The sequence below is a fragment of the Marmota monax genome, unplaced genomic scaffold, assembly GCF_021218885.2.
Source record: "Marmota monax isolate L192 unplaced genomic scaffold, Marmota_monax_Labrador192_F-V1.1 WCK01_AAM20220418_F8-fsc00712, whole genome shotgun sequence".
Lineage (NCBI taxonomy): Eukaryota > Metazoa > Chordata > Mammalia > Rodentia > Sciuridae > Marmota > Marmota monax.
In genome coordinates, this window is record NW_026694715.1 from 61,120 (window position 1) to 133,208 (window position 72,089).

A 72,089-nucleotide genomic window follows, 5' to 3' on the forward strand; every position below is an offset into this window, starting at 1 on the left:
CAAAACAAGATGTCCATAGTTTTATGCTGTGTTTCAATTTTGGTTGATTGACAATAGTTGCCTCGAACAGAGAGGTTTTGAATTTTATCCCTTTCCCCCTCTTCAGAAGGAATTTCAGTCTGTGTTTTGTTCAGAGGGAGAGAGTACACTGGATGGAATTGTCAAGTACTTGCCCCCCGCTGACCTTAGTAAAATTACTATGTAGAAAATATCAAAAAGTGCTCCTTTTATGGTCCATTAATCATTGCGAAAGACCAAGTTCACTTACATATCTCTATATCAAATACCATTACTAAATGAAAAAATATCTAAAGCAGCAGGATATTCTTAAATGTAAAGGAAGATTTAAGATAAGAGTCTTGTTAATTAAATGTACCTTTATGGTTGAATTATGGTTGAAAAGGCAAATTTTATATTCACTGATGATAATCAACAAACAAGACTTTAATCAAATTATTTTTTGTATAGGCTGTGATACAAGCCAAGGATCATCATTATAGCCAACCATGGTATCCTGATGTAAATGCTTTAAAAAATTAAAATGGTAAGGCAATAAGTTAATGACTGGGTTGTTTTCTTACCGACATGTCTCCTCCATGAGCTCTCTCTGTTATCAGTTATGGGTGTGTTTGGTTGCTAAGAACAGAGGATCTGGTTTTAGTTTCGGTGACTGTAATAAAAGTTTATTTTTTTCGTAGAGTGAGAAGTTAGTAGACAAGGGTTTCTGGAGCTGGCTTGGTGGCTCCATAGGGCTCTCAAGGGCTAAGCACTTCTTATCACTGTTGGCATTATCCTGTGTTTGCTTTTATGCTCATTCTTGTTCCCAAATGACTTGACAACCCAAGGCTCCTTACTGAAAGGGCAAACAGCCTTCTCCTTAGAAAGCTTGCTCTTTTTATTTGGAATGAAATGCCTCTTTCCCATAAGGTTTTCCTTATATAACTTTAGCCCAAAATGGGTCACTCGTCCATTCCTGTGCACATTATTGGCAAAGAGAAATTGTCACAGCTGGTTGAATCCCCTGGATCTGGGGATTCCCTCAACACAAACCTTGAACAGGGGCTGTGAACAGTAGATGTTGTCGTCCACAAAGCACACACACAAAAAAATATATATTTTAGGGGATACAGAATAGCATCATTTGAATTAGAGTGTAGTTTTCTTGGCAAAATAGCTTGAGATAAATGTTAGCCAGTTTCTTAAAGTTTAAAGATTTACACATTTCTTTCCAATAAAAGCAAATAAATATTGTTAGGGAACCTAAATCATCATATCATTAACCACCATGATCCAAGAAATCGTGAGCTCAGTCTAAGTAAAGCTAAGCTAAAGCTAAAATGGTCCATTTTCATGTAAGAAGTCTTAATGATTCTTGGTTAAGTTCTATCTTCTCATACTACATATGACATTGTTTTAGAATTAAGACTGTATTCATTGTAGTGAATAGCACAGAAGGGGGTTAGCAGTGTTGTGTTTGGGGAGAATGCAGCAGAATAGTCCATAATCACTTTCTTAGAAATTTTGAGAACTAAGTGGTAAGGCTGAAAATGAAGTGTCTGAGATTTTACCCTATTACAAACTAATGAGTTGGTCTGCCATTGTTTCATATGCATACAATGACAGAAAACACCAGACTTCCAGTCAGAGACAAAGCCAACTGTTTTGTTTTCCTTTTTATTAGTTCTTTTTAATTGTACATAACATTAGGATTCATTTGACATAATTATAAAAGCATGGAATATAATTTGTTCTAATTCAGTCCCCAGTACTTCCCCTTTCTCTCCTCTCCTCCCTCCCCCTGTTCCCCTCTCTCTACTGAACATTCTGCTATTTACTTATAAGATTTTTTAAAATTAGTGTCTTGTGGATCTACATGATGGTGAGATCCACTGTACTAGATTCATACATGTATATAGAAAAGTCAGGTCAGGTTCATTCCACTGTTCTTCTCCCATTCTTCCTCTTTCCCCTTCATCTATCCCACTGATCTTTCTTCCATTTTATATTACCCTCCTTCATTTTGGATTAGCTTCCCCATATCAAAGAAAACATTTGACCTTTGACTCTTTGGGACAGGCTTATTTCACTAAGCATGATAGTCTCTAGTTCCATCCATTTACCAGTAAATGCCATAATATCATTCTTCTTAACAGCTGAGTAAGATTCTGTTGTATATATGTACCACATTTTTTTTATCCATTCATCTGTTAAAAGTCACCTAAGTTGGTTCCATAGCTTGGCTATTGTGAATTCTGCAAAACCAGCATTTTACTCTTACTCGAGAGAGCAACCAGAGAAAGTCCTCTTGTCAATTCCCCATCCCCTCATTCCCACAAGAGGATGGGGCAGGTGCCAGGTATTTATCTGCATGTGCAGTGCTCCATTGGGATAGCATCCAAAAATCTGGAGACTCTATGCTTTTATGGGGCTGCTAGCACATCTTCCTGCCTCCCCCTGCAGAGAGAGAACCTATTATACTGAATGGAAGCAAATCTCCCCAGAGGAGAGAGCACTTTACTATCCTTGGATGTCTCCAAAAGAGCACACCATCTCTAACTTCCAATGCTGCATGTTCCACAAACATGTCATTTGTTTAAAAGATCTGGGCAGTACAGGAGGGTAAGAAATCAGTGGAGAATTGTCTAGCAACACTGGGCCCATCAACATGTAGAACTTACACTGCTGCAAGAAAGACAGACAGTAGAGCAGGTTCAGACACAAGGTATGTGAAGCTCCATGATACTCTGTGAGCAGGTAACAATGGTCTAAGGTAGCAGGGAACAGGTTCCCAGAAAGGATGAGAGCATGCACGAGGAGAAGGAGTGATCTGGTGAAAGAGGTGGGGGAGGAAAGGATACTTTGAGGCAGAGGGAGTTGACTGTTGTTTTGGAGGATGGGGAGAGACAGACAGACAGACATAAAGAAAGTTAAGAGAGAACATGAAGAGAGAATGTTCAAGGAACTGAGAAAAATCCAGTGGAACTAAGGTATGGGAAAAAATGAGTGTGAAAGTTCGTCTAGGTCAGGGTCACAGAGAAATGCATGCACCATGGTCAGGTGTCAGAATGTGCCAGAGATCAGTGGCACAACCTAAAGAGGTGTGGAGCTGAGCACCAACACAAACAGACTTGCATGTTGGAAGGGTTTTCACTTTTGTTATAAAGAAGGCACCATAAAGGGCAATAGGTGACACATGGAAACCCATTAGGTGACTGTCTTAGGTCCCTCTAGAAGCAGCTGTGAGTTGAGGATTTTTGTATAAATGATTTACTAAGGAAGTGACAGAGGAGACCTTTAGAGAAAGGGAGAAAGACAACTAAGTGTCCAGTCAGAGGAAGAGACCCAGACTCAGCCTGGCCCCAAGGGTAGCCTTTGAGAGTAAAGGCCACCAATCTCAGAAGAAGGTAACTGGGCTTTCCTACTCCTGCCTACCTGTCATGGGTCATGGGCTTGCCCCAGGATTATGTGAACATCTGTGTGCTTCCAGTTTTCTTTCTCTGTGGGTAAAGCAGCCCCTGTGGTGGGCCAAGGGCTGTTCTCTGGAAGTAGCTCACTAGTGCAAGTTGTGAGATGTAAAACACAGAAAATCTACGAGAGGGCATACAAAACCTGCAAAGGGTCGAACGTGGCGGCGCATGCTTGTCATCCCAGTGACAGGAAGCTGAGGCAGAAGGATCTTGAGTTCATGGCCAGCCTCAGACCTTAGGGAGGCCCTAAGCAACTTAATGAGACCTGTCTCAAAATAAAAATAAAACTGTCTGGTGATGTGGCTCAGAGGTAAAGAAGCTCTGGGGTCCCCAATAGCAAAAGCAAAAATAAAACCCAAAACAAAATGAAACAAACAAACAAAAACACCCCAGGCAAACAAACAAACAAACAAAAACCCTGCAAAGGTTTTTGGCAGGGCACCAGCAGTGTCCCTGCAGTGGCAGTTTTAGTCATCTAGAAATCAGGAGTGATAGAGAAAAAAGAAGGGGGAATGATGATTCCTTCCGTGGGAATATAGTTTATATATTTTAACTTGAAAATATATTAATAAATATCAACCTAAGATTCTAAAATAAATAATAAGCACATAACAGTACATAAACATAACCAATTAAGTTTAAATCATTAAGAATAATATTTATGAAGAGGACTGGCTGCAAAATTCAAAATAATGCTAGTGGCATTCGCAAGTTCTTAAGGGCAATGTCCAGACGGGATGCATATACTTGCCAACCCAGTGAAAAGGAGCAACGAGGAGCATAAACCTTCACTGAAAACAAATCAGGGCTAAAATGCCATTTTCCAACAAAGTCATATGTATCTTAATCAGGCTGCTGCTTTTGTGATGAGCTCCAAAACAGCAGATTCAGTCTCGTTGCTCGGCAGGGTTGACAGGGTAGAACTGGACTTCCTTTTTTGCAATGCTTTTGGCTAATCTCTCAGAGTTGATTTAATAAAAGGAAGACAACATATTAATTTTTCTGAAAGCCTGTTTGCTTGGATGCCCTTGGAAAAAAGCAAATAGATGAATCAAGAAATTAGTTTCATTAGCCAATATTAAAATTCTGCTATCTCCTTGAAATATTTTGTCGACTGTTCAGTTGATTTCACTAATGGAGAGACTGGCTAGAAAAACATGTAGGAAAACATAGTGTACTGATATAATTCAATAATTTCCTGTAAAGCTTCTTGGAGAAATGCATATCTGAAAATGGATTTTTTATTTAACAGTCTCAAAATAACACTTGAATAACTTAGAAAATGGGTTTATCAATGAATTCCTTGCCTAATGGGTATTTTACAAAAACAGGCAGTATTAACATTCCAAATTTTTTTTTTTTTTTTGGCTTTTGGCCTTTGGCTTTTGGAACCAGTAACATTTATTTAGAAAAAGAAAATCAAGTTTCAGGAGGCTCTAGAACAGTACCCAGGTCTGTAGAAGAAAGTTTACATTGCTTAAGACACAGATGGGCAACACTAGATGAGACCAGATATTTTACTTACCTGTCAATGGCACTCACACATATCACATATTTCTCCTAGCCTTGATTTGATTTTAGGGGCAAGAAACACTGACATTTTTTTTTTCCTAGGATCATCAGCATTGCTTATCCTTTCTTCTGAATGGGAAGACCCCCGCTTTCTGGCATGTTTATGATTGGGCTCTTGCTTGCAAGTATGCAGACTGTTGACAGAGGACAAAAAAGGGTAGAGAATTGTTAAAGGTGATGTTAATTTATGTCACCGATTTCTTTTCTCCATGCTCTGTCTAGCTCTTCGATTTATTTAGGGAAGATCCATGAAGTAGTCAATTAATTATTTTAGATCAATGGGGAAAACTTGAGGCCTGTCTTCATTACCAAAAGCAACTGATTCTGAAGTAAAATTTCAGATGTTCTATAATCCTGTCTACTAGACGTCCAATACTTGGTGTTTAAGACATTTTAAATAACTGATTGTTGGAGTGACGGCCACTATAAGCTAATGTATGGCTAATATTATTAAAGCAGTCTTAGCTGGGCACAGTGGCACATGCCTGTAATCCCAGTGACTTGGAAGCCTGCGGCAGGAGGATTGCAAGTTTGAGACCAACCTCAGCACCTTAGTGAGGCCCTAAACAACTTAGTGAGATCCTGTCTCAAAATAAAAAATAAAAATAAAAAATAAAAAGAGCTGAGGATGTAGCTCAGTGGCAAAGCCTCCCCCAGGTTCAATCCCCAGTACCAAATTAATTAACTAATTAATTAAGGCAGTATCTTACCGTAAGTTTGTATAGAGCAATACTACCTAAACACTTATGGTCACTTACCTAATGCAGTCCTCCATGTCATTAGTTCTCTGCCCACCGTATGTCTCATTTCCTTTATTTGTCAAGCAACCAAATTTCCTCATTCCGGTAAGCCCCTGTTTTAGCTGATACCCATCTTGTCCATCAGGTCTTGTTACCAATCATGAGTCATCTTGCTTGCCCTCCCTCTTTTTCTTCTCTCTGGTGTGCCTGTTTTTTCACCCCTGCACCTCTCTTAACTTGTTTTTTGCAGACTCTGGGGTGAGAAGTCCCTCCTTTCCAAGTCTCTCTGCACCCTCAGTCTCCTGCCTACATAGGATTGGAGAATATGTGGTTAGGAATCCTGACACATCATTTCTATTAACTGTCACAAACTGATAAGTGGCTCCACTAAAGGCAGCACTTTTCTTTAAATAAATCAAAACAGACTGACCTTCCCTTGGTTAGCACCAGAGGCACCTAGAATTATTCCATCCCTTAGTTTTCTATGTGCTACATTTCTACATTATCCATTATGTAATCTTGTTTGTGTTTTGTTTTTTCATAATGCACCCCATTATCCCATGCTTATAACTGAGATTTCATTTGTTATATATGAGTTGGATGTTTCCTGGGAATATGGAAGATCCCGGAGGTCTGTTAATCTTTTAAATATTGTATTTCCTCAAGGTTAAGACAGAAATGTCTACTCTTCTCTCCTGTTCCTGCTTCCTGGGCCATCTGTTTCATACTCATTCAGGTATTAGCTATATGTAAATTGCCCACAGTTTTTTATTCTTAGTCCCAAACTCCTCTTCTCTGAACTCCTTTACACATAGACACACATATGCATGCATACACATACACATATTTGACATGTGTTATACAGTCTGAATTTGTTAAGCAAATAAATGAGCAAAATCACTTAGTCCCAACTAAGTCTCATTTACAGGAAAAACATGAAAAGAAACAACATATTCCATATACCCCAAATTGCAGGACCTACCTTCCTTTTGTCTGAAGTTATATAGTTTTAATTTTTATTTTAAGGTTAATTTGATACTTCCACAGACTCTAGAATGTTTTTTTCCAAGAGTTGTCTTTAGTCTTTCCTTGTAGATCTTATGATTTATGTTTTGTGTTATTAAGCCCTTTTGGTCACGAAAGGGAGCAAACTCTCACTGTGAGTTTAGATCTGTCTAACCTCTTTCTTTTGGCACCACCATCCTTGGACTTCTGAGTGCCGATACACCATCATCTCAGTCTGAGACATCTCAAATAAGGAGTGGACTCATAGTAAGAGAAGTAAAGCAATGAGCTTATAGGATTTACTGGTCTGATCACATGCTCTATTTCCTGTATGGAAAATGTCCCCAGTGGAGTGGTGGAATGGTTTATTGAAAACTCTTGTTATGGCACCAGCTAGGAGTGAACATTATGAGATTTAAGTATTATCTTGTGAGATGTGCACATACTCTGAATAAATGATATATATAGGATGTAGTTTGATTGTTTTTATAATCTACATAAAGGCTCAAGTGCCAAGAGATGAGGGTAAGCCTATTACTCTTTTTCTAATGAATCAGTTGGAAAGCATATGCTTTCTTTTCCTGATCTAGGAGCTGCAAATTCAGGTGTTAGAGCATTCTAGAAGTAAATGCTTCTACAAAAATGTGTTTTCCTTGAATTGTGGACCAGGACAGCCACCTGGCCATTTTGAGTTCCTGATGCCTTTAGGTGAACAGGTCAAAGTGGATTACAGTGTTGACTTTGATAATTGATACTGGGCATCAAGGAGAAATGGCTTCTATTATACAAGGAGGACAGGAAGGAGTGAGTACAGTACTGGTATATTCCCTTTGATGCCCCAAATCCTCAGAAATGGAGGTCATGCCATTTTATCAATTAAAGACTGATCAGCTGATGTTGTAATAATTTTAAATGGAGACTAGCAGAAATAAGTCATAAATACCAACTATGCCAAGTGATCAGTCATAAATATGAATGCATAACCCTTTAATTTCTTGCAGTTCTGTATACATAATAACTTAAGCTAGCTTTCAAATTTATACTGCTTACTAACTTGATTCTCTTTTCATTCTTTTCTGTTTGTTTGTTTTTGTGTTGTGCAGCATGTGTTGGAAATGATTAACTGTCTTGTTGAGTCCAGAAAGGAGTATGGAAGCAGGACCATGACAAAATCATAAGAATTACATCACCTGCAGATCCTAAATAATGAAATTATTAAGTTTTCTCCCTTTGGCAAGGTCGAAATTTTAGAATAAAAGTTGAATATTCCTTATCTGAAATGCTTGGGATCAGAAGCATTTTATTTACAATGTTTTTAGGATTCTGGAATATTCACATAGACTACTGTTTGAACAGCCCCAATTCAAAAATATGAAATCTGAAATGCTTCAAAATCCGAAACACTTTGGGTGTCATGTTGGTATTCCAAAAGTTTTGAATTTTGGAACATTTTTGGATTTCAGATTTTCAGATTAAGGATTCTCAACCCATATGGGATAAATGTATTACACCAGCTAGAAGCGATTTTATAAAGTAGGGGGTGGAGCAGCTAGAGAGCTGGACTATAGAGAACTTCTGTGTTTTTTTGTTTGCTGCCCAGCATCTGAAACTTTGCCCTTGTGTTTGGGAAGTCTCTATTTTACAAATCCTGGAAGTGGGCAGAGAGCATTTCTACTTAGAAGTTTTAAAGTCTGGATGTTCAATTACCTAGTGAAAGTGACAGCTGAGAAGCAGGTGCCTGGTTTAGGTTTGGTCAGTCATAGTTGCATGGCCTGGATTTGATTTGAGTCTGCTGGTAGAGCTACAAAGAAGCTACAACCAGTGAAGAATAAATTTCACATTAAGCAGCAGCTAGTTTTAGGAAGCTAATCTAGCTTTCCGTCATTAGTGGATGTGAAAATGTTATCCTCCAGGCACCAAATCTGCACCAATGTATCGAATGGCTATTTCCTTTGTTTTCTGCTATGTTCCAGTTCTGCCAGTTTCCAATTCCCTGACCTTCATGGTGATTCTGGAAGGTACCCATATATTCAGTAAATTATTTTTCTGCTATGTCATCTCTGGATGACACTTTCCATTTCCTCAAACTAAGAAGCTGGAGTTATGTACTAAGGAGCACATTATACTTCCTTCTCTGAGAGATGAGCCTTCTCAACCCACAAGCATGTGGGATGCTGGCTATATTTCCAAAGGAACCCCAGGACCCCACTCACTCAGAAGCTCCCAGAAAACCCTGCTTGATTGTGCAAAAATATGTGTCCATATACAAATGTTTATCCTCAGCATTTGAGCAGTGCCAATAATCCTGTGGTTGCCCGGACTATGTGATTCACAGAGACAGCCTCAATTTTCTGAGTCATAGAAAAACCTCAGGTGGTCTGTGAAGCCCCAGGAAACTTTTGTGGTATTTTCTTCCTGATGTTGCAACAGGAATATGATCTATAAATCTGGTCTGCCAGCCTCAAACTGCCAGAAAGGCATTAACATAAACGTTTTAAAAAACAAAATGAGTAAAACAAAGAGGAGCAAGTAGAAGGAAATGGGATTCCCAAATGTGTGGTTGTGATTCCATTCACAATGGTAAAAATGATCAAAGAAGGGAGGGGGCAGTTTTTTGATGGAATGGAAATCAGCAAAAAGCTTGTTATATAAAAAGGAGATAAAGGCAAATTTCCAAATGAGCAAAACAATTAAATGAATCCTTTTCAGAACTTTGAGATAATTAGCTAATCACAGGGCTTGGCCAAAGGGGCCATTTGGATTATATAGTTGTTTACTGGAAAAAAATGTTAGCTAGAACATGATTATCTGTTTCTTTTTAATATGAAAAATATGTGGCTATTCAGAATTCTCATGAATAGGGAAGAAATATTGAAAATGTAACCAAGAAAGCCAAATCAGATAATAGAGTAAAAAAAAAAAAAAACAGGGCATGTTTATGATCTTAGGAAGATGAATGAAAACAATTTTAGATTGAATTGGACCTGAAGGGAGTTGAAGTTCAATCACTGAGAGGGAATTTTATGGCAAGGGCAGAAATGGGAAAAGCTAGAATTTAAAAACATAGATAAAGAAACATTGTGAAGTACTATAGAGTGACAATTTCACCCAAGGAAGACTGTTCTTGGACATTGAAAATAAACATAGGAAAGGTGAAAATAAGGACACATTACTATGGATGAGCATAATATTTTAGTTTATGCTCATCTATGGTAATGGATTGTAATGGAGTATAATAGCTTATAGTTCAAGGATTAAGTTTTGGGGTTATGTGAGCAAAAGCTTGGACTTAGCCACGCCTGAGTTCAAATTCTAATTCTCTTTCTCTCTATTGCTTTGCTAGGGATACCATAACAAAGCTATCACAAACTCAGTGTCTTTAACAACAGAAAATCATTTTCTCATCGTTTTGGAAGCTACCCTCTGTACATGTCTGTGTTAAAATTTCTTCTTCTTTTAAGGACACCAGACATATTGGATTAGGGCCATATTAATGAGTTAACTTTAATTTAATTACCTCTTTTAAGAACCTCTGTTCAAATACCGTCACACTCTAACATGCCTGGGTTCAGACTACAACATACAAATATTGGGAGCGACAAAATTCAGCCCATAATACTCACTTCCTTTATTTTGGTGGTGGTGAAGGGGGCAAGTCAGTTATTCTGAAATATCTTTGAAATAGAGGCAAAAGATTACTGTAATATGAGAGGTAAATCACTACAACTGTGACTATTACACAATAAAAATTAAAAACATCAATATTGCTATTATTGCTGATAAAGTACAGTGTGAGTCATAGTTAAATGCACAGAAAAGGAGATTCTTAAACATCAAAATTATAGTACTTCAAGACTGTCAGCAAGCTCAGAAAAAATCTCTCTTACTTCACAAAACATGTCTTTTATCCTCCCCATAGGGGATGTCTGGGAACAGATGTCATGTTTTCTGACCCATCTGGGTGGTCAAGATCTCTTAATCAGCTAGGAAAATAGGCATCTGGCTAAATAAAATAGTCAAAATTTCCTGTCCAAATATGGTTTCAGGTAAAAAGTCAAACTGGAAGGAAGTAAAAGTGGTTAATTTCGAGTATATTACATTTCCTGAATGCGGGCAACCACCTTATCACTTCAAACCGGAGGGTTTGGTCTCTTGAAGTCAGAGCTTAACTGAGAGAAGCCAGCAGAGGGCAGCAAAGTGCTAAGCAGTGAGACCTTCCAGGGACAGATTTACAGAAAGTGTGGCTCCATTTTAGCAGGTGGGTGGTTCATATTTGCTGAATTCTAGAACCTTCTGGGGAGCTTTAAGGTCTCTGGATGTCCAGCTTGCATAATTAATTGCAGGTAAAATAAAAAAAATTGAACAGTAAACTGGAGGGGGTGTTGCGGCATCTGAACCAGTCCCTTAGAAATCTAAAGGAACAGATTTGGAAATTGGGAACAGACTGGGACAGACAGGTAAAAAACAGCCAGATTCATTACTTAGGTTATTACCGCTATCCTAGAAAAGAGAGCTTTGGAGTTTCTAAGTTGTGATCAGATTAAAATGATTTCATAGTACTTTGAAGATTGCCCTTCAAATACCTTGGAACTGTTGTGGATAAATGAAATGATATTCAATAGGGTTATTTGATGAGATATGGTAGGTGCAAAATAAAAGCAGGAAGATTTGGTAAGAATATGAATGAACATAAAGGCATAAGCTAGAAGTCAAAAGGAGAATTCATCTTCAGGGTATGATTTGTCTATAGACAGGAGGAATGTAATCAAAAGCAGGTTCAAGGAAGTGCATATAAGCCTTGATATCTAGAAAGAAACGAACTAACAGAGCTTTTAAAGAGTGTTTGTGGAATGAGGATTTACAGGTTATAGAATTAAAATATCATGGAGAGAGGAGAAAGAACACACCACACTCTCAGCTCTTGAGGATAGTCAGTAAGAGCCAGGTGTCTTTCCCACATACAAGAGGAAAGACATTTTGAATGTCAATCTGTTTGTTATCTGAGTAGCTGGAGTGAGGTGGAGGTCTTAAGATTCTGTTTGTCCATCATTTGAAGAAGTTGAAATTGTGTGCTGTGATTCAAATAATATGGGTCATTTTTTAAGCCGTCTTACCCTTGATTTTTAAAAAGTCAGTTATTAAGTCCTAAAAGTAAACAAAACACAATATTTTTTTTTAAAGTAGTAATTCTTAAAATTAAGTGTGCATTGGCAGGTCTGTTAGTGTTGGGGTTTAAGTGTGCAGAGTTTAGCTCCCTCAGGCCTGACATTTTTGCAAGAGCTGTGGTTGTGATTTAGGTCAGCTGAGGCAAACCTCAGCTAGGAGGAGGAAAAGTTCTCTTCCCCGTATCGCAAGTCACAAGTTCTGCATGGTTTGGCCAAGAGGAAGAAGCTTCCTGCATACTTATCCTGGGAACAGTACATTCTAAAGAAACGAATGCATCCTCAGGGGATTAGATAATGTCTACAAAGAACTTTAAGAGGGTACTTATCAAATAAACAGGAACAATCTGAATTTAGCTCTGTGTATCCGCTGAGGCATGATATTTGGGCAATGTGGGTAAAGTGTTATTGAAGAATTGCTTGCTTTGTTAGAAGAAGAATATAAAAGGAACTTGCAAATAAACCTCAGCATGCAGTTGCAATTGCTGCCTTTGCTCTGCATCCCCTGTGTCCTGGTTACTTCGCGACCCTTACCCAGGGACCCGAATGCTCTAGACGTTCACATGTTAGAAGATAAGATACCTGAGACTCCAGGGTTTCAGATTCAGGGTTTTGTTTTTTTTCCCCCCTAGCAAATTCTCTGGTGATGCCAATGCTGCTGGTTTGGGGACTACACTTTGAGAGCCACTGTTTTACAGGTAAATATTATTCCAGACAGAAAATAACTGATAATTGCGGAGGCACACCACAATGTTCACCTCTCTTAGTGAGGTCAACTTTGCACATTGAAATCATCTGCAGAGAACTGGAAATACTGATGTCCCAGTGCCACCCTCAGAGGCTGTTGTGATTGCCTTGGCAAATGGCCTGGGTACCAGGATTCTTAAATCTGCAGGTAAATCAAATATGCAATCAGAATTGAGAGCCATTCGCCAGTCAGCATCTGGGTTCTGGTTTAGTCTTTGCTCATATTTTAGTAGAGCCTCTGAAGTTATGGAACCAAGATGGTGACGAATCCGAGCAAACATTTGTTGAAAGATTTTTCTGGGTCAGCAGAGTCTGAAGCTCTTCATGAGGAATATCTCATTCAAACTTCACAAAGTGAGCCTATCTCATCTCTTATTCCTACAGGCATAGTGTCAGGGTCTATGTCTCTGAAACAAAATATGGAAACTGAGAAAAATATATTGGCTCCCAAATGCAAAAGGAAAACTGAAAAATTGAAACTAATATTAATCATTTTGACAATAAAACAATAATAAAATTCCCTCAAATAATTTTAAATGGATGCTTATATTTAATAGGAAATGCAAGAATTTTTAAAAAAAATGCTTACTGTTTAATAAGGAGGTATTCCCAAAGTGATTAGTGTCTGTGACTGTCTTAAGATGGTCCTACTCCCAACTTTCTATGATAGAAATTATTGTTAACCTCATTTTATAGACAAGAAAATTGAAACACAGAGGAATTAAGAAATCCTTAGCCACACATATTTAGCCACACAGCTGAGTATGGGATAAAGAAGAATTTAAACCCAGAAATTCTGACTGTGAGTGCAAGTAACACAACACAACAAGGTAACATCCATACTGTATCTTATGCATGCAAACACACACAGGGATGCTTATGGGGCCAAAAGACCTGTTCAGGGAAATTGTAAAGGAATTGCAATCTGAGGCTGTTTTAAAAGCTGTCAGAGAATCTGTGGATCATTATATTCTTTGGCCTGTTCTTCAACAGGGAGGAGCCACTGAACACAGCTGTCTACAAGGCTCAAGGCACAGTCGAGGATGCTCTCTGCACAGGTGGTAAGGCAGTGGCCTCTCTAGTGCTGGGCAATGTGGCTGACCTGCAATCGTGCCACCAGCTCACAAATCTTGCACACAGATCTTGTTAAATATTGCCTCAAAAGAAGAAAAAGTTAGAAGAGTATTCAGAGGATGCCCTTGTTTTTCTTCAGAATTATATGCTCTTGAGTATTGGGTAATATTTGGTGCTTTTGATTAAAATGGAGGAGGAGGAGGAGGGGAGGGAGATGAAGAAAGAAAGAAGAAAGAGAAAGAAAGAAAGAAGGGAGGGAGGGAAGAAAGGAAGGAAAGGAAAGGAAGGAAGGGACTGTGGCAGGCCATGAGGTTTGCTCCCAATCTTCCTGCCAGTTAATGGCTGATCTAAGAAGGCAAGACCCTAGGACCAGTAGGTATGCTCCCTAGTGGTATTTTCCATAGGCCAAATTTCACTTAAGAGATGTGTGAGGTTTCCACTATGACGGTTTTGCAAGATGTCCTGAATTCCTGACTTACAATGTTGAAGATTGCATATGCCCTCAAAACAGGTGGAGAAGAGGAAATATTAAATTGGTGGATTAACGGACAAATATTTATTTTAAAAAAATTTTCACCCTCTTGCGTGCTGGCTGATCATCTTGTCAAGTTTGGCATTCTTTCTCCTCTCCTGCCATCTGGTGGTGCTTCTGAGCCACATTTTCTTTCATTTGTCCCTTATCCCACTAGTCATTTCTACAAAATTTGCTTCAAGGTCATCACTGCTCTGATCATCCAGTCACATTCTTAGTGGTTCCGCATTTTTTTTATTTCACATTTAGAACAGAACATGAAATATGGTTCTTTTTATATGCCAGAGTGTTTCATTTCTACTAAATAATTTGCTTCTAAAATTTAATTTATGGGATGTTAAATAACAGGACCGTAAATACATACTAATCTACCTTTGATCTAAAATGGAAAAGCAAGACATGCAGTTCTATTGAGTTGGATATTTATTTAAACATAAGTATCATTAGTTGCTGTGGTGTCAGACTTTGAAGGAAAATAATGCCATTTAAAAATTTTGTCTTGGAAGGACCATTTGACTGCCACCATTGGTGCTCTCTTGTAGAGTCCTCTTGTGGAGCCAGCTGTACACTTGAAATAAATAAAAATCTGGTTGACATTGCTAAGAACAGTTATCTGTTGGGTCCATTTCTGGAATGATCCTCCACTTTCTGCCCTTCTACAAATCATGGAGATTTTACATAAAATCTCAGCTCTATAGTTTATTTGAAGAAATACGGAAGTTTGGCCAACACTTGCCTCCTCCTTCAGTTGACAGCTTCTCTAAAATCTATTTTGTCTATTTGGGCCTCTGCCTTAGGATTCCTCAAATGTGATCACCTCTGTCTCTTCTCAATCTCCGATCTTGCAAATGTCTCCCCTGGGGCTCAGGGCAACCCTACCAAGCAGGGAAGAAAAGTTACTATATAAAAATCCAACACAAAATTAGAAATAAAAAAAAAATGAGTTTCCAAATCATCCTAGCTGTATCTTCAGTTTAACAATTTAAAAATGAAAAGCAGAAAAATAAAATTATTCATGGGAGAGTTGATTGAATATTTTGACTCACTGAATATAAACATGTAATAAGCATTTATTCTCAACACACAGAGTAACCAGTACATAAAAGAGGATTGAGTGTGATTTGTTGATTAAAGTATACAATGAGTACTAAATTCTTGAAAATTCTTAGCTGGGAAAAAATACTTTAAAAGGTTGATATTAGTTGTTAGTCAAAGATGATCTGAAACACTTGAAAATTATTAGTCTGCAGAAAAGAATGCAATTGTTGATTAAAGAGACAACGAACACTAAATACTTGCAAACTATTAGTTTTATCCATACCATTTTTACCTACTTGGAGTCTGCAGCTCATTTTCCCAGTCGTATTTGTTATTATGTTTATGGGTGAGATGGATAAAAATAAAGTATCCTGATATCTTTCATGAAATTGGATCAATTAGTTTGTGCCAGTGTGCTTCTTGTGCTAATGTACAATGTATTTTTGTAAAGCTTTATTCCAGAGCTTTTAGCTGCTTCAGCAAAAGATGCTGCTTCTGACAGCCAAGCTAGTCTTTTTTCTGCTTCATGTTGCAATATAATTTTAGAACTGGAAGACACCAAAAAAGTCAACTACCCTGTAACAAGAACCTTCGAGACAGAGAAGAGTCTTGGTTTCTCCAAGATCAGAGTAAGTAGGAAAAGACATGAAATCCAGAAGGATTATGGCCGTCTATGTCCCATGCACTAGCCTATACAATTTTAAAGACATTCCAAGTATAATCAACAATGTAAATTTCATGACTTACATGCAAATAAATTCAACATTCTATTACTTTTAAGTTTGGTCAGTTTCCTCCTGAAGCCCCTTGGGTGGGCACATTTTTCTGTGATTTGTGTGCCGGACCAGTATTATAGTGGCTTTGACAAGTTAGGAAGATGGTAGAACAGTTCTCAGCATGATTTTTCCTCTATTAGGGTGTCTTGGTCCATTTCAACTGCTATATGACAAAATACTGTGGACTGGGTGGTTCATTAAAAACAGAAATTTATTTCTTATAGTTCAGGAGTCTGGGGAATCTAAGATTAGGTTACTGATAGATTCAATGTCTGGTGAGGGTAAGCTCCCTGAATCATAGATGACTGTTAAAAAAAACTATATATTTTTAGTTATAGATGGACACACAATACCTTTATTTATTTATTTTAATGTGGTGCCGAGGATCAAACCAAGTACCTTGCATGTGCTAGGCAAGTGCTGTCCCACTGAGCTACAAGCCCTGCCCACAGATGACTGTTTTTAACTAGTTCATTTTGCTTATGTATAATATCAGGTTCATTCTGACACAATTATACAAGAATTGAATATAATTTGCTTTAATTCAGTCCCCAGTACTTCCCCTTTCCCTTCCCTCCTCCCTCTCCTGTTCCTTCCCCTCTACTCTGCTGATCTTCCTGATGTATGTATAGAGTTTTAAAATTCGTGCCTTGTGAATATACATGAAGGTGTTTCACTATGCTATATGCATATATGTACATAGGAGAGTTAGATCAGGTTTATTCCACCATTCTTCCCTTATCCGGACCCTCTTCCCTGTCCCCTGATCCCCTTTCTCTTCTTTACTGATCCCTCTTCTATTTTGATGGAATTCCTCCCCTGCCCCCCCATATTTTTTTTTTTTAATTTTATTGTGGGTTGTTCAAAACATTACAAATTTCTTGACATATCATATTCCACACTTTGATTCTAGTGGGTTATGAACTCCCACCTTCACCCCATACACAGATTGCAGATTCACATCAGTTACACATCCATTGATTTACAAATTGCCATACTAGTGTCTGTTGTGCTCCGCTGCCTTTCCCATCATCCACCCTCCCCCCTCCCCACCTCTCCCCTCCCCTCCCCTCCTCTCTCTCTACCCCCTCCACTGTATAACCCTGAGGGTCTCCTTCCATTACCGTGCAATTTACCTTCTCTCTCCCTTTCCCTCCCACCTCTCATCCCTGTTAAATGTTAATCTTCTTCTCCTGTTCTTCGTCCCTACTCTGTTCTTAGTTACTTTCCTTATATCAAAGAAGACATTTGGCATTTGTTTTTTAGGGATTGGCTAGCTTCACTTAGCATAATCTGCTCTAATGCCATCCATTTCCCTGTAAATTCTATGATTTTGTCATTTTTTAATGCAGAGTAATACTCCATTGTGTATAAATGCCACATTTTTTTTATCCATTCGTCTATTGAAGGGCATCTAGGTTGGTTCCACAGTCTTGCTATTGTGAACTGTGCTGCTATGAACATCGATGTAGCAGTGTCCCTGTAGCATGCTCTTTTTAGGTCTTTAGGGAATAGACCAAGAAGGGGAATAGCTGGGTCAAATGGTGGCTCCATTCCCAGCTTTCCAAGAAATCTCCATACTGCTTTCCAAATTGGCTGCACCAATCTGCAGTCCCACCAGCAATGTACAAGTGTACCCTTTTCCCCACATCCTCGCCAGCACTTGTTGTTGTTTGACTTCCTAATGGCTGCCAATCTTACTGGAGTGAGATGGTATCTTAGGGTGGTTTTGATTTGCATTTCTCTGACAGCTAGAGATGTTGAGCATTTTTTCATGTACTTGTTGATTGACTGTATGTCCTCCTCTGTGAAGTGTCTGTTCAGGTCCTTGGCCCATTTGTTGATTGGGTTGTTTGTTCTCTTATTGTCTAATTTTTTGAGTTCTTTGTATACTCTGGATATTAGGGCTCTATCTGAAGTGTGAGGAGTAAAGATTTGTTCCCAGGATGTAGGCTCCCTATTTACCTCTCTTATTGTTTCTTTTGCTGAGAAAAAACTTCTTAGTTTGAGTAAGTCCCATTTGTTGATTCTAGTTATTAACTTTTGTGCTATGGGTGTCCTATTGAGGAATTTGGAGCCCGACCCCACCGACTGTAGATCGTAGCCAACTTTTTCTTCTATCAGACGGCGCGTCTCTGATTTGATATCAAGTTCCTTGATCCATTTTGAATTCACTTTTGTGCATGGCGAGAGAAAGGGATTCAGTTTCATTTTGTTGCATATGGATTTCCAGTTTTCCCAGCACCATTTGTTGAAGATGCTATCCTTCCTCCATTGCATGCTTTTAGCCCCTTTATCAAATATAAGATAGTTGTAGTTTTGTGGATTGGTTTCTGTGTCCTCTATTCTGTACCATTGGTCCACACGCCTGTTTTGGTACCAGTACCATGCTGTTTTTGTTACTATTGCTCTGTAGTATAGTTTGAAGTCTGGTATCGCTATACCGCCTGATTCACACTTCTTGCTTAGCATTGTTTTTGCTATTCTGGGTCTTTTATTTTTCCATATGAATTTCATGATTGCTTTCTCTATTTCTACAAGAAATGCCATTGGGATTTTGATTGGCATTGCATTAAACCTATAGAGAACTTTTGGTAATATCGCCATTTTGATGATGTTAGTTCTGCCTATCCATGAACAGGGTATATTTTTCCATCTTCTAAGATCTTCTTCTATTTCTCTCTTTAGGGTTCTGTAGTTTTCATTGTATAAGTCTTTCACCTCTTTTGTTAGGTTGATTCCCAAGTATTTTATTTTTTTTGAAGATATTTTGAATGGAGTGGTTGTCCTCATTTCCATTTCAGAGGATTTGTCGCTGATATACAGGAATGCCTTTGATTTATGCGTGTTGATTTTAAATCCTGCCACTTTGCTGAATTCATTTATTAGCTCTAATAGTTTCTTTGTAGAGCCTTTTGGGTCTGCTAGATATAGAATCATATCATCTGCAAATAGTGATAATTTAATTTCTTCTTTTCCTATTTTTATGCCTTTAATTTCTTTCGTCTGTCTAATTGCTCTCGAAACATAGTTTCGAGAACTATGTTGAAGAGAAGTGGAGAGAGAGGGCATCCCTGTCTTGTTCCAGATTTTAGAGGGAATGCCTTCAGTTTTTCTCCATTCAGAATAATGCTAGCCTGAGGCTTAGCATAGATTGCTTTTACAATATTGAGGTATGTTCCTGTTATCCCTAGTTTTTCTAGAGTTTTGAACATAAAGGGATGCTGTACTTTGTCAAATGCTTTTTCCGCGTCTATCGAGATGATCATATGGTTCTTATTTTTAAGTCTATTGATGTGGTGAATAACATTTATTGATTTCCGTATATTGAACCAGCCTTGCATCCCAGGGATGAATCCTACTTGATCATGGTGTACAATTTTTTTGATATGTTTTTGTATCCGATTCGCCAGAATTTTATTGAGGATTTTTGCATCTAGGTTCATTAGAGATATTGGTCTGTAGTTTTCTTTCTTTGAAGTGTCTTTGTCTGGTTTAGGTATCAGGGTGATGTTGGCCTCATACAATGAATTTGGAAGTTCTCCCTCCTTTTCTATTTCCTGAAGTAGCTTGAAAAGTATTGGTATTAGTTCTTCTTTAAAGGTTTTGTAAAATTCTGCTGTATACCCATCGGGACCTGGGCTTTTCTTAGTTGGTAGTCTTTTGATGGTTTCTTCTATCTCCTCAATTGATATTGGTCTGTTTAGGTTTTCTATATCCTCCTGACTCAATCTGGGCAGATCATATGACTTAAGAAATTTATCTATGCCTTCACTATCTTCTAATTTATTGGAGTATAAGGATTCAAAATAGTTTTTGATTATCTTCTGTATTTCTGAAGTGTCTGTTGTGATATTGCCTTTTTCATCCCGTATGCTAGTAATTTGAGTTCTCTCTCTTCTTCTCTTCACTAGCATCGCTAAGGGTCTGTCGATTTTGTTTATTTTTTCAAAGAACCAACTTTTAGTTTTGTCAATTTTTTCAATTGTTTCTTTTGTTTCGATTTCATTAATTTCAGCTCTGATTTTAATTATTTCTTGCCTTCTACTTCTTTTGCTGTTGTTTTGCTCTTCTTTTTCAAGGATTTTGAGATGAAGTATGAGATCATTTATTTGTTGGTTTTTTCTTTTTTTAAGGAATGAACTCCAAGCAATGAATTTTCCTCTTAGAACTGCTTTCAATGTGTCCCATAGATTCCGATATGTTGTGTCTGTGTTTTCATTTATCTCTAAGAATTTTTTAATTTCCTCCTTGATGTCTTCTATAACCCATTGATCATTCAGTAACCTATTGTTCATTCTCCAATTGATGTATGCTTTTTCCTTCCTTCTTTTATCGTTGATTTTCAGTTTCATTCCATTATGATCAGATAAGATGCATGGTAATATCTCTACTCCTTTATATTGTCTAAGAGTTGCCCTGTGACATAATATATGATCTATTTTTGAGAAGGATCCATGTGCTGCTGAGAAAAAAGTGTAACTGCTTGATGTTGGGTGGTATACTCTATATATGTCAATTAGGTCTAGGTTATTAATAGTGTTATTGAGTTCTATAGTTTCCTTATTCAACTTTTGTTTGGAAGATCTGTCCAGTGGCGAGAGAGGTGTGTTGAAGTCTCCCATGATTATGGTGTGGTGGTCTATTAGACTCTTGAACTTGAGAAGAGTTTGTTTGACGAACATAGCTGCACCATTGTTTGGGGCATAAATATTTATGATTGTTATGTCTTGTTGGTGTATGGTTCCCTTAAGCAGTATGTAGTGTCCCTCTTTATCTCTTTTGATTAACTTTGGCTTGAAATCTATTTTATTTGATATGAGTATGGACACGCCTGCTTGTTTCCGAAGTCCATATGAGTGATATGATTTTTCCCAACCTTTCACCTTCAGCCTATGTATGTCTTTTCCTATCAAATGCGTCTCCTGTAGGCAGCATATTGTTGGGTCTTGTTTTGTGATCCATTCTACTAGCCTGTGTCTCTTAATTGGTGAGTTTAAGCCATTAACATTTAGGGTTATTATTGAGATATGGGTTGTTCTTCCAGCCATATTTGTTTATTTCTGTTACTAAACATTGTTTGTTTTCCTCTTTGATTGTTTCCCCCCCCCCCTTTACTGTCCTACCTCCCACTGTTGGTTTTCATTGTTATTTTCCATTTCCTCTTCCTGTAATACTTTGGCTAGGATGTTTTGAAGAGATGGTTTTCTAGCTGCGAATTCTTTAAACTTTTGTTTATCGTGGAAGGTTTTAATTTCATTCTCCATCCTGAAGCTTAATTTCGCTGGATACACAATTCTTGGTTGGAACCCATTATCTTTCAGTGTTTGAAATATGTTATTCCAGGATCTTCTAGCTTTCAGAGTCTGTGTTGAAAGATCAGCTGTTATCCTGATTGGCTTGCCCCTAAATGTAATCTGCTTCCTTTCTCTTGTAGCTTTTAAAATTCTCTCCTTATTCTGTATGTTGGGCATCTTCATTATAATGTGTCTAGGTGTGGATCTCTTATGATTTTGCACATTCGGCGTCCTGTAGGCTTCTAGGATTTGGGATTCTGTCTCATTCTTCAAGTCTGGGAAGTTTTCTTGTATTATTTCATGGAATAGACTGCTCATTCCTTTGGTTTGGAGCTCTGTACCTTCCTGTATCCCAATGACTCTTAAGTTTGGTCTCTTAATGTTATCCCATATTTCTTGGATGTTCTGCTCATGGTTTCTTAACAGTCTTGCTGAGCTGTCTATGTTCTTTTCCAGTTGAAATACTTTGTCTTCATTGTCTGATGTTCTATCTTCTAAGTGTTCTACTCTGTTGGTAGTATTCTCCATTGAGTTTTTAAGTTGGTTTATTGCTTCCTGCATTTCTAGGATTTCTGATTGCTTGTTTTTTATAACCTCTATCTCCCTGTATAGTTGATCCTTTGCTTCCTGGATTTGTTTGCGTAATTCGTTGTCGAAGTGATCTTTCATTGTCTGATTTTGCTGTTTAATGTCTTCCTTGATACTCCAGATCATCTGAAGCATGTATATCCTGAATTCTTTATCTGACATTCCATCTGCTGCAGCTGTTACCTCTTCTAAAGTTGCGTTGACCTGCATTGCTTGTGGTCCTTTCTTTCCTTGTCTTTTCATACTGCTTGCGTATCTTTCCTGCAGGTGCGGGCGGCGGCTCTGCTCTCTCCTTATTCCAATTGGGGTGTCGTGGCTACCACGCCGGCAGGTCACTGGGCCTGTTCTGGGAGCTGGTGGCGGCTCTGTTCTGCCCCTACTCCAATTGGGGTGACGTGTCTGTCGTACCAGCAGGCCACTGGGCCTGTCCCGCTGGTCGGTCGCAGATCTGCCCACCTTTCGGGCACGGGTGGAGGCTCTGCTTTGCCCCTACTCCAATTGGGGTGTCGTGACTACCCCGCCTGCAGGATGCTGGGCCTGTTCCTGGCAAGGGAGGCGACTCTGCTCTGTCACTACTCCAATTAGGGTGGTGTTTGTACCCCGCCGGCAGGCTCCTGGGCCTGAGCCGCCGGTCTGTTGTAGGTCTGCCTACCTTGAAGGCGCGGGCGGCGGATCTGCCCTGCCCCTCCTACCCCGCCTGCGGACCCCTGGGCCTGATCTGCAGGTTGATCACTGGTCTGCTCACCCTGCGGGCACGGGTGGCGGTTCCGCTCCACCCCCACTCCAATTGGGGTCACGTGACCACCACACCGGCAGGGCCTGATCCGGGCGTGGGATAAGGATCTGCTCTGCCCCTACTCGAGTTGGGGTGACGTGTGTACCACACTGGCAGGCCACTGGGCCTGACCCGCCAGGCTGTCACAGGTCTGTTTACCTTGCAAGCGCGAAGGGCGGCTCTGCCCTGCCCCTCCTACCACGCCCATGTACTACTGGGTCGTGGGTCTGCCCACCTGGCGGGTGTGGGTGGCGGCTCCGCTCCGCCCCCTCTCCAATTGGGGTCACGCGGTCACCACGCTGGCGAGCCGCTGGGCCTGCTCCGGGGGCTGGCGGCGGCCCGGCTCCTTCCCTCCGGCTCGAGGACAAATTGAGGAGACTCGGGTGACTGAGCCTCACCCCCCTTACCAGAAGACCAACTGCTTATGTCACCGCTGGTATTGATGAAGATCTCTCCTCCACCGCTTTCTGCTGACATCAGATCTCTGCCATGTTGGTATCCTATGCGAATGGCAGCATTTCGTTCCCCTTGCCAGGCAACCCAAGCAATGGGTGAGTCCTGACCTGCCCTCAGCAGGACCCGGACCGAGACACAGTTTCCGCGGGCTCCTAGCCCCGGTCCAGGGAAGTTCCGGGAGCCGGAACTCGGCCGCTCCGTGCTCGGTGTAAGCTCCTATAAGTGTAGGCTCCAAGAAGCAGTCCCCGCGGGCTCAGTTCCGGGAGCCGGAATTCGGCCGCTTAGTGTTTGGTGTATGCTCTGATAGTAGCAGGGTCCAAGAAGCAGCCTCCGCAGGCTCCGCAGCCCTGAGCCAGGGCGGTTCCGGGACGGTTCCGGGAGCCGGAACTCGGCCGCTCTGTGCTCGGTGTAAGCTCCTATAAGTGTAAGCTCCAAGAAGCAGTCCCCGCGGGCTCAGTTCCGGGAGCTGGAATTCGGCTTCTTGGTGTTTCGTGTTTGCTCTGATATTAGCAGGGTCCAAGAAGCAGCCTCCGCAGGCTCCGCAGCCCGGAGCCAGGGCGGTTCCGGGACGGTTCCGGGAGCCGGGACTTGGCCGCCCCGCGCTCCGTGTTCACTCCGATAAGATCAGATTTTAAGAAGCCCCCAGGCGCTGAACCCTAGCAATCTGTCTGCAAGCCGCAGGCGAATTGCAGCCTGAAATTACCTGTTCTATGGCTGAATGAGCTGCGGTCAGTCAAAAACAGGTGTGGTGACGTCAGTTTACCAACATGGTGGCTGCTGGCCTCCTCTGTGGTCTGACCGGTGTGGAGAACCGAGATGGACCGCTTCCTTCCCCGTCTCGAACCCAGAATTCAGCCCTGAGTGCGGTGCTTGCGCGTCTGGCAGAAACTGCAGCGCTGTAACCCTGCGTCTCTATCCCAGCGCGCCTTGCAGACTCTAGCCGCGGGGCGATTTGCTCCCCCCCATATTTTTTAACCCTTATTTTGGTATCGCTTTCACATATCAGAGAAAACATGTGACCTTCCACTTTCTGGGCCTTGTTTATTTCACTTAGCCTGATGGCCTCTAGTTTTATCCATGTACTTGTAAATGCCATAATTTCATTCTTCTTAATGGCTGAGTAATATATATAACTTTTTTTATCCATTCATCTGTTGAAGGGCACCTAGATTTGTTCTATAGCTTGGTTATTGGGAACTGTGTTGCTATAAACATTGACATGATTGCATCCCTATAGTATACCAATTTGAGATCTTTTGGATATATACTAAAGTGTAGGACACCTGGGTCATAGGATAGTTTCATTCTTAATTTTGAGGAATCTCCATACTGCTTTCCAGAGTGCTTGAATAATTTGCATTTCCACCAATGATGTATAAGTGTGCCCTTTTTCCCATATTCTCGCCAACATTTATTATTATTTTTACTCTTGATAATTACAATTATAACTAGCGTGAGATGAAATTTTTTTCTCTTCCTTTTTTATTTGTTCTTTTTAGTTATACATGACAGTAGAATGTATTTTGACATATTATACATTCATGCAGTACAAGTTCTCGTTCTTGTAGTTATGTACAATTCATTCTACTGTTTCCTTTGCTGTGAAGGAGCTTTTTAGTTTGATACCATTCCATTTTTTGATTATTGATTTTACTTCTTGTGCTTTAAGAGTCAAATTGAGGAATTTGGTTCCCAAGCTGATATGATGGAGAGTTAGGCCTACTTTTTCTTCTACTAGGCACAGCATCTCTGTTCTAATGCCTAAGCCCTTGATCCACTTTGAGTTGGATCAAGGGCTTAGGCAGGGTGAGGGACAGAGGTCTAATTCCATTTTATTACATATGATTTCCAGGTTTCCCAGCACCATTTGTTGAAGAGGCTATCTCTTCTCCAATGTATGTTTATGGCACCTTTGTCTAGTATGATATAACTGTATTTGTGTGGGTTTGTCTCTGTGTCTTCTGTTCTGTACCATTGTTCTTCATGTCTATGTTGGTGCCATCACCATGCCACTTTTGTTACTATAGCTCTGTAGTGTAATTTAAGGCCTGGTATTGTGATGCCTCCTGATTCACTTTTCTTGCTAAGGATTGCTTTGTCTATTCTGGATCTCTTACTTTTCCAAATGAATTTCATGACTATTTTTCTTTTTCTATGAAGAACATCACTGGAATTTTGATAGGAATTGCATTAAATCTATATAGCACTTTTGGTAATATGGCCTTTTTTGATAATATTAATTCTGCCTATCCAGGAGCATGGACCATCTTTCAATCTTACAAGGTATTCTTCAGTTTCTTTCTTTAGTTTTCAGTGGTTTTTATTGTAGAAATCTTTCAGCTCTTTTGTTAGATTGATTCCCAAATATTTTATATTTTTCCAGGCTATTGTTAATGGAATAGTTTTCCGAATTTCTCCCTCAGTTGATTCATCACTGATATATAGGAACACATAGTTGATTTATGGGTGTTTATTTTATATCCTGATACCTTGTTGAATTTACTAATGAGTTCTAGAAATTTTCTGGTGGAGTTATTTGGGTCTTTCTTCTACATATAGAATCATGTCATCAGCAAATAAGGATAGTTTGAATTCTTTTTTTCCTATTCATCCCTTTAATTTTTTTCTTCTGTCTAACTAGAGTTTCAAATACTATGTTGAAGAGTATTATTATTATTATACTATGTTGAAGTGATGAAAGAGGGCACCCTTGTCTTGTTTTAGTTTTTAGAGGGAATACTTTCCATTTTTCTTAATTTAGAAAGATGTTGCCCTTGACTTTAACATCCATAGCTTTTACAATGTTGAGTTATGTTCCTACTATCCCTAGTTCTTCTAGGATTTTGAACATGAAGTGGTGCTGTATTTTGTCAAATTTGTTTTCTGCATCTATTGAGATTCTTGTCTTTAAGTCTATTGATGTGATAAATTATGTTTATTGATTACCATATGTTGAACCAAGCTTGCATTCTCAGATGAATCCCACTTGATTGTGGTGAATGATCTTTTTAATATGTATGTGGTTTACCATAAATTTATTGAAAACTTTTGCAGCTATGTTTATCAGGAATATTGGTCTGAAGTTTTCTTTCCTTGATGTTTGGACCAGTCCTGCAAACAAGAGGCCATGGGGCAGAAAGTATATAGGATTCTAGAGTAGATAATGGGTGATGTTGTACATATATTATTTTTGTATGTTTTTAGCAGGAATGCCTAAAGACCCCCATCCACACACCACCCTTTTCCATTAGCCTTTGCTCAAACCAGAGCAGTAGCTCTCCAGAATATATGTGAATGCATAAGTTGTAGTTGAACACAATCCCTTTATTTTATTCATTTATTTTAATATGGTGCTGAGGATCAAACCCAGGATGTCACACATGCTAGGTGAGCACTCTACTGCTGAGCCACAACCCCAGCCCCAAAGCTGTATTTTTTTTTTATGTTGTGGCTAGAACAATTTTAGTTGAGGATTTTCTAAATTTCTGAGATGTGAACCAAAATCAGGGATTATGTGATGCTATCCCCCAAATATTGCCAATGGCCTGGGTTGCACCAAGTAGTTTTGATTCCATGTTCAGAAATTATGTTTTTAAAAATAAAGCATTAAGTCATGTTCCTACTTTCTGATTAGCTTATTGTTTGTTGCCAGATACCTTTGGCTTCTAGATGAGAATTCAGTGCACTTGAAAGTACAAAGTAATCCCTTAGAGAATGCACACAGCTCAAATACATTTGCTCATAAAAACCTCTGCCTTTTCAATAACCACTGAACCAGAGATAGGTATATTCTCAGTGTGTGTCACTAAAAACACTCATATAAAACACCCTCTAGCTATTCAAGTTTAGGGCTATGTATAATATAGCTTTTGTTCAGCAGTTTTATTTTAATCTGAATGTGCAAAGACTTTCAGCAACTGTTCTTTATGGGCCTGCATGTCACATAATGTTGACAAACCAGCATTTTATTGATGCATAAAAGCTGTTCTCATCAAACAAGTAGGCAGAGCTATCTATTTTTCCTCTTAATATGAATATGAATCTTGGGCTTCCTACTTCAGGTTTTTGAAAGCTTAGAGTGGGGTGCATTGTCTTGTACTTTCTAGAAAATACACATAGTTTGATTCTACAGTTAATCCTTTACAGGACTTGTTCATTTGATGAAGGATTGCATTCATTCTCACTCTAACCCACCAATTTTAAAAAAAATTAGAGTCATTTCCTTCTTATGGAAAAATGGATTTTATTGTTTGAGAACTAGAAACCCAGAGGACCCTGGTGAAGGCCAGCTGCCATATAAGATGTCTAACGACACTGAGACCCACCACACTAGAGGGGAGATGTGTAGGCACTGAGTTGATAGCCCAGCTCAGTTCCAGACGACAGCCAAACAAATGGCATGCCATGGAGTGGCTGTCTTCCATATCTAGCTAGGACAAGCATGGATGACAGCAGTTCCAACTGATATCTGACTGCAAGCACAGAAAAAAACCATAACTAAGAACCACCCAGTTTGCCATTTGCCCAGGGAGAACTTTGGAGCTTCACCAGATAGGATGCGAGTTAAAAGATTGGTGAAGAGTCCAGGAAGGGTTGATGCAGGTGGTAGGAATATTTGTAATTTATAAGCCCATAACAATCTCAAACATAACACACATGTTTCTTCCCTTCAAGGCACAATCAGTGGCACCTTCATGTTGCCCATGAAGTCCATTAGAGTGTCGTTGGCATTTTGTGGTGAGCTTTTCTTGGAGGCTTCCCTCCAACTGAACTGGCCCATGAATGCCCATGACCCCTCCTGACGCTGTACCATCTGAGGCCTGACACCATTGCTGTCATCATATCCCTTTCAGTTGTCTCTCACTTCCTGAGTTTGAATCTTTGCTGTTCAATGATATTATTATTATTATTATTATTATTATTATTATTATTTTATTTGACTAATTATTTACCAAATTCACTTCTTTTCTTAAATACTCCCAATACCCCATTTAAATTACATCATGATTGGCTATAGACATTTTATTTAGAACAAATTTACAGAGTGGTAAAATTGTTGAAAATGTGGAGGAAAGGAAAAAGTAACCCTATAATTTTATTTTTCATTTGGAGAAAGTATTGTTTGCAGAATTCCACAGAAATACAAAAGCAATGTACTTTGGTTGAACCAAGTAAGATGGGTGCAGCTAAGTGATGGTTGGGGTGTGAGAGGGTCACTTACCTCCTCCAGGAAGGTACCTTTTCAGGCCATCTGCAGGACTAGAAGTCTTCCCTCTGCTCATTACAAGTCTTGTCTAGACTTATCTTTGAAATCTCAATGTAGAGTCACCCTGTCAAAAGTAGTTCTTTCTCACTTTACAACTGCTAGAAGAAAATGGGCCAAGACTCTATCTTCTGGGTACAGGCATTGACTTCCTTAACAAGATGCCTGAAGCTCAAGAAGTAAAACCAAGAATAAATTATTAGGGTGGCATCCCATTAAAAAGCTTCCGAACAGCAAAGGAAATGATTAAGAGCATGAAGAGAGAGTCTACAGAAATGGGAGAAAATCTTGCCAGCTGCTCTTCTGATAGGGGATTAATATCCAGAATATACAGAGAATGCAAAGCACTTAACACCCAAAACCCCACAAATAACCCAATCAGTAAATGGGCAAAAGAAATAAACAGGAACTTCTCAAATGAAGAAAACAAGTACTCACTTTGGCAGCACTTACACTAAAATTGGAACGATACAGAGAAGATTAGCATGGCCCCTGCTCAAGGATGATATGCAATTTTGTGAAACATTCCACATTTTTATAAAATTTTCTAAGAAATGATTTGAAAATGAAAATTTATTATTTGCATTGCTATCCAATCTGGTTAAAGGTTGTCTACGTTGTTTTGTTTCTAATCTGTTTTTAACATGACAGTCATGGCTGATAATCAGAGAGACTCTTAGATCATTACAATGTATTTAAACCCTTGAGGGTTATGATGGATTCCTAGAGTACAAGATGGTGATATTTACTTGGATTATGTGTAGATCCAATAAAAATGAAATATAACTGTAAGAACATTGAACAAAAAAGAAGAAGAAGAAACACAAATGGCCAACAAATATATGAAAAACTGTTCAACATCTCTAGCAATCAGGAAAATGCCAATCAAAAGTACACTAAGATTTCATCTCACACCAGTCAGAATAACAATTATCAAGAAGACAAATAATAAAAAATTCTGGTGAGGATATGGGAAAAACCATATATTGATACATTGTTGGTGGGACGACAAATTAGTACAGCCATTTTTTAAAGCAATATGGAGGTTCCTCAAAAAAACTAGAAATGGAGTCACTATATAACCTAGCTATTCCACTCCCCGGTGTATATCCAAAAAACCTAATATCAGCACACGACAGGGATATGATCACATTAATGGTTATAGAAGCACTATTTACAATAGCCCAGATGCCCATCAATAGATGTATGGATTAAGAAATTGTGGTGCCCAGTTCCACTGACAACTAAAAATAAATATTAAAAAAATTTGAGGTATATATACACAATGGAGTTTGACTCAGCCATAAAGAAGAATAAAATTTTGGCATTTACTGGTAAGTGGATGGAAATAGAGAATACTATGTTAGGCAAAATCAGCCAGATTCAGAAAATTAAGGGTTGAATGTTTTCTCTGATACGCAGAACCTAGCACAAAGTAAGGGGAAAAGTTATATGTGCTGGGGGGTGGATACCAAAAAGATAGGGAAGATCAGTGAAGGAGAAGATTAAAAGAGGGGAGAGGGATGGGAAAGTGAAGGAAATATGGAATGAATTTAACAAAATCATTCTATGTGCACATATGAATATACCACAGGGAATTTTACCTTTGTGTGTGTATACAAGATACTAATCAAAAACAAACAAACAAGGGAAGATGGGCAGAGTAGGAGAATAGGGGGAGAGAGAAGAGGGAAAGTGATGGGGGATGGAGACTAAAATGGATTAAATCAAATTCCATGCATGTATACTTTTGTCAAAATGAACCCAATTACTGTGTATAATACAATTTCTAATAAAAAAGTAGGCCTTTCTCTATTATTGTTTTTTTTGGGGGATTTAAATTTTTTTTTAAAAAATCATCTTGATTCATTATTCATGGCAGTAGAATGCATTTATGCGCTTTGATATATCACACATAGATGGGATATAATTTCTCATTTTTCTGAGTGTACATGTTGCAGAATCATATTGGTCATGCAGTCACAAATATACATACAGTAATAATGTCTGTTTCATTCTACTATCTTTCCTATCCCCACATCCCTTCCCTTCCCCTCCCATCACTTCCCTCTACCTCATCTCAGGTGACACTCTTCTTCCCTAGTGCCCCCGCCCCCCCACTTATGGTGAATTAGCATCCGCACATTAGAGAAAACATTGGCCTTTGGTTTTGTAGGATTGGCCTATTTCGCTTAGCATGATATTTTCTTCTGTTATTGTTTTTATTATTATTATCTCAGCAAACTTTCCCTCACAACACTGATTTCAATTTTGCAACTACTGTGATTCAAAAATTCCGTGATTTCATAATTACTGTTTTATAGTTGCTATTGTGGATTTGGTACTTAGATTCTCCTTCATTATTATGAACTCTTTGGGGACAGAAGGAGGAGACACTTCTTATTTGTTGCTAATTCACATGTACCAAGCTTAACTCTAGGTATACATAGTATGTGCTCAATAAAAATTATCTAAATGCTCATAATGTGGTGTCAAGACCATTATAACACAATTCTCATAGCTGAAATAAGGGTACATGCTATTCCTGTAAAAATCAAAATTATAGTATAAGATGTGGACTACTGGAATAACATTTTTGGTATTATTTAGATATACAAGAGCACAGATGGCCATAAGCAAGTTTATCAAGAGATAAAGCTTGGTTTTGGTAATTTCCCTTGTCACAGTTTCTCTTTCTCCTTTCTGAACGCACCAGGAATATTTGAATTTTAGTAAGGTATCTCAGCTCATGCTGTAACAAAATAACATGGATTGTGTGGCTAAATACATGACAGAAAATTAATCCTCACAGTTCTGGAGCTTAGGAAGTTCAAGACGGAGCTTCCAGAACATTCAGAGCCATCTGGTGGGGACTTACTTCCTGTTCCTACCTGACTATGTGTTGGCTGGATCCTCACATGGCACAAGGGCAGGGACTTCCTCTTGTACTTCTTTCATAAGGGCCCTAATCCCATTCACAAAGGTTCTATCCTCATGACCTGATCACCTCCAACTGCCCCACCTCCAAACACTATCACTATGGGTCTATGGATCCAATATGGGAACTTTGGAGAGACATGAACATTCAGAGCAGAGCATAAGGACAACTCCTAAAACTAACAAAATAAAACAAAACAAGAGTGTCCTGTGATTCCCAGGTATTAACTGATTTTTTGCATGTTGTATTTGGGATGTCCTGATGGGACAGGAGGAGAGAGGGACTGGGATGTGCTCTGCTTAGGTGGTACTGTGGTTGGAATGTGTCTCCTAGATTTCATGTGCTGGAAACTTAATCTCCAAATTCATATGTTGGTGGTATTTGGACGTGGGGTCTTTGGGAGATGATAAGGATTAGAGAATCCCCTCAGGGTGAGCCCCATGATGAGACTGGCTTGTGAGAAAAGGAGGAAAGGCCTGAGCTGACACATGCTTGCTCCATCTCCCCATCAGATGCCCTCCACCATTTGTGAAGCAGCACAAGCCTCTCACTACATGCTGAGGAGTCAACAGTGTCTTGTTCTTTGAATCCCCAAGCTCCAGAACAGTGAGTCAAATAAACTTTTTCTCTTCATAAATTACCCAATCTCTGATATTTTGTTATAGCAACAGGAAATGCTCTAAGATTGCTGGTGGAGCCCTGTAGCATCCCTCAGATCATACCATGCTGGATGCTAGCTTCTCTGCTAACCCATAGCATCATCTTGAGCAAGAGCTTTTGGTTATAAAAGTAGGGAGGTTGAGAAGTGGTTTAGCTGCAATGTCCAATCCCATTTTTTAGTATTTGGAAGCACGCTTGTTATCCAGAAAGTGAGCTCAGTGCCATTCTAGCTGATTCTAGCACAGAGGAACCATAGATGGAGAGGACAAGAGTACAGACGGAGCTGGAGATGGTTGGTCGGGTGAATCTCCTTTAGCCATCCACCAAATCCGAGATCCCATGTAGCCACTTTAAGGCTCTTATTGCCCTGCATGTAACTCAGAGAAGATAATTGCAAAGTTTCAAATTACGTACACTACACCACACATAGTAGGTAGCTAGCACATGTGAGGTGCCTGATGAAGAACCCTCGGAATCCTGACATTCTGTCATTCTGTGGTTGTTATGAATCAAATATAAGCATTTAGCTCAAATTTTTATATAGAGTTTTGCTATTTCTCTCAAATTAGTTAACTATAACCAACCAGATACGCAAAAATATATCAAATTTCGTTTTATTGACCTTTTTTGTAAATCATAAATAGAGTGATATTATAAGTTCTATTTTGTGTTTAGCTTTGTATGTTCATAGAATTTATCCATTCTTTTTTAAAGAGCTGTGCTAAGTTTGATCAAGAAAGAGGTATTTTCACAGAGGTATCTCTTCATGCCCCAAAAACCTATCCAGTTTTTTCCCTTAACATCACCTAGGTAGACTAGCTGTTCCTCATTCTCCCTTCTGACCCTTCTCCTGGTTGCTGGATCTGTGATCCACTCCTCTTCCTGTTGGCCACTGGTGGAGCCTGCTCATCATATCTGGTTACATCATCTCAGCCTGTCTCCATTTGGTAATGGCTATTAGATAATAGTCATGTTTTGTAAGTTAGCAGTCAAGCAGAAGGGAGGAGCTCAGGGAAGTGAAATTTTCACAAGTCCAGCAGCAAGGGCTGCCTGTGATCCCCAAGGGGGAAAGTCATTCATTTATTTCTGCATTGCTGATTTCATCATTCAGTTTGATTTCTTTAGGGAGTATAGAGTGCAAAACATCCCTCGGGGTCAAGTTTTGGAATATTTTTACTTTAATTACTACAGAAAAGGAAGAAGAAGCAATAAAGCCTAAATTACATGAGAAATACATATAACTGTTCTGTAATATGGCTAACATGACTCTTATGCTATTGAAGACCTGGTGCCATTCTGACTACTTCATTCCATAGACATTTTGATATCAGTGTCTGATGTCGTTAAACACTTAAATCATATGAAAAGCTGTTCTTGTTATTACCTGGATAAGCAAAAATTTTCTGACTGTAGATGGGCAACTCATAAATTTTACTTTGATCGAGAGAGCTTATTGCAAATTAATTAATGAATTGGTATGAAGGTTGTATACATCAGAATTTTATATGTGAGTTTCACTAAGTTAAGCTGGCAGCCTTGGTCAGAAAGACTTTGCTACACTGGAATTTCTAGATCTGCTAAGCTGAGGACCTGTTATCAAGATAGAGGTGAGTGACTTGGGGTGGTGGTGCACATCTATAATCCCAGCAGTTTGGGAGACAGAGGAAGGAGGATCGCAAGTTCAAAGCCAGCCTCAGCAAAAGTGAGGTGCTAAGCAACTCAGCGATACTGTGTCTTTAAAATACAAAATAGTTAGGGAAGTGGCTCAATGGTTGAGTGTCCCTGAGTTCAGTTCCTGGTACCCCCCTCCCCCCAAAAAACTGATAGGGGTGAGCTATCAATTTGTCCCAAGCAGTGCACTGTTGAGGATGCTGTGGAGTACTGTCCAGATCCTCTATCAAGACTAAAGGATTTATTAACCTAACTTTTGGGGAGGTTGTCATCTGTGACTTGTCTTTGGAATTGGCTCTGCTGCAGAGTCATGCCCCTTTCCAGGGCAGCTGACATCCAATACTTGGCCAGTGGAGGAGAGCAAAGGCATAACTCTCTTCTCCTAAGCTGATGCAACTCTGAAGTTCATCTCCAGAGCTGCCTGTGAGGTCAGCCATGGCCTTTGTAGAGATTGCCTTTCAGCCTGATTTCTTCTACACAGTCCTAATTCTTCTTCCCCCTTCAACAGGTGCTGATCTCAGGAGCATTTCCTAATCAATGTCTGGTATTAGAGTCTATTTCCTGAAAAGTGTGTCCTTCCACAGTCCTCTGATGTTAACTGAGTTTTGCCCTCACCCTCATTCACAGGTCGAAGTCCCAACCCCTACACGTAACAGTTTTGGACACAGAACTTTTAGGAGGTAGCTAAATCACATGCATAAATATAGGGTTCTAATCCAACAGGATTGGCATCCTTAGAGGAACAAGAAGAAAGAGCTCTCTCTATATATGCATGCACCCAGAAAAGCCAGTGTAAGGACAAGGGAAGAGAGCTTTCAGCTAGCACCCTAACCGCAGCCTCCCAGGCTCCAGAACTGTGAGAAATAAAAACCTACTGTTTTTAAATCTGCTCCACCTCTATGATGTTTTGTCATAGCAACCTAAGCTGACCAATGTACCCTGTCGAAATTTGTGTCTTCTTCAAACTTTGAGAGCAAAGATCCAAGCATAGCACCTCATGTTCTTGGAACTCTTAATTTTTACTGAGCAAACTATTTGTTGAAGTTTAGTACATATAAAGAAGAGTGCATAAGTCATAAGTGGAGACCTCAATGGAGTTTTACAAAAAGAGCACTAATGTGACGCTGGCTGATAGACCAAAGAACATGCTCTTCTTTCATTCCTGATATGGCTAATTTATGTTCTCTTTATTTATTTATTTTTTAAATTCTAGGTTAATATTTATACATTTTGTTTATCTTTGTAAAAAACCAACTTTGACTTTTCTAACTTCCCCTATTGTCTCTTTTCTATTTTAATTCTGCTATTTTCTTCTTTTATTTTTCCCCCCCTCCAGCTTCTTAAGGAAGAGCTTTACATCACTGATTTTAGATCTTTCTTTATTTGTAATATAAGCATTTACTACTATAAAGTTCCCTCTAAGTCAGGCATGGTAGTGCACACCTGTAATCCCAGCTACTCTGAAGGCTGAGGCAGGAGGATCTCAAGTTAAAGGCCAACTTGGATGATTTAGTGAGACCCTATCTCAAAATAAAAAAATAAAAAGGCCGAGAATGTAACTCAGTGGTATAGAACCCCTTGGTTCAACTCCCAGTACTTACAATAACCAGTTCCCTCCAAGCACAACTTTAATGTGTTCCTTATATTTAATCTACTGCATTTTAATTATAATTATATTCAATTTAAAATATTTTTAAAATTCCCCTTACAATTGTTTCTTTGACCCAAGGATTATTTAGAAACACAAATTTTGTGTTTTGAGGTTTTCTCCTATATGTCTTATTACTTACATCTAGGTTAATTTTATTAATGTCAGAGAACTTAATCATCATCAAGATTTTACACCTTTGAAATTTATTTCTTTTTTAAAGTAGTTTTTGTGTGTTTTTTAGTAGTATAGAAGATGGTTCATCTTGTGAATGTACAATGTAAATTTGTGAAGAATTTACACCTTTCATAATTTTGTGTTGTGATGTTCTATGAATGCCAACTATAACAAGTGGTTAGGAATGTTGCTCAGATTGTTTATATTTTTCCTAATATTTTTGACTGTTGTTTTAGTAATTTCTAAGCTGGGGGGAGTGTTAAAATCTTCCATTATGATGATGTAACTGTCTAGTTCTCACTTCAGTTCTGTCAATTTTTAATTCGTGGACTTTGAAACTGTGATATTGGGGATTTACATATCCACATGTATTTTATCTTTCTAATAAATTAGTGTTTTATTATTATTTTCCTTTTTTGTTACAAAGTTCCATTTATCTGATATTAATAAAGCCACTTTGACCCTCTTAAGCTTACTACTTTGATGGTAAGTATTTTTTTCATCTACTTGCTTTTTATCCATCTTGTATAGAGCATGTATTGGGGACATGCTTTTAAATTTTATTTATTTTTTTCCCTCTAAACTGAAGTACTTATTCACTTAATATTTGAAATTAATGACTGATATGACAATTTAAACCTATCATTTACCACTTCATCTTCGTATATCTCCTTGGTTGGTTGGTTGTGATTTTTCTTATGTATTTCACTGGAATTTATAAACATTTTTATAATTCCATTTGAATAATTTTTAGCTATAACTTTCTAAGTTTAATTTTTTAGTTGTTCTAGCAATTACAATGAACATCTTTACCTTGTCACAGTCAATTGAGCATTGATTTTGCCCCAGTTTATGTAAAAATGTTAAAACCTTGCAATTGTTTATGCTCTTTTCCCTCCTTTCCAACATTAATGGTATAGTTTTCATATGTATCATATCCAATTATGTCAAAAAAATCCCAATGTATATAAATTTTAAAATTGAAATTATCACATGCATTAGGAATTATTGATAAGGAAATGTTTTGTAATTCAGTTTCCAGTGCTCCTCATTCTTTTCTGGGACATTATATTTCTATTGGGTGTCATTTCTTTAAGTCTAAATGAATGGACTTTCTATCATTCATTGTGGTGTAGGTCAGCTGGTATTATAGATGATTTCCTTCATCTGCAAACATGTTTATTTTACATTTATTCTTCAAGGATATTTTTGCTGGTTATAAGAATCTGAATTGACAGTTTGTTTCTTTTATCTCTTGAAGATTTTGTTTTTACTCTTTTGATTTTAATTTTTTTTATGATTTAAAGGCAGCAATATTAAAATATTTTTTTCTATATGTAATGTCATTTTTCACTGGTTGGTATTAAGATTTTCTCTTTATCTTTAGAATCTAGCAGTTTGACCACTCTATACTTGGTGTGAGGTTTTTTGTAATCCTGTTGAAGCCATGCTAAATTGCTTGAGTCCATACACTTACATTTTGAGGCTATTGTAAATGGGGTAGTTTTCCTTGTTTCCATTTCTGAGGATTTATTACTGATACACAGAAATGCCTTTGATTTATGGGTGTTGATTTTATATCCTGCTACTTTGCTGAATTCATTTACTAGTTCTAGAAGTTTTCTGGTAGAACTTTTAGGGTCTTTAGGTATAGAATCATATCATCAGCAAATAGTGCCAATTTGAGTTCTTCTTTTCCTATGTGTCTCCCTTTAATTTCTTTCATCTGTCTAATTGCTCTGGCCAGTATTTCAAGAACTGTGTTAAATAGAAGTGGTGAAAGAGGGCATCCCTGTCTTGTTCCAGTTTTTAGAGGGAATGCCTTCAATTTTTCTCCATTCAGAATGATGTTGTCCTGGAGCTTAGCATACATAGCCTTTATGATGTTGAGATATGTTCCTGTTATCCCTAGTTTTTCGAGTGTTTTGACTTAAAGGGGTGCTGTATTTTGTGCTTTTTCTGCATCTATTGAGACGATCATATGATTCTTATCTTTAAGTCTATTGATGTGATGAATTACATTTATTGATTTCTGTATGTTGAACCAACCTTGCATCCTTGGGATGAATCCCACTTGATTGTGGTTCACGATCTTTTTGATATGCTTTTGTATTTGATTTGCCAGAATTTTATTGAGAATTTTTGCATCTATGTTCATTAGAGATATTGGTCTGAAGTTTTTTTTCTTGATGTGTCTTTGCCTGCTGTTGGAATCAGGGTGATATTGACCTCATAGAATGAGTTTGGAAGTGCTCTGAGCTATACCCCAACCTTTGTTCTCTCTATCAGACAAAGTGATTATATTTCAACATAATATTTCCATTTTGAGTCAAAGAAAAGTATACTAGCAGCATGTACTGACTGTGGTCCAACTAGGTTTATGATGGCTTTATCATAGAGAAAAAGAGAGAATTTTGGAGTGGTAAGCTATAGCTATATCATCCTACTGCTTCTTTATCAAATGAAGAGACAAATGGGAACCTAACTCAGTTTATGTACTGTTTGTTTTTTTTTTAAGAAAATTCCATTCATCAGTCTTCTTTGGGGTGTTTTTCTGAGGATATAACAGCTTATCTTAATCTGGTTTTATGTTTAAATAGCCAGTATCTGGGACAAAATAATGTTGCTACAAATCAACAAGAAAGAAAAATTCTGTATTACAAAGTACAACTAGTTTGGAACTTCTGAGTAACTGGCGTCATAGGTATGTTCTACTGTTTGGGAATAAGCCTTCATCTCCATAATTAGCTAGAGTACCAGTGCCTTTGCAATCACAACCTCATCTGAGACCAAAGCAGGGTCATGTTGAGGAGGAGAGAAAGAATACGGCTAAGGACTGTACCCCTGTGTCATCACATTAGGCAAAAGGATGTTAGTGAGCAAGAAAAGAAACAAATAGTTGGGACTCTATCTTTAACCTGGACCTGTGTGGGGTTTCTTTTTAATATTTGGGGGTAGGTATGTTTAATCTAGCCAGATAATAATGCACTAATAGACAGTGCATAATAGATAATACCTTTGGAACAATGTCTTCATAAGTCGGTTTGTATTTAGTATTTTTAACTATTACATGATATTGATTACTTTTTATTCTTTATGCATATTAGAATGGTCTGTTGTACATTACTGGTCATAACTTTATCCAACTTTACATAAAAGGCATTTTGAGCACACTTTGATTCATTCTTATGGAACATGAGTTTGGATCTTTTACTTCTTTCAACCCTTAATTAGGTGACTATTTGAGAATTAGTTGCATTATCTTTTGCTCTGTCTCTCCCTAAAACACAAGGGACAACTCACTATCACCTTCTGACAAAGAACATTTGACAGCACACCTGGCCTCTGTTCAATAGATGCTAGTAGAACCCACCCCAAGTTCTAATAGCTAAAAAATGTTTCCAGACATTGCAAGGTGCCCTGTGGGGGAGAAATCATCTCCATCTGAGAAACACTGGTATAGGGTTCAGCAAATTTCAGACAGATATTTGAATTATAACCATATGTTAAGATAGAGCAAATATTTTAAAATTCAAATGTAAGCAATGGTTTCATTCTTTTGGAAAAAAAAATCACATTTTAAAAATTTCTGAAATCAAGTAAGTCACCATTTCAAGAACCCATTTTATTAAGTTGCTGGTGAAATACATAATATTCCATTTAAAAGTAAACCAAATAAATGGATCTTTCATCTGCTTGTACCCACAGGTATCTATTTTGCTTGGGCAAACATCCTTGCAATTTCTCAAAGAAAAAAAAAAGTTTTGGAATATTCACTTAGAAGGTTTAACCCTCTAATTCATTACAATATTGTACTATTAAAGCCAAGAACTCTTGCCAGAAGAACACTGCCAGTTTGGTAGCATTCCAAAAGCCCTTTCTAGTTCTGTTGAAATTGTACGACCTTTTAAGAGAACAAGAACCATGTGGTTATTACAAAAAAAAAAAAAAAAAAAAAAAACTTCATCATACAAAATTGAAAACATAGAAGAGACATTTGCAACTCACAGTTATTAGCAAAGGGGAGTGTAAATAATGGGGAAGGGAGAGGGGCAGTGTGCAAAACCATTCTTAGTGTTTGAGGAGAATAAATATTATCACCACTACCCAACTACATTAGTATCACTGAAATAAGATTGCTCATACATATTTTGGGGGCAGAAATTTCTCTCTGAAAGCTCCAGTTTTTCCACTCTTCCTACTTTATAGAATTTTTAGTGACATCTCATGGTCTTAAGCAAACTTCCATATCCAGTTAGTCAAAAGGTGTTTTGAGATCCTTATTTAACACTATGATTTCTATCCAAGAGGGAACACCTGAGGAGTGGTTTTGGTGTTACTCGCCATTGAGTAATTTGTGCTAAGCCCAAACCTAGGAATGGAGAGGGGATTGGAGATAGGCGCATCTTCCTGACCGTCTTTGGTACGGAGAGATACCTTAAAGACCTACAATTATTTTTAATTGTTTCCTTTTAGTTACAAACAATATTAGGGTTCATTGTGACATAATTATACAAGCATGGAATATAATTTTCTCTAATCCAGTTCCCAGTACTTCTCTTTCCTTCCCCTTCTACCTATCTTGTGCTCTTCCCTCTGCTCTATTGATCTTTCTTCTATTTACTTACATTTTTTTTAAATTAGTGCCTTGTGGATATACATGGGGGTGAGATTCACTGTGGTATATTCATATATACACACACACACACACACACACAGGAAAGTTGGGTCAGATTCATTCCACTATTCTTCACTTTTCCCATCTCACCTCCTTCCTCATATTACTCTTCCTCTACTCCATTGATCTCTCTTTTATTTTCTTGGAATTTCCCCCACCCTTTTTCTTTTCTTTCCTTTATTTTGGACTAGCTTCTGCATATCAAAGGAAATATTAAATCTTTCACTTTCTGGATTGCTTTCATTTAGGCTGATGGTCTCTAATGCCAAACATTTACCAGCAAATGTCATAATTTCATTCTTCTTTATGGATAATACTTCATTGTGTTATATACTACAATTTCTTTATCCATTCACCTGTTGATAAGGCACTTAGGTTGGTTCCAGAGCTTTGCTATTGTGAATTGTGTTGCTGAAAATGTTGAGGTGGCTGCATCACTGTAGTATGCTGATTTTAGATCCATGTACCACAGAGTGGGATAGATGGGTCATATGGTAGTTCCATTCCTGGTTTATTGAGAGATCTTTAAGAGATCTTTCACCTTCTTTGTTAAATTAATTCCCAAGTATTTTACTTTGAGGTTATCATGAATGGGAGTTTTCCTAATTTCTTTTTCAACAAATTCATTATTGTAGTCTAGGAAAGCAATTGATTTATGTATATTGTTGATCTTGAATCCTGTTACTTTACTAAATTTGTTTGTCATCTCCAGAAGTCTTTTTGGTGGAGTTGAAACCTACACTATTTAACATCAACGAAGACATTCATAAGAACCATCCATAAGAGAAGGTTTACAATTTGTATAAAATGGAGGAAGTCAAATAATATGTACTTAGAATTCATGTACATTTGCATTTTGCCAGGTCTTAAAATAACCACAGAAAGTAGGATATACTTCAACGTAAAAGAAAGAGAGAAGTAAATATAAAATTACTTGTAGGGGTCTTTCAGACTGCATATACAGTGGTAAAATCTCCAACAAACAGATTTGGAGTATTATTAAAATTTTCAGATATTTCAGGGAACAGTGGCATATTAGGTACCAAATAAGGAGGAGCTCTTTGGCCACCTTTCAGCCAAAGCTTATGAGCAGGAGTCATGCCTACTAACAATGGCTAACTTGTGTTGAGTCCTTACCATATGCTGGAAAGTGGTTTAATCCTTATGGCCATACTCTGAGACAGGTGCTTTCATTAACTTCATTTTATAGATGAGGAAGTTAAGGCTCAGAGACATTAAGTAACTTGCTCTAGGCCACACAAAAATTTCCACTGGAGTCCAACAGATCATGATGCTTAAGAAGTTGTCTATCCTAAACCACCGTAAACTGCCAGGAGTGAATTCTTCAGCCAAGTGAGAAACCAAATGAGCTGGGCCCTCCTGGGTGGAGCCACTTCCCCTCTCCACCCGCAAACCTAGGCCCTTGGATGGATTTCTCATGAGCTACGTCTTTAAAGTTTGGAGACCATGGAAGTTGATGACCTTTAAGGTCATAACAGCTGTCTTGTTAGAGTGTGGCAGGAGTTGCACTGGGAGAACTGGGGCATCTTTCCGATAGGATTTATGACTACAGTGTGTCTGAAATGGTTCTGGCACTCAGTGAATAATAGATATTCCTTAGTAAGACTCAGTGAAATGTGCGCAGAACCAGCCCATTCCACCTTGACCCTGAACTGCGGCCCAAACAGCTCCAGGCTGCTGGTCAGGGAGAGTGAATTCCAGGACTTGAATAGCCAATTTATTTTCTTTCTCTAGGCTTCTTCATGACATATGAATGACTGGATAAGATATAATAATCTCTAAACTGAACAGACACTTCACAGAAGAAGAAATACAATCCGTCAACAAATATATGAAAAAAGTGTTCAACATCTCTAGCAATTAGAGAAATGCAAATCAAAACTACTCTAAGATTTCATCTCACTCCAGTCAGAATGGCAATCATCAAGAATACAGGCAACCATAAATGTTGGCAAGGATGTGGGGGAAAGGCACACTCATACACTGCTGGTGGGACTGCAAATTGGTTCAACCACTATGGAAAGCAGTATGGAGATTCCTCAGAGAACTGGGAATGGAACCACCATTTGACCCAGCTATCCCAACCCTCAGTTTATACCCAAAAGACTTAAAATCAGCATACTACAGTGATGCAGCCACATCAATGTTTATAGCAACTCAATTCACAATAGCTAAACTATGGAACCAAACTAGGTGTCCTTCAATAGATGAATGGATAAAGAAAATATGGTACATATATACAATGGAATATTACTCAGCCATAAAGAGAAATGAAATTATGGCGTTTTCTGGTAAATGGATGGAACTGGAGACTATCATGCTAAGTGAAATAAGCCAATCCCCATAAACCAAAGGATAAATGTTGTTTCTGATATGTGGATGCTGACTCACAATAGGTGGGGGCACTCGGGAAGACTAGAGTTACCTTAGATTGGGTAGAGAGGAGGGAAAGGAGGGGACGGGAGGAGATATGGGGATAGGAAGGACAGTAGAGTGAAATAGACATTATTACCTTATGTACATATAGGACTGCATGACTGATGTGATCCTACAACATGTACCATCAAAAAATGATAAATTATCCTTTAAGTGCATAAATGCATTCTACTGTCATGTATATCTAATTAAAACAAGTAAATTAAAAGATACTAATAAAGATACTAGTTGCTGGGTCCTGACTCCCCCCACCCCAAAAAAAAACTATAATCTCTAAAAAAAAACCTCCAAAAAATTTCTGATTCTGTAAAATCTCAAGTAGGATAATGAGTTATTGAGAGGAGAGTTGTGTTATTGTGAATGGATATTCCTAGTCCACCATCACTGAACAGTACCTGAAATATATTACTTTTGCAAGTAAGGAAATATGGTGGCCTCCCTTCCCCACCTCCATCCTGTTACATCTTTCATAAGCAGCTGTGTGGGTGCAAAGACAAACAGCGCTCCTCTACTGTGTGCCCTAAAAATGGATCAGATTATCTTGCTTTTCAGCTATTATCTGCTTCGTAGATGGGACTGTCTCAGAGTGGTGAGAAATTGGCATTTTTAGGCACAATGAACCAAGTTATGTTTCTTGATTTTGTCACTTACTAATTGTGTGAACTTAGGGAAGACATAGTCGGAGAGAGTCCCCCATTTACCAATTATTATACCTTTAAAATCAGAAAATCAGTTATCTGAGAAGGATAAGTAAATACATGGTACGTTACATTCGTTAGGACTTTTCTGTTGAAAATAGCAGAAGTTGAGCTCAAATTGACTCAATGAAAAAAAAAACAGAAAAGAAATGAAAAAAAAATCTTGAAAAGTGAGATCTTACTGGCTATTACATATACATATACATACATGGCATATACAAAGTCCAAGAACACTCTCCCTTCAAGCCTAGATGGGTCCAGGTTTTCCAAGAGTTTCACCAGAATCTTTCTCCTCCCAGTTTCAGTTCTGCTTTTCTTCTCTTAATGTTGCTTTAACTCCCAGGCAAACTTCTATAAAGAGGTAAAAAAGGCCAGCAGCATCTCCTTGGTCAACTTAGAGAAAAAGGGAGCCTCTTTGTCAAGAGTCCCAGTTAAAATCTCAGATGGGCTTCTTGATCTCCTGCCTTGTGTCTCACTTTCATTTCTAAACCAATCACTGTAATTTAAAAGGATGGAGCCTCACAAATGCCCAGGTGTGCCAGAGATATTATTACAAAATTTGGCTCATAAGCACCCCAAGGAGGAGTTTTTGTACATATACCAAGTGACAGTTCTGCTTGGGCAGAAATTTAAAGGACCTTTGGTGAAAAACACCTTCAAGCTATTTCAGAGTTCTGATTGTTTACTTCACTACTTTATGAGAGAATCGTTTCATTAATTATAACCAAGGAGGAAATTTACTTAGACCTCTTGGTGAAAGATGCTTAAAACACTATGCTTTGATCATCTGCCTCTCTCAGGAGCATGGAGCTGGGTCTGCCCCATTCAAAGCACATTAATTAAGGGGGATGGAAAGATGATTTCACCAAAGTCATACGAGGATTACAGTTACCAGAGGAGGGAAATGAACAGTGGGCTGAAAAAAACAACCTAGTCTGGGGCTGAGGTTGTGGCTCAGTGGTAGAGTGCTCACCTAGCATGTGTGAGGCACTGGGCTCTATCCTCAGCACCACATTAAAAAATAAGTAAACAAAATAAAGGTATTGTGTCCATCTACAACTAAAAAAAAATTTAAAAAAAAAACTTAGACTGGATACTAAGCATACCACCTGACACACTGAGCCTAAGAAGCATCTACATAATGTTTTTGTACCTCCAGTAGTTAAGGCACTGTTGTAGGCACTGGAGATATAATAAGAGAGTCATCAGAAAGTGTACAGTTGGCTAGAAGGGGCAGGGAATACAGAAAAATCAGTGATCTTACTTCCACTAATCAGTCCATAATAGAAAAGAAGTTGCTATGAAACTCACATCCTGGCCAACAACTTCTGTCTTGAGACAGAAAGTCACTTCCCAGAGGACATGATATCTAAGCTGAGGTCCCATATGGATAGTTGCTTCAGTAAATGTGTGTGAGCTTGAATTTCATCATCTTATAAAAGACTGGCCAAATTATCGAGAATACAAGTAATAAATGTTGGTGAGGATGTGGAGGAAAAGGTACACTCATACATTGCTGGTCAGACTGCAAATTGGTGCGACCACCCTGGGAAGCAGTATGGAGATTCCTCAGAAAACTTGGAATGGAACCACCATTTGATCCATCTATTCCACTCTTCAGTTTATACTCAAAGGACTTAAAATCAGCATACTATAGTGACGCAACCATGTCAATGTTTATAGCAGCTCAATTCACAATAGCTATGGAGCCAACGTAGGTGCCCTTCAACAGATGGTGAATAATGAAAATATGATATATATATATATATATATATATATATATATATATATACACACACACACACACACACACACACACACACACACACACATACACAATGGACTCTTACTCAGCCATAAAGAAGAATGGAATTATGGCATTTGCTGGTAAATGGATGGAACTGGAGATTATCATGCTATGCAAAATAATCCAATGCCGTAAAAGCAAAGGCTGAATGTTCTCTCTGGTATGAGTATGCTTACACACAAGTTCGGGGCCGGGGAAGAATAGAAGTTTATTGGATTAGACAAAGGGGAATGAAGGGAAAGGAGGTGGGGTGGGAATAGGAAAAGACAGTAGAATGAATCGGACATCACTTTCCTATGTTCATATGTGAACACATGACCAGTGTAACTCCACATCATGTTCAACCACAAAAATGGGATCCTAATTAGAATAAGTTAAACTTATTCTAATTGTATGTATGATATGTCAAAATACACTCTACTGTCATGTCTATCTAAAAACAATGACAACAACAAAAAGACTGGCCAAGATCAGGCATCGTTAGCCCAGTTTTGAGTGATGCTGAATTCACAAAGTATAGAAAGAGATTACCTGACTTTGAAGCATCTTGTTTAAATTTGAAGGAACTACTTCCAGCAGAGTAAGAAAATGTCCTGGTTATGAGTACTCATTTAGGGGATGCTATGTAGACATTTTTGAAAGAAGGCTAGTAACATCAATGAAGATTTATTTTGGATGTTAAAATAAAGATTTAAATAAATTAGCAAAGTAAGATTTACTTCCAAAGAAGTGGGATGAAAGCACACGACTTCCTTTAGCACTGGGTTTAGCCTAGGCTGCTGCCCATCTAGATGGAATTCAGTGTGGGTGACTAGGAAACTAGGAGCTGGGTCAAGAAACAGAAGAAATTTTGGCAGAGCAAGTGTGGGATTGTGAGGTCTATGGAAATGTCTAAACCAGAGCAGACTGGAAGTCAAGGAAGAAGTGAAAGGCAGTGCTCACTCATGCCTCTGTGGACCTTGCATATATAAATGGTTACTTGACCAAGAGTTCTCGAGCCATGGTACCAGAGCATCCCATGCTTTTGAAGTCCATGTTTTCATAATTCTATTATAAGATGTAGAATCTGACTAAGTTCAAGAAACTTAAACAAGAGAAACAGATAAACCAAGTGCAGTGGTGCACGCCTGTCATCCCAGCAGCTCAGGAGGCTGAAGCAGGAAAATCATGAGTTCAAAGCCATCCTCAGGAATGTCGAGGCGCTAAGCAACTCCGTGAGACCCTGTCTCTAAATAGAATACAAAATAGGGCTGGGGATGTGGCTTAGTGGTTGAGTCCCCCTGAATTCAATCCCCCATATTCCTTCCCCACTCCCCCCAAAAAAAAAAAGGAAATGATAGAAAAGTGGATTTGATGAAGGATGCTGGATAGCTCATAGATTGGGAAAGGGATCTGAAAGCCAGACCTGAACAAGAAATGATCCAGGGTACTTCTGGAAATGAGTAGTTTTCAAAGTGTGGCTATAAGCCATAAACATCAGTATCACTTTGGAACATATTAGAATTGGAAATTTTCCTCCACACATCAAAACTACCACATCAGAAATCTCGAAGCAGGGCCCATTAGTTATGCTAGAATAAGCTCTCAGGTGATTGTGATGTAAGAACAAGTTGGATAACTGCTACCTGGAATATGGGAAGCAGCTCTTTATAGCTGCCCTTGGTTGATGGAGCGCTAAACACACTTAAGTCCCTGGGTGTCTCCATTCACAAATCAGATCCTAGAAAGTAGAATTTGACTGGCCACCTCTGGTCACATGCCCACTCCTGTGTCTGGCAGTGGAACTTGGTGATATGCTTGACAGATCCCTTTCTCAACCAACCAGAACCATATGGAATGAGGAAAGGAAGTTCCCTGAGGGAAAGTAGAGAAAGGTGTTTTAAACAAGGAACAGAATTCAGACCAAATGACAGATACATAAAATGGAGATTTTTAAGGGGAAGTGTGGAATTAATTCCTTGTTAAAGAGATTTTTTTTTTGACCACATAACAGGATGGATTATAGAATCAAGGGCTCCATTGAGAAAGGAATTTAGTGCACTTAAACTGTCTAATTCCATTTTTGTGTATATGGGGTTTACTGAGGACTGAACTGTGATGTCAAAGAGTCAACTTTTTCCAAGTTTTTTTTTTCCAAATTGAAAAAAGAAAATGACAGAAAGAGCCACTGTCTCTATACAGAGCTCCTGAAACAGAATCCTCACTAGTAAGGATTTTCTTGTACTCAGAAGTGAAAAATCAAAGAATCTTAGGGTGTTAGAGTTGAAAGAAAAACTAGAAGTTATCTACTCCAGTTGTTCCATTGTAGAGAAGACAATGTTGATGCCCAGGGAATTTGATAAACTTGCTCAAAATTACATGACTGTTCCTAGTCGCTAGGAACAGTTAGAAATTAATCCAAGAGAATTTTTTAATACATGGTCAAGTAAGAGAAAATTAATTGCTCACCAGTGGTGTCTCTATTTTCTTGTGGTCATGTGTATGCAGTGCTGGGAGTTGAACCCAGGTCTTCACAGATGCCAGGCTGGCATTCTACCACTGAGCTACATCCCCAGCTGATTCTCAGTGTCACTTAATAGACCTTCCTTTCTGGCTTTGACCAATCTCACTGTGACTTGGGTTCTTTTCTCTCCCTCCAGTCTCATCCAATTAGCCAAGCTAACCATCCAGCAAGAATTCAGCCATCTATCCATTTAGTGTTTGATAATTGCTTCTTTAAAATTTTTAAATTATTTTTATTGACACATAATTATCAGGTATAGAGTGATCGTTTGATAATGATCACATGAGGGTCACAAATACTTTCTATAGCTTTGTTTAGCATTTTTACATGGTGGAAACTTTTGTTCTCTCCTAGCTATTTTGAAATACACCCTAGATCATTCAATGAATGCTTCTTGAGAAAGTTCATCATATAACATTGAACAAGGCATATATCGTGCTCTTTGGCTTTGATCCAGGCTAGAGCCCAAGCTTTCTGATTCCTACTTTTAAGACTCCACATTTACACTCAAGTAACCAAGAGACTATTGTCTGTGAGGATGTTGCAGGAATGTGGGCCAAAAGTCTGGCTTTCTCCTGGACTGCCCTTCTGCCTCTTGCAGTTTCTATTTCCATTTTTTACTGGGACTTATGAATAGTGAGTTCAATTCCTATACTTTCCATTATTGGAAGGAAAAGTTTGTGAGATATTATCAGAAGGGGAAAAAGGAATAAAAAAAAAAACTACTTAGGAAAATTCTACAATTCTGCCCTAGAAAGACCCCCATGGTAGTGGCAGACAGAGATGGAAGTGACACTATTTCATGCTTTCTATAATAACAAACTCTGTGTATGATTCCATCTAGAAATCCAACTTGGAATGCCCTTGCAGATTTTGAGAGAGATGAAAAGAATTTATAAGTTGGGAGTTCTGGGTGGAAGACCTGATACTACTTTTGATCAAGATGAAGGGGACAAAGTTCTTTCTAGTTCTTAGAATCTTGAATCTTCAGCTCTTCACTTCCACTTGTAAGTTCTTCCTCATCTCCCCCAACAAATGTGCAATCTATGAATGTGGCTCCTACACTATGGAGGAAAACACACACACACACACACACACACACACGGACAGCCACAATGACCTTTGTTTCATTTTTTGAAAACTTTAAGCCATGGTCCCCCCTGAAGGACTTTGTATATGCTACTTTTTGCCTGGCTGGCTCCCAAGTCTTCATAAGCCCAATTCATTCTTTGCACAAAAGTCACCTACCCCCAGGGGATTCTCTGACTACTACGTTTAAAATGGACATAAAATCACCAGAATGTTTTGATTTAAAGAATGGAAACAATTTTTCAACCCTCTCTGTAACCATACATCTTAACCAAGACACACAATCTTGACCTCCCATCTAGATTCTTGCCTCCGGAATCTGAGCTGGACTTGTAGATTGCATCTATTGATAGAATGAAGGTGAAATATCATGGGGGGAAGCATAGCCCACTGGAAGGTGACAGTCCTTGTGTAGGAGAGCTCAGTTGTCTCAGCCATGGTCAGTGGATCCCCATACATAAAAGAGACTTGAGCCAAGATCAATAGGGCCATTGGCTTAAGACACTGTTGACCACCAACAAACTAGTAAGCCTGACTGAGTCTAGAGGGACTGTCTAGCTGATAAGTAGCAATAATAGATGCTTATTGGCTTAAGTCACTGTATTTGGGATCATTTGCTACACAATATTAGCTAACCAATATATTCGCCATATAGCTCTTATCATTTTCTGAAGTTTTCTTTTTTCATTTATTTCAAGTTACATAAATTTCAAGTTATATTATTCATTCCTTATACTATCTCACCATAAAGAAGGATCTCTCTTAAACACAGTAACTCAAGACCTAAATGAATTAAAAAATAATGTGGTGCAGGTGTATATAGGGGACAGAAAAGTGACATGTATGAAGCCCTAAGGGAAAGTTGTTGAAAAAGCAGTTGCTTATAATGAGACCAACAAAGCAGGATCTGAGTGATTATGCATCACACATAACATGAGGTGACTGATTTGGGGGATCTCATTTGACCTTCACGAGCACCTTGTCAGGTATGCTGATAAAAATGGTACGTTTTACACAGCAATAAACAGAGTCTCTGAAATGTTGTTTATCCTAAGTTCAACAGCCTCACCAAGGTCAAGCTAATCATCCCTTCCTCCTCATCTCAGATGGCTACTGCAGATTTCACAATGCAGATTGATGCTACTTTCTCTGTTGCCATCATCCTTTATAAAGAAACACCTACCAGCAACACTGAAGGTGTCTTCACTTCTATGATGGCTGCCTACCATATGAGTAATAACATCTATACTAATTTTAAATTAGAATCCACATCTGGCAATGCACATTATGAAACATTAGCCAATGGAAGAAGTACCAGTCAGAAAGTGGCAACTTTGAAGCTGCCATCTACTAGAAAATCTTTTTTTCCTGAGCAGAAATAATGCTCTCTCTGACTTTCATAAGATTCTCACATCCAAATACATCTACTTTCGCATATAGTTTGCATTTAAAGACAGTTTATTCTATTTAAAAACACAGCCACTCATTTCTCAGTTTGCCTAGGAGGAAATAGCAAAAGCAAATATCAAATCAACCAAATATTTTTTTTGCCATATGGTTATTTAAATAAATATGTGGTTTGAAGAATGGGCAACATTTGAATCCATTCCTGTTTTCCCTCTAATTGCTTTACTTCGCCAAGAGAAGAGAATTAAACTTCACTTGCTTGTATTTGTCCTCTAGCCCTAGTGCTTTCCTGAATTATTTGCTGTTGGTGGCTTTGATGGCATAGTCCGCACCCCCAGGAGGGCATGTTCCATAGGAGAGAGGATAAAAGACAGTTTGGTGTGATGTGTGTATCTTTCATGTTCAGTAAGTCTGAATAATTAACCATTCTTCTCTCTTGGAGATCACTGACTATTTTCATATGGACAGCGTCAAGCAAAAGATTCTTATCTTAAAACCAGTAGGAAGAAAAATGAGTGTGTCCACATGTATCAGCTTCAAGAATACCCCTTTGTGTCCACGGAATGCAGGTTGAAATGGCTAAATGTATATTGAATTCAACTTTTGCTGTAATCCTGACCAAATAGATGAAATTCTAAATATTTTAAACCCAAGATTTAGGGAAATGCCTTTTTGTGAGAGCTGGTCAAAATACTGCAATTGAAAATTGTTGTAATTCAAATTTACAGAGAAACAAATATAGACAAGTTTGCCCAGCATGCTTCAGTGAGATCAAAACACTGGTAATGGAGAGCCAGACAAACAGAGCAATTGGAACTGTGGAAATATTGCTGTGCCCAAACAAATTCTGAGCAATTATGCCCCTGGAGAACACCCACGAAGCTCTCAAGCTGAATACCGAAGGGGCGAGCCTGCGACTTCTAAGTAAGCAACAGTAAGAAACAGAAAGCTCAGCTGGCCTGAGCTTGTCCTTCTCAGCTGGTACCAGAATAATATTGCTTGAAGAAAACAACATGAAACCTGGCAAATGAGAGCCCCAACTAAAAGCTGTATTTTAGCAAATGCTGTGCAGAAGATAAAGTCTTTATTTCTTAAAGAAAATACCGTGTTTGCAATGTTACTAATAGTATGTATTATGTCAAAACAGTCTCCCACTAGCCAGTGAAGTAGTGCTGTATTTGTGCACCATTAGGATGTTCTGTAAAACACTGATATTCCCCAATATGCTAATAATTGTGGTCAGTTGCGGATTTACCTGTAGGCTTGGCTGTTGGAAATTATTTCAAAATATTGATGATTTCCTGAGTCCTAGATAAAAACTTCTCATACCTTAATATACATAATCAGTCATCTGGGGATCCTTTCGATGGCACATCTCTGGTTCAGCAGGTGGGACTTGGGAATCTATATTTCTAGCCAGCTCTCAGGGGTCAGCAGTGTTGTTGGCCCATCCACCACATTTTGAGTTGCAATACCTAGAACACATTATAGCAATATAATGAGAAATGGGCAGGGTGAACTTGAAATGAATTAGGTCACATACAACAGTGTATGGTAGGAAGAGATGACAGAATTGAATTAGTGTTTGTGCCAATTGCAATATAAGACAGAAAAGATTACAGTAACTTTTGGAAGATACTTTTGACCTCTATTGTGCACAGAGGTTGCAACAGAAGCAGAAGGTGGTAATACTCGTGTTTTGTGTTAGAAGAGACCTCAAGATCCACTGGAAGGTATGCTTCCAGATTCCTAGCTCAGGGCTGCTTCCATGGAGCCCAAAGCATCCCTAGATCAGTGCAGAGAACGTCCTCCCATCATGAGGTTTCCTGTGGCTTCTGTAACAAATTACCAGAGACGTGGTACCTTAAAACAAGTGAAATTTACCCTTTCACAATTCTGGAGGCCGGAATTCCAAGACTCATGTTACTGTGCTGAAATCAAGACATACACAGGGCCATGCTCTCCCCAGAGAATCTGTTCTTTGTCTCTTCCTGTCTCTAGTGGCTACTGGCATTCCTTGGTTTATAGCCTCATCACTCCAATCTTGAAGGCCAGAATTGTCAAATCTCTCCCTGTACTGTCTTCACATTTCCTCTGTAAGTGTCTGTGTGGAATCTCCTGGGATCTCAGTCTTTCTACTATAAGAATAATTATATTTGAATTTAGGGCCCACATGGATGATTAGAATGCTCTCCCCATTTTGAAATCCTTAACTTAGTCACATCTGCAAAGGCCCGTTTTTTTGATCTGATACTTTGCGAGTTTTATTTAGCCTGTTACACACATCCCACTAACTGTGTAATGTGTAAGTTGTGCTCAGAAATATTTATTAGCATGGCAGGTCAGAATTAAGACCAGCAGTCCAAAGACAATCATCAACTGAAGTAACGAGCTAGTAATTCATGTAGTACCAGGTATCAGTGCAGATAAATATCTCAGAGGCGCATTTAGTCCTACTCCATGTAAAAGGTATCTATAGATGACATCATCTGCAAGGAATTTAGGGCAAGATGTCTACACAGCTGGTCTCTTGGACCTCTGCTTGCCTTTTGGATCTCTAGCATTGCCCTGTCTATCTTACATTTGGTATCACTGAAATACAGTATCAAAACCAGGAAACTGACATGGATAGACTCCACCAACCTCCTTCAGAGAATTCGTGCTGTTAACTGATTAAGTAATAACAAAAGCTTTTTTCCCTTTTTACATTTATTTTTAGAAATAAATGGGCCTGAGGTCATTATGATAGCCTGGGTTTCAGCACATAAAGATAAAATGCATGCTGTGGACTAGAGGTATAGAAAAGCTATCACCAGGAGGTGGCACCTTAAATGTACCTTATGAAACTCATGAACCAGGAAACCTATGCACTCACTTCTCATTTCAGCTTCCCAGCATTTCATTTGCTACAATATAGCTAGTAATGAAATAAATTTAAAGACATGATTCCAACATTACATTCCACTTAGAGTGTGTAGTTGTTTACATGTGTAGTTAGGGCTTTTTATGTGACAGGGTTTTGATTTTCATAGTGGCGCCACATGAATTGTAATGAATTGTAAAATATTTTTTAAGGAAGGTTATTATTTTCTGTGAAAGAATATTATCCTTTGAATGTCAAGGTCTACGCACCCTTCTTGGCTGCACATTTTCCTCTTCTGAGGTTCCCAGCCTGAGGATAGGAGGAAGCATTTAGAGAAAAAAAAAATCAAGATGAAGCAGCAGAATTGGGCAAGGGCTTTGGATTCAGCCAGCTCTCCAGAGGGGTCAAAAAATGAAGGAGGGTGGGTGGGTTTTGTAAGACCAAATCTAATAGCAAGTAACTAAGACCAAATCTCTCCAAGGATCCTCATAATTGTACAGCTGAACATGAAGAAAAAAAAATGTCATTTTACAAATTCTGTGCCTAATGAGATTGAGCTAAAGTTATCACTAGAGGGAAAGATAAAAGAGCACATGAAGTGTAATCATATTTAAAAAGAACTCTTGGAGTATCAGCACGTGGACCTCAGGGAAAGGAGTCATAGGAAGAAGTGGCCCTGGCAAAGTGACACTTGGGGGGAAGCTCCCTTTGGAAACTGGGAGGATTTGGGGAAATAAGATGTGCAGTGGGGCAGAGAAGGATTTAAGAGTCTGCGAGGGGGAAAAAAAAAGAAAAATCAAAAGGACCCCTGACCCCATTCATCACTGCCCATTCCCATTCTAACATGGAGAAAAACATCTGGAGGGGAGCCCTGGAGAATGTGTGGGGCTTTTGTGGGACTTGAGGAGATAAGAAAGAACGGTAATAATGACCCTGATTTCAACTGCAATGTTGGTATTTTGATCACAGTGGATTTTTACATTCATTCCAAATTTTTTAAATGATTGCATTGACACGTTTATCTTGGTGGCTGAGTTGTTCGGCACCTCCTTCAACTGTGTGTGCTCCCCTCATTTTGCCCTTTTCCTGGTTTCAATCTCAGAGGGCTCCTAAGTAGAGGCCAGGAGCTGGAACTATTAAAAAGTGCTGTCCTCGGGGGATCCAACATGGCGGCGAGAGGGGAGGCAGCGCTTTCAGTACCTCCTCAACAACGGGGTCAGAGAGACGCATGGATACGCTTAGATTCGACCTGCTGAGAAACTCCTAGCAAAATTCCACTAAAGAGAGACCGGCCGGGAATCGGTAGGATTTTTGGAGGTGACAGTCTGCGCTAGACGAGTGAATCTCCGCCACGCAGCGCAGAGGTCCAGACCCGCCAGCCGCTGCCCGCGCGACTCGGCGACTGTCGGCTGCCTGCACCGGCCCTTGCGTCAGGGCGGATAGCCTCCGAAGCGCAGCGCAGCAGGAGCGGTGCAGGGACTCTAGGAAGAGGTCTCTCGCCAAGCCTTCATGAAATAGCGAACCGGGAGCTGAAACCAACCAGAGACAGACCAGTCCCACCCCTCCCTTCGGACACTCCGGCAAGGAGCCTGGGGCCCGCCATAGCAGAGTGGTGACATCACCAGAGTTCCACCGACAGAATTCCTTCCCAGCGGAATCCACGTTAGCAGGTGTGTGACTCCCATCCCCTCCAGAAACAAGCAGCCAGGAAACTTCTGGAATCTCTCTGGGGGCGTGTCTGTAGGGAAGCAGAGGGGATTCCAGATCCCCACCTCCCCTTAACACCAGCGGCGACACCCAAGATCTTAGCCGCCAGTTTCTGGGGGCGTGCTCACCAAAGGGGTCCGGAAAAATTAAACTGTTGGTTCCCAGATCACCCCACCACAGCACTGGGGCTTAGATGAATGACAGAGAGGGTGTTCATCATTCGGAATATAGGACACGCGGTGGGGCTGCAAGTGTAATCAGATCCTTGGGGAACTGCCTCTGGTGAACAGGACCTGGCTGGCTGGCTGGGAGGAGGAACAGGGGGAGGGGCCGGATAAGTGAAAGGGCTCTGGATTAACAGGACTGAGAGACTCCCAGGAGCCACCGTACAGGGATTTCTGTCAGCACAAAGAGGGCAGAAGCTCGGCTCAGAGGGCACAGCTCCGCCTATTGGAAGAGAAGAAAATGGGATTCAGCCATAGAACAGGGGATGCCAGCATGGCAGAGATCTGATGTCATCGGAGAGCGGCCGAGGAGAGAACTTCATCGGTGCCAGCGGCGACGGAAACAGTTGGTCCCCTGGTAGGGAGGGTGAGTCACAGATACCCGAGTCTCTCTCGCTTTGTCGTCGAGCCAGAGGGGAGGAGTGGGGCCACCGCCCACGCCCGCAAGGTAGGCAGATCTGCGACCAACCTGCAGATCAGGCCCAGCGGTCTGCAGGCGTGGTAGGAGGGGCAGGGCAGAGCCGCTGCCCGCGCCAGCAAGGTAAGCAGACCTGCGACAGACCGGCGGATCAGGCCCAGCGGCCTGCCAGCATGGTACACACTTCACCCCAACTGGAGTAGGGGCAGAGCAGAGCCTTCGCCCGCGCCCAGATCAGGCCCAGCAGCCCGCCTGTGTGGTGGTCAAGTGATCCCAGTTGGAGAGGGGGGCAGAGCGGAACTGACACCCGTGCCCGCAAGGTGGGCAGAACGGCGACCAACCTGCAGATCAGGCCTAGCGGTCCCCGGGCGTGGTAGGAGGGGCAAGGCAGAGCCTTCGCCCCCACCTGCAAGGTAGGCAGACCTGCGACAGAACGGCGGATCAGGCCCAGGGGTCCGCGGGCGTGGTAGACACCTCACACCAATTGGAAGAGGGGCAGAGCAGAGCCCCTGCCCGCACCTGCAAGGGAGACTTTTCAACTATACAAGAGCAATATAAATATATAGGGGGGGAAAAAATTTCAAAAACACAAGAGTTTCACCAAGAAGAAAGAAACGCAAGCAGTATGAAAAGACAAGGAAAGAAAGGACTACAAGCAATGCAGGTCAACTCAACTTTAGAAGAGGTAACAGCTGCAGCAGATGGAATGTCAGATAAAGAATTCAGGATATATATGCTTCAGATGAGCTGGAGTATCAAGGAAGACATTAGACAGCAAAATCAGACAATGAAAGATCACTTCGACAAGGAATTACACAAACAAATCCAGGAAGCAAAGGATCAACTATACAGGGAGATAGAGGTTATAAAAAACAAACAAACAGAAATCCTAGAAATGCAGGAAGCAATAAACCAACTTAAAAACTCAATTGAGAATACTACCAGCAGAGTAGAACACTTAGAAGATAGAACATCAGACAATGAAGACAAAGTATTTCAACTTGAAAAGAACATAGACAGCTCAGCAAGACTGTTAAGAAACCATGAGCAGAACATCCAAGAAATATGGGATAACATTAAGAGAGCAAACTTAAGAGTCATTGGGATACAGGAAGGTATAGAACTCCATACCAAAGGAATGAGCAATTTATTCAATGAAATAATACAAGAAAACTTCCCAGACTTGAAGAATGAGACAGAATCCCAAATTCTAGAAGCCTACAGGACGCCGAATGTGCAAAATTATAAGAGATCCACACCTAGACACATTATAATGAAGATGCCCAACATACAGAATAAGGAGAGAATTTTAAAAGCTACAAGAGAAAGGAAGCAGATTACATTTAGGGGCAAGCCAATCAGGATAACAGCCGATCTTTCAACACAGACTCTGAAAGCTAGAAGATCCTGGAATAACATATTTCAAACACTGAAAGAAAATGGGTTCCAACCAAGAATTGTGTATCCAGTGAAATTAAGCTTCAGGATGGAAGATGAAATTAAAACCTTCCACGACAAACAAAAGTTAAAAGAATATGCAGCTAGAAAACCATCTCTTCAAAACATCCTCTGCAAAACATTACAGGAAGAGGAAATGGAAAATAACAATGAAAACCAACAGTGGGAGGTAGGTCAGTAAAGGGGGGGAATAATCATAGAGGAAAACAAACCATGTTTAGTAACATAAATAAACAAATATGGCTGGAACAACAACCCATATCTCAATAATAACCCTAAATGTTAATGGCTTAAACTCACCAATTAAGAGACACAGGCCCTATTAAAAAGCGCTGTCCAGAGATGCATTTCAAGACTCTCAGCTCTCTGCAAATGCTGACAAAACAGCTTTAGGAATCTCCAAAAACTCTCTGAGAAAGAGCCACAGGTGCTTGCTGTTGGATGTGGGAGCACAGCAAATAGTTGGAGAGGGGAGGTGTTCCCAAATAACAAAATAACTGATGGAAAACTGGGCACCCACATTATTTGCAATAACGGCTGTTTTTACCAATACTCAGCTTTCAAAGGCCCCTCTGCCCAATCTCAGCACCAATCACCCTGTTTTGTTCCTCAATAATTGTATTAACTACTGGTCTTGATTTTCAAATCACAGGGCTCTATGTGTGTTGTCCACACAATTACACAGGGTTTGTCACACAGAAGCAACAGTGTTCAAGGTGGCTGAGTGAGGTAGGGCTGACAGGAGACCCCTGGAGAGCCAAGTCTTAGCCTATTCTTTCTTAAAGACTTCATTGAACCCACTGACCTAAATGAATTGTGGATTCTTCTTTCTGTTCTATCTTCACAGAGTATACCCCTTAATAAGCAGGGGGAGATGGCAGGGTCATAAGGATGAATCAGCACATATATAGGGCCATTATTGGAAAACACATTCAAAGTAAATAATAAGCTGGAAGTAGATAAAAGGCATAATCTTTGCATTTGAAAATTGTCATGCATTTTCTGTACAAACTCTCTGTTGCCCTTCTCTATAGGACAGGAGACTGTACATTAGGGAAGATAACAGGCAGCAATTTTCTGCCCTAGTAGCAGTCACACCATTTGGGGGGAAATTCAGAATATCTTTCAGACTTTCTGAAAGTAAATGATATATCAATGTATGACATACATTCAGAAATGTGCAAATATTTTGATTGTACAACTCAAAAAAAATTTCACACAATTCACATACCCACATAACCAGCATCTAGGCAAAGAACTAGTACAAGAAAACCCTTTGTGTCCCTCAAAGTAAGTAGCCACCTGACATAGTCACTCTGCTATCTTCTGATACCATAGATTAGTTAGCCTGTTTTTATACTTTATATATGAAATCATACAGTATGTACTCTATTATATCTGACTTCTTTTTCAGAAACCTGTTTGTGAGATTCCTCTGTGTTTTTTTTAGCAGAAATGTATTCATTGACCATTGCTTTAAAAATATTACCTTGTATGAATATATTTCAATTCATTTAATTATTTTGCAGTTGCCAGACATCTGGGTTGTTTGTAATTTGGGACTCTTGAATAATGCTGCCATGAACATTCTTGTGCATACAAATTCTTTTATTCTTGCACATGTCTGGCAACATATAAAGATTTTTTTGCTGCTTTATATGAGGAATTAAATTGCTCTTTTACAGAGTTATTTTTGAGTTTTGTATATTTATAAATGTAATTATACATGAACAACTCAAATGAGGATGGTATGAATTCATGGGTGTTAGTTAATGCAATTGAATTACCAGAAGAGCATCATCTACCATGATAACACCTTCTTCTAGTCTAATAATATGATTGCTATTTCATCTAGCATATATCTTTTTAAGGAACTTAATAAATTATTTTTTCTCTTATTCATGAGCACTCTGTGAACCCATTGTCAAAACTGAGATGACAATCCCCTCCCAACAGGTATGTAGGTAATCTCCAAATCCTGTATGTTCTTTTTACAACCAAATAAGATGCTAGAAACTGTCCTCCTCTTTAGAACTCTCTACTCTTCATTTTTTAAAATCTAATGCAAAGTCTTACATTTTGTATGAGTCGTTTTTCAAAAACATTGCCAGATTAGAAGACTCACCTAGGAAACTTCTCAAAATAGATTCCTAGTTCAACCGTATCATATTCTGTGAAGAGGGCCCTGGGAATAACTTTTTTTAAAACTGACTTTTATGATGAGGCAAGATTTGGAAATGGTGCAAAGAAGTATTATAAATAATTGATATTTAGCATTTGCTTGCTATGTTTTTTGTGCACAAATAAATTACGTGTGTGGGGGTCATGATCTCTAAGCCCTCTTCAAAAAAGACTTAGGCATCCAATATGTGGAATATAAGAGGAATAAATTACTAATTCTTCCATTTTATTCATTTTTGATACTATTTTATTGGTCATACATATGGCATTTTCATTCATTTAACAGATATATTTGAGTGCCCACAAAAAATGATAGCTTTTTTAAAAAATTCTTTTTAGTTTTAGATAAACATAATGCCTTTATTTTATTTATTCATTTCTATGCAGCACTGAGGATCAAACCCAGTGCTTCACACGTGCTAGGCAAGCATTCCACCACTGAGCCCCAGCCCCAGCCCCAGAACTATATCTTTTTAAAGTTGCATTTGATATGACTCCTGCCTAAAAGAATTTTAGCTCTGACACTCACACAAGTAACTAAGTCAGAAAGTCTGATGATAATGTATATTTTTAAAAATGCTATAGGAGTGTTCTGAAGGGGAAAATAATCTCTGGTCCCTATATGCCTTTTTTACTTCCATTTGTACCACTCTTCTCTATTCACTGTACCAATGACTACTAAATCTCACTGGGATTCAAATCAATCCTTAGTGTTTATTAAAAGTGTAGATTTAAGTGGTGAGGTTACATTTTATACAAATCAAATCAGAAAATAGATCAAAGAGTAGCAGAATAATGATGGTTCAACAGCTTCTCACTTAATTTTAAACCTCTTCAAAACAAGAAAGAAGGCAATTTGCTGACTGTTCTTTCTCTATCTCGTACAACAGTGCCTGGAACATAATAGTTGATCAGTAAGTATTTGCCAAATGAAAGATGAAAAGCTGTAATGGGATTTAATTACCATACTGGTTACTAAGTAAATTACAAGACCTTAAAATGGATTTACCTCACAATCTTGTGACTCTACCTTTGAGGAAAGAATTTTAAAAAGAAAATATAGATCCATATGCCTGTGCCGATTAATTTTCATTAAAAGCCAGTCTAGCATGGAGTAAAACAGTTGAATAGACTTGGATTCTGCTGCTGGAACAAGTTTAGATCAAACCTTACCTTGTTATTGGCTAACGGTATGAACTGAGGTCTTAGGTTCCTTGACTGTAAAACAGAACTGATGATAGTAGTTCCTTCACCCATGGAGTTGTGGAGAGTATTAGATGAGATAATGTGGGGGAAAGTCTGAACACAGCCTGGACCATGGCAAACATTTAGTAGAAAGGAGCAGCTCATCTTTGCCCAACCAAGTGAGTTAGATAATGCTAGTCTTATCCAGATATTTTTCTGGCATCTTTTGGAATAGTGGCATAAGAAAAGCATAAATCTATGGTGATGACAGATGTCAGTGGTGGCCTTTACAGTTGTGCTACATTAAAAATAACCCGTGTGGCAACTCTGAGCCACTATCGTCAATATCATTCTTCATACTAATGTTTCATGTCTTAAAATTTAAAGAGTAAGAGAGTGCCCTACATATTCTAAAAGGCTAGTTAATCTACTTGCTCTCAAGATTCCAGTGGCCACTGAAGATTTTTATTGGGATATTTTGAATGGAAATATTTGTAATATAGCATGATACATAGAAATAGAATTCAAAATTGCACTTAAACTGACTACATCTAAATATATGTAAGTAAATGTTTTGAAAAAAATAATTGTCAGAGCAATTGCTGAATTACTGGGAGTAATTCAGGTTTTTTTCCTAATTTAAAAACTGTACACCAATTCTTGCTATAATATGGATATGTATAAATACATACATTGAAATATTTCTTATCTATCAGCTATAAAAGAACTTTCAGAGAAAACTCCATTAAAATATGGAATTTTGCAGAAAAGCTTTAAAATAAAAGTCTAGAAAGATATGAGGTTAGGATAGAAGGAAAACATGGGTAATCTAAGAGAAGTGGAGATGAGTACATAGGATAATGAGTTTTTAAAAATATTCTCTTTTAAGGCACAATTTCTTTTTCGGTACTGGGGATTGAACCCAGGGGTGCTTTACCACTGAGCTACATTCTTAGTCCTTTTTTTATTTTGAGACAGGGTATTACTAAATTTAGGCTGGCCTCAAACTTGTCATCCTGCTGCTGCAGCCTCCCAAGTGGCTGGGATTACAGGTGTGTGATCCCACCCAGCTCAAGACAATATTTTTTAAATGTTCAAATAATTATATGATGTAGAATCTATATGTTGAGTTCTCTTATGTTTTATCATCAGTCAAACATCAATTTTAATTGTATTTATTTTTAATTGACACATAAAAAACATACCTATTTATGGGATACCATGTAATATTTTTGATACATGTATACACTGTGTAATGTTCAGGGTAAATGTATCTATTGACTTAAACATTGATCATTTTGTGGTGAAAAAATATTCAGAATTCTTTCTTGCAGCTTTTTTGAAGCATACTATACATTGCTATCTATTATTATATACTATACATTATTGTTATCTACTACTAACTTATAGTCATGTATTACTATTGTAATATTTTTATGTACTATTAGCCCATAGTAATGCAATTGGATTCTCCTAACTATAACTTAGTACCCATTCACCATAATCACCAATTTTTAATAAAAGCTTCCAGAATGCTCAGTTTCTATGTATTACATGTGAGCTCAAGGGGCTCACATAATCCACTTTCAGAAGAACTTATATATGTCTCCTCAGTCCTTCACACCTTGGGCTGCTTTTCTTCCATCTTGGTAGGTTTTCCTTATTATTATTATTATTTTTTTTGTACCAGGGATTGAACCTGGGGGTGCTTAACCACTGAGGTACATCCCTAGTCCTTTAAAAAATATTTTATTTAGAGATAGGGTCTTGCTGAGGTGCTGAGGGCCTGCATAAGTGGCTGAGGCTGGCTTTGAATTCGAAATTCTCCGGGCTCAGCTTCTGGAGAGCTGAGTGGCATACAAGCCTATGCCACCATGACCAGCTGGCACATTTCCTCCTAACAGTGGAAGGGAGATGGGTCTCTTCCTATCTCCCCTCATTGGAGTCAGATTTAGCACTTGGTTCATACAATATTTCAATTGTCTTGTTTTCCCCCATATCTACCCCATAATAACATTTCCTGCCTTTCAGAACAATTTATCTTATTTTACTAACATTTTCAGATCAGCTTGGGACACTTAATGTTCTCAGTAACTAGGAAAGGGTGAATATGGTTATGTGGAACCTTTGACTCAGTTGTGTTTTGAAATTAGTAAACTATTTTCATCCAGATGGGGATGGCTGGAAGGGTTCTATAAAGGAGGAACTATTGGTTCTTCCAGTTGGGTCTTGGAAGTACAGTGGCAATAAAAACCAATGGGCTCTGAGCCTCTGCTCTTGTTTGAACCACTCTGCAAATTTTGTCATCTGAATTGAATCTGTGAAGAGGAAGAAATATCAGAAATACAGAGATGGTCAGCCCCATCCACACAATGATGAAATAAACAAGGTGACATCCTTTGTGACCTCTGGTGTTTGCAGAGGACTTTCCATTCATCCACGAGGACACCCTCCTACACTCACCCTTTGCCTTGAGAGGTTGCCATGTAGATCCACATCTTGATGACAAGGACAGTGAAATTCACAGAGGCCAAATGACTCCTCCAGGTTCATGGTGCTCCTGAGTGGCAGGAGCTGGACTAGAGCCCCAGTTCCCTGGTTCCAAGCCCGCCACCCAGCAGTCAGATGCCGAGCAACTGGGAGTTAACAGCATTGAGAAGCTGTGTTTTGTTCCATTTGGTTCAAATATAACCTATAACCAGGACCTACATTTGCTTTCTTTTTCATGAGGACCTTGCCTCTCTCTGACCCACCTCCTTTCTTGAGAATGTAAATTAATCTTCACTAATTTTGCAGAATCAGCAGCCAGAGTAAAACATTATCTCTCAGAAGAATGAACTTCCTTCATTTATTTTAATGGGGACTTAATTATCAGAAATAGTGTCTCCTGGCACTTACAGTGACCTATGCAGGGCTGCAGAACACAATCAGTTGGCACATTTTGACACCATGCTTGTGTGAGTGCAGACTGCCAGGCCTGACGGGGAGCTCAGGACAGAGGTGTAGGCGGGGCCTTGGCCTTGATGTGGGGAACTTTTTTTTTTTGTGCTACATTTATTTTTTAGAATTTTTATTTGTTCTTTTAGTTAGACATGACAGTTGAATGTATTTTGACATGTCATTTTGATATAGAGTACAACTTCCCATTCTTGTGGTTGTATACGATGCGGAGTGACAGTGGCCGTGCAATTCACATATCAACATAGGAGTGATGTCCCATTCATTCTGGTGGCTGTCCTGTTCCCATCAGGGGGGTCTGAGTGCTATGGGACTTAAGGCAACTCAGATAATCCCTCTGTCTGCCTTGGTCTCCTCATCTGCATAACAGGGATAATCATAAATACTTTATGGATTCATTGAGATTCCAATGAGAATATACCCTTCCATCATCAGAAACAGTAAACATCAGCTATTATTGTGATATGTAGTAATGTATTTATAAATCACAGCATTTAAAATATAGTACTTTTGTGACAAACAACACATAAAATGAAACCTGTCTTCTTAAAATTTTAAGTTGATAGTCTGGTATTTTTAACTATATGCATGTTGCTGTATGGCAAGTATCTAGAACTTTTCTATCAAGTGTGTTAAAACTCTACACCCATGCATAAAAACTCCTTAATTTCCTCTACTTGCTAACGACTAGTCACTACAATCTTACTTTCTTTAATTATAACAATTACAGATATCTCATGCAAATGGAACCACACAGTGTTGATCCTTCAGTGACTGACTGATACCATCACTTAGCATAGTGTCCTTGAGGTTTATTCACTTTGTAGTATGTGACAAACTTCCCTTTTTCGTGATTCAATAATGTTCCATTACATGTTCATGGTCATTTTCTTCAGTCATCCATTTATGGACATCTCTTCTATATCTTGGCTATGGTGAAGAATACTGCAATAAACACAGGAGTGTAACTATCTCTTTGAGATTTTGTTACAGCTTTTATAAACCTGACATGGCAATTCTGAAAGTTTTGATGTACTAAGAAACTTTAGAAATGAAAATATCTCTGCTGTATTTTTTGGGAATCACTTTTTGGAAGTTACTGAGGATTTATATTCTATTTAAAAATCAAATACTTCTCAAAAATGATTTAACCATGAAATAAAATGGTAATCATTGAATTGGCCCTAACAATATTTTGGGGGGTGGGTACTGGGCCAGGGATTGAACTCAAGGGCACTTGATCACTGAGCCACATCCTCAGCCCTATTTCATATTTCATTTAGAGACAGAGTCTCACTCCTTCGCTTAGTGCTGAGGCTGACTTTGAACTCGCGATCCTTCTGCCTCTGCCTCCAAAGCCACTGGGATTACAGGTGTGTGTCACTGTGCCTGGCGATCCTAACAACGATTTTAAAGCTCCCCTTTTCATTCTTCCAATGCAAGTTGATGGAGCCATTGATTTCTAAAGCAAAAATTCATCTTAGTGGCCAGTTCAGATATCTTGAAATGATGGTTTTCTTGACCATTTCAGTTCACAATGATTCTCTCGGACCTCTGAATACCAACCACACTATAATTTCACTGTTAGCACTTATATATTTCATCATATCTTCAGACTTATGAATACCATCCTTTTTCCTTCAATAGATTTCAAGCTCTATTAAGTCAAGGATTCTTTTGCATCTCATGGGTCATCTGATGCTTCCCTATGCCTCTGATTCATGTGTCTAAAATCATGGTCTCCACTTCATTCCCTATTGCTCTAGGTGCAAGGCTTAGGTGCCCTTATTATTTTCTTAAGATGTCCTTCCACAACATACCTTTCATGAGTGACAGAAAAAAGCCATTCATAGTTTTTGAAGAGTATCGATTGTGAGCAGTCACACTGCAGAGAACATATGTGCCACCAATCCCTAATCCCTCTCTCTCCTTGCTCTGCTGTGAGGTTGCCCATCCACAGTTACAGATGTTTCTCTGATTAGTGTTTTAGTGGTTTTCCTACCCTCCTTAGAAGTCTGCAGGGTTAGTCAACCATCAGTAAATAATTTAGGAGAAAAACACTTTTTTTTCCAACTTTTTACAGTTGATTTTCCTAGAGCTGCGACAGCACAGTAATGCATATACAATAGAGGCACTCGACCACTGAGCCACATCCCCAACCCTATTTTGTATTTTATTTAGAGACAGGGTCTCAGTGAGTTGGTTAGTGCCTTGCTTTTGCTGAGCCTGGCTTTGAACTTGTGATCCTCCTGCCTCAACCTCCTGAGCCACTGGGATAACTGGCGTGCACCTCCATACCCAGCTAGAGGTTTGATAAATGTTGGTTAAGTGAAGATACAAACTGCTTGATTATAATGGAAGTAGGTTTGCAAATAGTAAGAGTTTTGTGGAAAGTCTGGGAAGGAACCGAGCATGGACTCGGACCTCCTCTGCTAGAATTACACCATCAAAGGATGTGTCCTCAGTCACACTGGAGGCATTTGAAGGAGAGGTCTTCTCTTAGACTGGCTGCTGTCACTTCTTCACCAATAATCTCAGTGAGAACTGATAATCACTGGAAAAATTCTAACAGTCTTGAGCCAGGATTAATTCTTGGAGGGGGTTTGTTTTTCTAAACTCTCATGCCTTGACTATATGGAAAGTTCACGAGTATCAAAAGCATCTTAGAACTTCTCTCATACCCAAGCCTCCTGACTGCACAGCCTCAGGGTAAACAAGACAGCTAGGTATGCCTCCTCTGCATGGAACTTCATATCATGCTTCTGCATCCGTCCTTTCTGAAAAGCAGAAAATTTGAAGGTTCCAGAGCCCAGAGGACAAAGAGAGCCCATGTTCAGAACAGCTGAACAGAGATAAGCATGAGCTTGTTTCTAGAGGACAGAGACTTGGAAAGGTGATCAGAATTCTACAAAATGGCAAAGATGGCATCTATTTACGACCCAGGCAGTTTGGGAGGTGAAATGTTATATAGATAAGCGTAACTGAGCAAAAGAGAGGACTCACCTCAGGGACAGGACTGATCCTCAGGTCAGCCCCACTAGTAGAATATAGGGTTCATCTATAGGCCTTCAAGCTAATGCCTGAGTAATAGTTTTCATAATTTGACCCAAAGCTACACCATAAACATTTGAGAATAGAAGAGACCAGTAGAGTCCAAAATGTGTCCCCAAGTGTGGCACAAAAATCAGCTTTTATTTTTTAATACATATGTGGTTACTAAAATAGATAGAAAAATAGGACACCGAACCCACAATTTCACACACAAGTTAGCAAGTGGCAAAAATGATAGATGGTATGTCCAAGCAATTTCCATGATTGTTTAAGAGAGTTTGAAAACTGAAACTGTCACCAAAGCCATCTATATTCTGGATCTACAGATGATAGGGACTTCCAGCAAGATTCATATGAACTGACCTTCCAAGTGCACTGTCACATGCTTTTGGGGGAGAAAGACAAGAGGGGGACTGAGCTATTCAATATTATGGTGGTGGTATGCGAATTGCCAAATTTAGTACACTAGGTTAGACAACCACTTGGTGGAGATGTTGCAGAAGAGATTCGAGCACTCAGTGGGATAAAACGGCTTGGATGGTTCTTCCTGTTGGAGAGGGTCTAAGCCTTAAAGGCCCCATAGGAAGGGAACTTATAAAGAAGGGATCACATAGCAATTATCAAAAGACACTGGACCTCCTTCATGTTCCCACACTGATGGGGCCTGGCGTTTTGTGGGCAGGGGCTGGTTTTAGATATCTTGCTTTGCATGGGAAACCTTACAAAGGACAACTGTGTGGCATCCCACACAAGCTTGGATGTCCTGCTGGGCAACTGTTTTGGTTAAAATAAACTCTTGATAGTTGTTATCTGAACTTAAACTTCTCACTACATTTGATGTATACATAATACTTTTTTATGTCTTTAGGAGAGAGCTCTTTTTTGAGGGATGAGACTACTATGTAATACACAGGGACATTGTTTGAAGGCAGGAAATCCATGTTAGTTTATTATCAATGACTTTCATCGTGCTTTTTATTAGTGTTAGAACATTACATTATTTTAAAGAAATTATGTGTCTATTTGGGTTAAAAAAAAACCTGCAAATTTTCTATCTGATTGTGTTTGTGATTTTTCTGAAGTTGAAGTTCCCTGCATAGATTCATTTTGCATTATTGGGGCTTCCATTCATCTTCCCTGGGGATGTGGCCCTGTGATCTGGTGAGCAAAATCTTATTTAGTACTTGTGTTATAGAAATCCTAAATACTGGAATTTCCAGGAAAGTTTTAATGAGGAATTCCATGGTGAACCCTGAATCTCTCTGGATTTCTTTACTATGTCAATACCAGAGATATTATCTAGTCCATTAGATTGTGGATTAAAGAAGAATCTCCGTCTATAGGAGTATTAACCCATCTGTTTTTATCATCTTTTGTCTTTAGATCTCAGTTCACAGTGAATCACCAGACTGCCTATATGAAATGCAGATTCCTAGGCCCCATTATTATGAACCTGAATTTTGAAAACTCATCTTCATATTCCTGATATAAAGGGTTCATGAACCACAGGTGTGAGAACACTGCATGAGATTACCTGAATCCAACTAGAGTCCAAGAATAAAGCAAGCCAAATCTGGGTCTCTCACCAACTACTACTCTTTGGAAGGCTCCACAAGCCCATTATTCAAATGGGTTCCCTGGTTAAAACAGAATTATTTCAGCTTTAAAAATCACATATATCAGAAATTGGATATCAACCATGAAATGAAGAAAAACAAAGTTTCTGTGCTAACTGATGGACTTCATAAGGTCAGTTAAGTTTAAGGTAATCACTCACATCTTAGTTTATGAAACTAGTTAAGAGCAAAACAAAAATTTTCGGTTGAGATTTATTTGAATATCTATCAAAAGGGCTGTTCAGAACTTTCTTCTTGAGAGGAAATTCAATGAATTACAGGTTGTTGGATCTCAGATTGCTTGGCAAAGGACGTACCCATGCTCTTGTGGCATTTCAGCTGTCAACTGTTGTTGAAAACTCTGTTTATTTAAATGGTTTAGAAAACCTAACATTGGAAAGGCTGAAATAGTACAAACTCTGGTTAGTAAGTGCATAGTAAGGGTTCTTAAGACAAACAGAAATTGTCTATATGAAGGAGAGGGGAGAGAGAGAAAAAGGGAGAGAGAGGAAAGGGAGAGAGATATGGAGATAAAGAAATTGGCTTGAGTGATTGTAGGAGGTAGGATAACTGAAATCTGTAGCACTGGCCAGCAGGCTGGACATTCCATCAGCAGGTGATGTTAAACTCTTTTTTTGGTGGTGGTGGGGGTACTGGGAATTGAATCCAGGGGTGCTTAACCACCGAGATGTACTGCCATACCTTTAATTTTTTTTTTTTTAAAGAAACAGGGTCTCTGTAAGTTGCTTAGGGCCTCACTAAGATGCTGAGCCTGGCTTTGAACTAGTGATCCTCCTGCCTCAGCCTCCATGCTACTGGGATTACAGGCATGTGTCACTGCCCTGGCCAAGTGGGAAGGCAAGTGGAACTCCTTGAGGCTAGTGGCCAAAGCATCACCCCTTGTTCCAGAAGACCTCTCTCTTCCCAGGCGCTGCCATACAAGCCCCAGCTTCTCCCCAATGCCTCAGAAATGGCTGCCAGTCTGTTTTCTCAACTCCATGGGAAAATCAGCAGGACAAAGAAGGCTGTCTAGTTAAACCCTATTGAAATCATTTTAGCTGCAGCCATAGACTGGCTCTGTCTTAAGGAAAGAACCTGCAATTTTGCTCTCATACTCCAGCTTCCAGAAAAAAATCCAAGGTGAATAGCTTTAGATTCATGTCAAAGGCATTGTTCATGTTCATTAAACATGGTGTAAAAATACGTGGTCTGTACACACGTGGGTGCGTTTGGCTACCCCACTTGCCACTTCATTGCTATCTTGTTAACTCTTAATCCAAAACTTACATTGTAATTTATTATTAAAAGTATATAATTAAGTCTAATGTTGCAGTTCAAGCAAAGACATACAGAGTTTGGTTCTGCATATTTATAAGGCTCTGTGGGTGTTTTTCTGAAAATGGGATTGGTAGATAATGAGCCTAATAAAACTAATTTATTGAATCCAAATTAAAACTCATTGCATTTCGCTGAGAAATGGCATCCATGTTTTTGGTATCTAAGATTAATTTTCCAGAAGGCCATAAGAAAGATTCACTACCCAGTGACTCGGGAGCCTGTGGCAGGAGGATCACAAGTTTAAAGCCAGCCTCAGCACCTTAGTGAGGACCTAAGCAACTTAGTGAGACTCTGTCTCAAAATAAAAAAATAAAAAGTGCTTGAGGATGTTGCTCAGTGGTGAAGCACCATTGGGTTCAACCCCTGGTACCAAAATAAACAAATAAATAAATAAATAATAAAGAAAGATTCACCAATATGCAAAACTACCATTGTTTTTCACTCAATAGCAATTAAAAAACACTAAATTAAATTACGTTTTTTAATTTCAAAATACTTATTGGGGCCACCCACTTGGCAGGCACTGTGGCATGCTTTGTAAATAATGGGAAATAAACAGGCAAGATCCCAGTTTTCCCAGAACTCCAGTAACATTTGAGTGTTATTAAGTGGGAGATGAGAAAAATTGAACAAATAATCAAATAATAATGATAAATTTATATACATGAATTTCTTCAAGGAATGATAAAGAAAAAAAGTCTTGTCATATTATTTTTTATTATAAAGGAAAAATTTAAAGGAGGAGAATAGGAAAGTATGAGGGAAAAGAGGGGAGATTGTCATTTCTTTGGGCCTACTGTGAAGGGGCCCGTGCTGGACACTAGAGGTGCCATTTGAGACTGAGACACCAGATTTTCAGTCTAATTAGAAAAGCAATGGATGAATAACAGGTGCCAATCCAATAGGTTCAGTGTTAACCCCCATAAATGATGGTTCCTGGGGACCCCAAGGAACCTTGTCTATATGGAAAGTCCTCCTTGGAGGTGACACCTCACCTGGACAGAGCTTGATCATTCCAACAATGATGACAACGTACTCAGCACCTTCTCTGCAGTATGGATGACTTCTGCCCACTAACCCCAGGAAGGAATGAGGAGCCCATGAGCCCAGGTGAGGGCAGAGAGCTGGGGGAATGAGTCAGAGGGTGGCTGAATGTTGAAGGAAGGTCTTTCTGTTCTGTTGCTTATCCTAAAGTTCATGGAGTTGAAAAGGTAATTATGTTAGAAACATTGACCTAAGGTGTAAAGCAAGGCAGGGACTCTCCCCAGCCACTTTGGGTACACGCGGGCCCTCTTCTTTATAGACCACAGCCCAATCTGTCTTTGCACACGCTTTCATTCCTCTTCATACTGCACTCCCTCCTGCCTTCCCTCTATTTCACTTTGAAAATTTCTACTTGACCTTTGGGAATGCCCCTAAATGTCCCTTCACCCAGGCAGTCCTTCCTGATTCTTCAAGATCATGATAGCTTCTTTTACCATCAATAATTCTGATGATAACTTCTATGTAATTCCTCTCATAGTTTTTGCCACACCATGTCATGACTCTTGTCTCCAACAGGACTCTGGGTGGAATTTCTTAAGGGAATGTTCCCCCGCAACCTATTGCAGTTCTAGGACCCGGCGGCTACATGCTTAGTAAATATGTAGTGGATGAAAGGATGAATGAATCATCAGTAGACTCAGAGCATTCTGAGAAGACTTACAAAACTAAGTCTAATCACTGTCTCAAAGATTAACATGAGGGCGGATTCTTCAGTAGAATGGCACTAGATTACCCCAACCCCAGTCCATAGCAGGTCTGTGTAGTTATCTCTCTGCAGGTCAGTGAATGGGCTAATGTCATCTAAAGCCTTGAGTGAGGTTCTGGAAAGGTGATTCTACTCTAGTTGGCCTCTTCATGGGTGTCTTCAATACTCTTGCTTATGGCAGATGACTTCCTGCCCCGTGAGCAATCCGAGGTGGATTTCAAGGAGGAAACTGCAATACCTTTATAGCCTGGCCTTGGAAGCCATATTCCCATCATACTGATTGGATACCGAGGCCAGTCATAATTTGCTGTGGGAGAGAATACAAAGGGGAGAATACTGAAGGCCAAGTGGAGACATCTTGGAGTCCTGTTACCATCCCAGACTGGGTAAATCTTTGTCCTTGAGAGAGGAATCAAAGTCTTTTTTCTCTTAGCCATACCCCAGAGGGTGTTTGGTAAAGAAGAGACTGAATTCTTGGGGAATTACACAGAAGTGACACATAAATTGTTGACAGAGTCTTTGACATATCTTCAACCTTTCACCTAGGGTCCCCTGTGTCCTTTGGCAACACAAATAAATTTCTACAATATCCCTCTTCCGTGGGTATTATTTTCCTTATTACACATGATAAGTTAGGGTCAAAACACAGTCAGGGGAATTGCCTAAAGGTACCCATATGTCACTGTCAGAAGAGGGATTATAACTTAAGGTATCTGAATTCCAAACTTAGTGCCTAATGAGTCGCGGCATGTGCTCACCTCTCTGAATTTCCTTTTGACTCTGCCTAACCCCTGCTGAATCCATCCTCTTACTACCAACCACTACATGCCCCTGCATATGTGCATGCTTAGGCACATACATGCATATACATCTCACCCTTCTATCTTCTGAAAGCTCAGCCTCTTCACGACAGCCTCCCTCTTGTGCCAATAGGGGGCCCCCAGGGGATGTTCTTCGAGCAAGGTCTGAGGCTCCCACCTCCAAAATGGGAAAGCTATAATTTTCATATTGTATCTCCTTGCTAATTGTAAATCAGTCATTTTAAGGATGCTTCCCATTCTTGTTTCCCTTCAGGCAGCTCTTATTCCTCTCTGGAAAAAGAAAAGATTTGCTTT

At 39.1% G+C, this 72,089-nt stretch overlaps 1 non-coding gene across 1 annotated transcript; it reads left to right on the plus strand.

Annotated features, from left to right (window-relative positions):
- Nucleotides 1-28,922: 28,922 nt before the first annotated feature.
- LOC124078879 (U6 spliceosomal RNA) lies at nt 28,923-29,029 on the plus strand. Its single transcript, XR_006847085.1, has one exon. It is a non-coding gene; the product is annotated as a U6 spliceosomal RNA (small nuclear RNA).
- Nucleotides 29,030-72,089: the final 43,060 nt, after the last annotated feature.